Source organism: Lepisosteus oculatus, chromosome 2 (assembly GCF_040954835.1).
Source record: "Lepisosteus oculatus isolate fLepOcu1 chromosome 2, fLepOcu1.hap2, whole genome shotgun sequence".
NCBI classification, from domain to species: Eukaryota; Metazoa; Chordata; class Actinopteri; order Semionotiformes; family Lepisosteidae; genus Lepisosteus; species Lepisosteus oculatus.
This window is the reverse complement of record NC_090697.1, coordinates 53,330,810-53,402,898: the sequence shown is the minus strand read 5'-3', so window position 1 is coordinate 53,402,898 and position 72,089 is coordinate 53,330,810.

Below are 72,089 nucleotides of genomic sequence, written 5' to 3'. Positions count from 1 at the left end.
GTAACAGTACACTTTTCAAAACGTGTTTTTCAGCCCGAAAAAAACGCGTTTTTTGAGACAGCTGAATCCCTATGTAACTGCAAGGCTCAGAAGAGCCCACACACTCAGCTCTTAGTATGCAGAAAGTGTTAAAACGTGTTTTTCAGCAGAAATAAACATGTTTCTGCAAGTTTGATCAACCCCATTCAACTTATCGGGCAGTAACATTACACTTTTCAAAACGTGTTTTTCAGCCCGAAATAAACGCATTTTTTCAGACAGCTGAATCCCTATGTAACTGCAAGGCTCAGAAGAGCCCACACACTCAGCTCTTAACCCCAGTGTGCAGAAAGTGTTAAAACGTGTTTTTCAGCAGAAATAAACATGTTTCTGCAAGTCTGATCACCCCCATGCAACTTATGGGGCAGTAACAGTACACTTTTCAAAACGTGTTTTTCAGCCCGAAATAAACGCGTTTTTTGAGACAGCTGAATCCCTATGTAACTGCAAGGCTCAGAAGAGCCCACACACTCAGCTCTTAGTATGCAGAAAGTGTTAAAACGTGTTTTTCAGCAGAAATAAACGTTTCTGCAAGTTTGATCACCCCCATGCAACTTATGGGGCAGTAACATCACATTTTTCAAAACGTGTTTTTCAGCCCGAAATAAACGCGTTTTTTCAGACAACTGAATCTCCTTGTAACAGCAAGGCTCAGAAGAGCCCACACACTCAGCCCTTAACCCCAGTGTACAGAAAGTGTCAAAACGTGTTTTTCAGCAGAAATAAACATGTTTCTGCAAGTTTGGTCAACCCCATGTAAGTTATGGGGTAGTAACATCACACTTTTGAAAACGTGTTTTTCAGCCCGAAATAAGCACGTTTTTTCAGACAACTGAATCTCCTTGTAACAGCAAGGCTCAGAAGAGCCCACACACTCAGCCCTTAACCCCAGTGTACAGAAAGTGTCAAAACGTGTTTTTCAGCAGAAATAAAAATGTTTCTGCAAGTTTGGTCAACCCCATGTAAGTTATGGGGCAGTAACATCACACTTTTGAAAACGTGTTTTTCAGCCCGAAATAAGCACGTTTTTTCAGACAACTGAATCTCCTTGTAACAGCAAGGCTCAGAAGAGCCCACACACTCAGCCCTTAACCCCAGTGTGCAGAAAGGGTCAAAACGTGTTTTTCAGCAGAAATAAACATGTTTCTGCAAGTTTGGTCAACTCCATGTAAGTTATGGGGCAGTAACATCACACTTTTCAAAACGTGTTTTTCAGCCCGAAATAAACGCGTTTTTTCAGACAACTGAATCTCCTTGTAACAGCAAGGCTCAGAAGAGCCCACACACTCAGCCCTTAACCCCAGTGTGCAGAAAGTGTCAAAACGTGTTTTTCAGCAGAAATAAACATGTTTCTGCAAGTTTGGTCAACCCCATGTAAGTTATGGGGCAGTAACATCACACTTTTCAAAACGTGTTTTTCAGCCCGAAATAAGCACGTTTTTTCAGACAACTGAATCTCCTTGTAACAGCAAGGCTCAGAAGAGCCCACACACTCAGCCCTTAACCCCAGTGTGCAGAAAGGGTCAAAACGTGTTTTTCAGCAGAAATAAACATGTTTCTGCAAGTTTGGTCAACCCCATGTAAGTTATGGGGCAGTAACATCACACGTTTCAAAACGTGTTTTTCAGCCCGAAATAAACGCGTTTTTTCAGACAACTGAATCTCCTTGTAACAGCAAGGCTCAGAAGAGCCCACACACTCAGCCCTTAACCCCAGTGTGCAGAAAGTGTCAAAACGTGTTTTTCAGCAGAAATAAACATGTTTCTGCAAGTTTGGTCAACCCCATGTAAGTTATGGGGCAGTAACATCACATTTTTCAAAACGTGTTTTTCAGCCCGAAATAAGCGCGTTTTTTCAGACACCTGAATTTCCTTGTAACAGCAAGGCTCAGAAGAGCCCACACACTCAGCCCTTAACCCCAGTGTACAGAAAGTGTTAAAACGTGTTTTTCAGCAGAAATAAACATGTTTCTGCAAGTTTGGTCAACCCCATGTAAGTTATGGGGCAGTAACATCACACTTTTGAAAACGTGTTTTTCAGCCCGAAATAAGCACGTTTTTTCAGACAACTGAATCTCCTTGTAACAGCAAGGCTCAGAAGAGCCCACACACTCAGCCCTTAACCCCAGTCTACAGAAAGTGTCAAAACGTGTTTTTCAGCAGAAATAAACATGTTTCTGCAAGTTTGGACAACCCCATGTAAGTTATGGGGCAGTAACATCACACTTTTGAAAACGTGTTTTTCAGCCCGAAATAAGCACGTTTTTTCAGACAACTGAATCTCCTTGTAACAGCAAGGCTCAGAAGAGCCCACACACTCAGCCCTTAACCCCAGTGTACAGAAAGTGTCAAAACGTGTTTTTCAGCAGAAATAAACATGTTTCTGCAAGTTTGGTCAACCCCATGTAAGTTATGGGGCAGTAACATCACACTTTTGAAAACGTGTTTTTCAGCCCGAAATAAGCGCGTTTTTTCAGACAACTGAATCTCCTTGTAACAGCAAGGCTTAGAAGAGCCCACACACTCAGCCCTTAACCCCAGTGTGCAGAAAGTGTCAAAACGTGTTTTTCAGCAGAAATAAACATGTTTCTGCAAGTTTGGTCAACCCCATGTAAGTTATGGGGCAGTAACATCACACGTTTCAAAACGTGTTTTTCAGCCCGAAATAAGCGCGTTTTTTCAGACAACTGAATCTCCTTGTAACAGCAAGGCTCAGAAGAACCCACACACTCAGCCCTTAACCCCAGTGTGCAGAAAGTGTCAAAACGTGTTTTTCAGCAGAAATAAACATGTTTCTGCAAGTTTGGTCAACCCCATGTAAGTTATGGGGCAGTAACATCACACTTTTGAAAACGTGTTTTTCAGCCCGAAATAAGCACGTTTTTTCAGACAACTGAATCTCCTTGTAACAGCAAGGCTCAGAAGAGCCCACACACTCAGCCCTTAACCCCAGTGTGCAGAAAGGGTCAAAACGTGTTTTTCAGCAGAAATAAACATGTTTCTGCAAGTTTGGTCAACCCCATGTAAGTTATGGGGCAGTAACATCACACTTTTCAAAACGTGTTTTTCAGCCCGAAATAAACGCGTTTTTTCAGACAACTGAATCTCCTTGTAACAGCAAGGCTTAGAAGAGCCCACACACTCAGCCCTTAACCCCAGTGTACAGAAAGTGTCAAAACGTGTTTTTCAGCAGAAATAAACATGTTTCTGCAAGTTTGGTCAACCCCATGTAAGTTATGGGGCAGTAACATCACACTTTTCAAAACGTGTTTTTCAGCCCGAAATAAGCGCGTTTTTTCAGACAACTGAATCTCCTTGTAACAGCAAGGCTCAGAAGAGCCCACACACTCAGCCCTTAACCCCAGTGTACAGAAAGTGTCAAAACGTGTTTTTCAGCAGAAATAAACATGTTTCTGCAAGTTTGGTCAACCCCATGTAAGTTATGGGGCAGTAACATCACACTTTTGGAAACGTGTTTTTCAGCCCATAATAAACGCGTTTTTTCAGACAACTGAATCTCCTTGTAACAGCAAGGCTCAGAAGAGCCCACACACTCAGCCCTTAACCCCAGTGTACAGAAAGTGTCAAAACGTGTTTTTCAGCAGAAATAAACATGTTTCTGCAAGTTTGGTCAACCCCATGTAAGTTATGGGGCAGTAACATCACACTTTTCAAAACGTGTTTTTCAGCCCGAAATAAGCAAGTTTTTTCAGACAACTGAATCTCCTTGTAACAGCAAGGCTCAGAAGAGCCCACACACTCAGCCCTTAACCCCAGTGTGCAGAAAGGGTCAAAACGTGTTTTTCAGCAGAAATAAACATGTTTCTGCAAGTTTGGTCAACCCCATGTAAGTTATGGGGCAGTAACATCACACTTTTCAAAACGTGTTTTTCAGCCCGAAATAAGCGCGTTTTTTCAGACAACTGAATCTCCTTGTAACAGCAAGGCTCAGAAGAGCCCACACACTCAGCCCTTAACCCCAGTGTACAGAAAGTGTCAAAACGTGTTTTTCAGCAGAAATAAACATGTTTCTGCAAGTTTGGTCAACCCCATGTAAGTTATGGGGCAGTAACATCACACTTTTGAAAACGTGTTTTTCAGCCCGAAATAAGCGCGTTTTTTCAGACAACTGAATCTCCTTGTAACAGCAAGGCTCAGAAGAGCCCACACACTCAGCCCTTAACCCCAGTGTACAGAAAGTGTCAAAACATGTTTTTCAGCAGAAATAAACATGTTTCTGCAAGTTTGGTCAACCCCATGTAAGTTATGGGGCAGTAACATCACACTTTTGAAAACGTGTTTTTCAGCACGAAATAAACGCGTTTTTTCAGACAACTGAATCTCCTTGTAACAGCAAGGCTCAGAAGAGCCCACACACTCAGCCCTTAACCCCAGTGTGCAGAAAGGGTCAAAACGTGTTTTTCAGCAGAAATAAACATGTTTCTGCAAGTTTGGTCAACCCCATGTCAGTTATGGGGCAGTAACATCACACTTTTGAAAACGTGTTTTTCAGCCCGAAATAAGCACGTTTTTTCAGACAACTGAATTTCCTTGTAACAGCAAGGCTCAGAAGAGCCCACACACTCAGCCCTTAACCCCAGTGTACAGAAAGTGTCAAAACGTGTTTTTCAGCAGAAATAAACATGTTTCTGCAAGATTGGTCAACCCCATGTAAGTTATGGGGCAGTAACATCACACTTTTCAAAACGTGTTTTTCAGCCCGAAATAAGCGCGTTTTTTCAGACAACTGAATCTCCTTGTAACAGCAAGGCTCAGAAGAGCCCACACACTCAGCCCTTAACCCCAGTGTGCAGAAAGGGTCAAAACGTGTTTTTCAGCAGAAATAAACATGTTTCTGCAAGTTTGGTCAACCCCATGTAAGTTATGGGGCAGTAACATCACACTTTTCAAAACGTGTTTTTCAGCCCGAAATAAGCAAGTTTTTTCAGACAACTGAATCTCCTTGTAACAGCAAGGCTCAGAAGAGCCCACACACTCAGCCCTTAACCCCAGTGTGCAGAAAGGGTCAAAACGTGTTTTTCAGCAGAAATAAACATGTTTCTGCAAGTTTGGTCAACCCCATGTAAGTTATGGGGCAGTAACATCACACTTTTCAAAACGTGTTTTTCAGCCCGAAATAAGCGCGTTTTTTCAGACAACTGAATCTCCTTGTAACAGCAAGGCTCAGAAGAGCCCACACACTCAGCCCTTAACCCCAGTGTACAGAAAGTGTCAAAACGTGTTTTTCAGCAGAAATAAACATGTTTCTGCAAGTTTGGTCAACCCCATGTAAGTTATGGGGCAGTAACATCACACTTTTGAAAACGTGTTTTTCAGCCCGAAATAAGCGCGTTTTTTCAGACAACTGAATCTCCTTGTAACAGCAAGGCTCAGAAGAGCCCACACACTCAGCCCTTAACCCCAGTGTACAGAAAGTGTCAAAACATGTTTTTCAGCAGAAATAAACATGTTTCTGCAAGTTTGGTCAACCCCATGTAAGTTATGGGGCAGTAACATCACACTTTTGAAAACGTGTTTTTCAGCACGAAATAAACGCGTTTTTTCAGACAACTGAATCTCCTTGTAACAGCAAGGCTCAGAAGAGCCCACACACTCAGCCCTTAACCCCAGTGTGCAGAAAGGGTCAAAACGTGTTTTTCAGCAGAAATAAACATGTTTCTGCAAGTTTGGTCAACCCCATGTCAGTTATGGGGCAGTAACATCACACTTTTGAAAACGTGTTTTTCAGCCCGAAATAAGCACGTTTTTTCAGACAACTGAATTTCCTTGTAACAGCAAGGCTCAGAAGAGCCCACACACTCAGCCCTTAACCCCAGTGTACAGAAAGTGTCAAAACGTGTTTTTCAGCAGAAATAAACATGTTTCTGCAAGATTGGTCAACCCCATGTAAGTTATGGGGCAGTAACATCACACTTTTCAAAACGTGTTTTTCAGCCCGAAATAAGCGCGTTTTTTCAGACAACTGAATCTCCTTGTAACAGCAAGGCTCAGAAGAGCCCACACACTCAGCCCTTAACCCCAGTGTGCAGAAAGGGTCAAAACGTGTTTTTCAGCAGAAATAAACATGTTTCTGCAAGTTTGGTCAACCCCATGTAAGTTATGGGGCAGTAACATCACACTTTTGAAAACGTGTTTTTCAGCCCGAAATAAACGCGTTTTTTCAGACAACTGAATCTCCTTGTAACAGCAAGGCTCAGAAGAGCCCACACACTCAGCCCTTAACCCCAGTGTACAGAAAGTGTCAAAACGTGTTTTTCAGCAGAAATAAACATGTTTCTGCAAGTTTGGTCAACCCCATGTAAGTTATGGGGCAGTAACATCACACTTTTCAAAACGTGTTTTTCAGCCCGAAATAAGCGCGTTTTTTCAGACAACTGAATCTCCTTGTAACAGCAAGGCTCAGAAGAGCCCACACACTCAGCCCTTAACCCCAGTGTGCAGAAAGGGTCAAAACGTGTTTTTCAGCAGAAATAAACATGTTTCTGCAAGTTTGGTCAACCCCATGTAAGTTATGGGGCAGTAACATCACACTTTTGAAAACGTGTTTTTCAGCCCGAAATAAGCACGTTTTTTCAGACAACTGAATCTCCTTGTAACAGCAAGGCTCAGAAGAGCCCACACACTCAGCCCTTAACCCCAGTGTACAGAAAGTGTCAAAACGTGTTTTTCAGCAGAAATAAACATGTTTCTGCAAGTTTGGTCAACCCCATGTAAGTTATGGGGCAGTAACATCACACTTTTCAAAACGTATTTTTCAGCCCGATATAAACGCGTTTTTTCAGACAACTGAATCTCCTTGTAACAGCAAGGCTTAGAAGAGCCCACACACTCAGCCCTTAACCCCAGTGTGCAGAAAGTGTCAAAACGTGTTTTTCAGCAGAAATAAACATGTTTCTGCAAGTTTGGTCAACCCCATGTAAGTTATGGGGCAGTAACATCACACGTTTCAAAACGTGTTTTTCAGCCCGAAATAAGCGCGTTTTTTCAGACAACTGAATCTCCTTGTAACAGCAAGGCTCAGAAGAGCCCACACACTCAGCCCTTAACCCCAGTGTGCAGAAAGTGTCAAAACGTGTTTTTCAGCAGAAATAAACATGTTTCTGCAAGTTTGGTCAACCCCATGTAAGTTATGGGGCAGTAACATCACATTTTTCAAAACGTGTTTTTCAGCCCGAAATAAGCGCGTTTTTTCAGACACCTGAATTTCCTTGTAACAGCAAGGCTCAGAAGAGCCCACACACTCAGCCCTTAACCCCAGTGTACAGAAAGTGTCAAAACGTGTTTTTCAGCAGAAATAAACATGTTTCTGCAAGTTTGGTCAACCCCATGTAAGTTATGGGGCAGTAACATCACACTTTTCAAAACGTGTTTTTCAGCCCGAAATAAACGCGTTTTTTCAGACAACTGAATCTCCTTGTAACAGCAAGGCTTAGAAGAGCCCACACACTCAGCCCTTAACCCCAGTGTGCAGAAAGTGTCAAAACGTGTTTTTCAGCAGAAATAAACATGTTTCTGCAAGTTTGGTCAAGCCCATGTAAGTTATGGGGCAGTAACATCACACGTTTCAAAACGTGTTTTTCAGCCCGAAATAAGCGCGTTTTTTCAGACACCTGAATTTCCTTGTAACAGCAAGGCTCAGAAGAGCCCACACACTCAGCCCTTAACCCCAGTGTACAGAAAGTGTCAAAACGTGTTTTTCAGCAGAAATAAACATGTTTCTGCAAGTTTGGTCAACCCCATGTAAGTTAGGGGCAGTAACATCACACTTTTGAAAACGTGTTTTTCAGCCCGAAATAAGCACGTTTTTTCAGACAACTGAATCTCCTTGTAACAGCAAGGCTCAGAAGAGCCCACACACTCAGCCCTTAACCCCAGTGTACAGAAAGTGTCAAAACGTGTTTTTCAGCAGAAATAAACATGTTTCTGCAAGTTTGGTCAACCCCATGTAGTTATGGGGCAGTAACATCACACTTTTGAAAACGTGTTTTTCAGCCCGAAATAACCACGTTTTTTCAGACAACTGAATCTCCTTGTAACAGCAAGGCTCAGAAGAGCCCACACACTCAGCCCTTAACCCCAGTCTACAGAAAGTGCCAAAACGTGTTTTTCAGCAGAAATAAACATGTTTCTGCAAGTTTGGTCAACCCCATGTAAGTTATGGGGCAGTAACATCACACTTTTGAAAACGTGTTTTTCAGCCCGAAATAAACGCGTTTTTTCAGACAACTGAATCTCCTTGTAACAGCAAGGCTCAGAAGAGCCCACACACTCAGCCCTTAACCCCAGTGTACAGAAAGTGTCAAAACGTGTTTTTCAGCAGAAATAAACATGTTTCTGCAAGTTTGGTCAACCCCATGTAAGTTATGGGGCAGTAACATCACACTTTTCAAAACGTGTTTTTCAGCCCGAAATAAGCGCGTTTTTTCAGACAACTGAATCTCCTTGTAACAGCAAGGCTCAGAAGAGCCCACACACTCAGCCCTTAACCCCAGTGTGCAGAAAGGGTCAAAACGTGTTTTTCAGCAGAAATAAACATGTTTCTGCAAGTTTGGTCAACCCCATGTAAGTTATGGGGCAGTAACATCACACTTTTGAAAACGTGTTTTTCAGCCCGAAATAAGCACGTTTTTTCAGACAACTGAATCTCCTTGTAACAGCAAGGCTCAGAAGAGCCCACACACTCAGCCCTTAACCCCAGTGTACAGAAAGTGTCAAAACGTGTTTTTCAGCAGAAATAAACATGTTTCTGCAAGTTTGGTCAACCCCATGTAAGTTATGGGGCAGTAACATCACACTTTTGAAAACGTGTTTTTCAGCCCGAAATAAACGCGTTTTTTCAGACAACTGAATCTCCTTGTAACAGCAAGGCTTAGAAGAGCCCACACACTCAGCCCTTAACCCCAGTGTGCAGAAAGTGTCAAAACGTGTTTTTCAGCAGAAATAAACATGTTTCTGCAAGTTTGGTCAACCCCATGTAAGTTATGGGGCAGTAACATCACACGTTTCAAAACGTGTTTTTCAGCCCGAAATAAGCGCGTTTTTTCAGACAACTGAATCTCCTTGTAACAGCAAGGCTCAGAAGAGCCCACACACTCAGCCCTTAACCCCAGTGTGCAGAAAGTGTCAAAACGTGTTTTTCAGCAGAAATAAACATGTTTCTGCAAGTTTGGTCAACCCCATGTAAGTTATGGGGCAGTAACATCACACTTTTGAAAACGTGTTTTTCAGCCCGAAATAAGCACGTTTTTTCAGACAACTGAATCTCCTTGTAACAGCAAGGCTCAGAAGAGCCCACACACTCAGCCCTTAACCCCAGTGTACAGAAAGTGTCAAAACGTGTTTTTCAGCAGAAATAAACATGTTTCTGCAAGTTTGGTCAACCCCATGTAAGTTATGGGGCAGTAACATCACACTTTTGAAAACGTGTTTTTCAGCCCGAAATAAACGCGTTTTTTCAGACAACTGAATCTCCTTGTAACAGCAAGGCTCAGAAGAGCCCACACACTCAGCCCTTAACCCCAGTGTACAGAAAGTGTCAAAACGTGTTTTTCAGCAGAAATAAACATGTTTCTGCAAGTTTGGTCAACCCCATGTAAGTTATGGGGCAGTAACATCACACTTTTGAAAACGTGTTTTTCAGCCCGAAATAAGCACGTTTTTTCAGACAACTGAATCTCCTTGTAACAGCAAGGCTCAGAAGAGCCCACACACTCAGCCCTTAACCCCAGTGTACAGAAAGTGTCAAAACGTGTTTTTCAGCAGAAATAAACATGTTTCTGCAAGTTTGGTCAACCCCATGTAGTTATGGGGCAGTAACATCACACTTTTGAAAACGTGTTTTTCAGCCCGAAATAACCACGTTTTTTCAGACAACTGAATCTCCTTGTAACAGCAAGGCTCAGAAGAGCCCACACACTCAGCCCTTAACCCCAGTCTACAGAAAGTGCCAAAACGTGTTTTTCAGCAGAAATAAACATGTTTCTGCAAGTTTGGTCAACCCCATGTAAGTTATGGGGCAGTAACATCACACTTTTGAAAACGTGTTTTTCAGCCCGAAATAAACGCGTTTTTTCAGACAACTGAATCTCCTTGTAACAGCAAGGCTCAGAAGAGCCCACACACTCAGCCCTTAACCCCAGTGTACAGAAAGTGTCAAAACGTGTTTTTCAGCAGAAATAAACATGTTTCTGCAAGTTTGGTCAACCCCATGTAAGTTATGGGGCAGTAACATCACACTTTTCAAAACGTGTTTTTCAGCCCGAAATAAGCGCGTTTTTTCAGACAACTGAATCTCCTTGTAACAGCAAGGCTCAGAAGAGCCCACACACTCAGCCCTTAACCCCAGTGTGCAGAAAGGGTCAAAACGTGTTTTTCAGCAGAAATAAACATGTTTCTGCAAGTTTGGTCAACCCCATGTAAGTTATGGGGCAGTAACATCACACTTTTAAAAACGTGTTTTTCAGCCCGAAATAAGCACGTTTTTTCAGACAACTGAATCTCCTTGTAACAGCAAGGCTCAGAAGAGCCCACACACTCAGCCCTTAACCCCAGTGTACAGAAAGTGTCAAAACGTGTTTTTCAGCAGAAATAAACATGTTTCTGCAAGTTTGGTCAACCCCATGTAAGTTATGGGGCAGTAACATCACACTTTTGAAAACGTGTTTTTCAGCCCGAAATAAACGCGTTTTTTCAGACAACTGAATCTCCTTGTAACAGCAAGGCTTAGAAGAGCCCACACACTCAGCCCTTAACCCCAGTGTGCAGAAAGTGTCAAAACGTGTTTTTCAGCAGAAATAAACATGTTTCTGCAAGTTTGGTCAACCCCATGTAAGTTATGGGGCAGTAACATCACACTTTTGAAAACGTGTTTTTCAGCCCGAAATAAGCACGTTTTTTCAGACAACTGAATCTCCTTGTAACAGCAAGGCTCAGAAGAGCCCACACACTCAGCCCTTAACCCCAGTGTACAGAAAGTGTCAAAACGTGTTTTTCAGCAGAAATAAACATGTTTCTGCAAGTTTGGTCAACCCCATGTAAGTTATGGGGCAGTAACATCACACTTTTGAAAACGTGTTTTTCAGCCCGAAATAAACGCGTTTTTTCAGACAACTGAATCTCCTTGTAACAGCAAGGCTCAGAAGAGCCCACACACTCAGCCCTTAACCCCAGTGTACAGAAAGTGTCAAAACGTGTTTTTCAGCAGAAATAAACATGTTTCTGCAAGTTTGGTCAACCCCATGTAAGTTATGGGGCAGTAACATCACACTTTTGAAAACGTGTTTTTCAGCCCGAAATAAGCACGTTTTTTCAGACAACTGAATCTCCTTGTAACAGCAAGGCTCAGAAGAGCCCACACACTCAGCCCTTAACCCCAGTGTACAGAAAGTGTCAAAACGTGTTTTTCAGCAGAAATAAACATGTTTCTGCAAGTTTGGTCAACCCCATGTAAGTTATGGGGCAGTAACATCACACTTTTGAAAACGTGTTTTTCAGCCCGAAATAAACGCGTTTTTTCAGACAACTGAATCTCCTTGTAACAGCAAGGCTCAGAAGAGCCCACACACTCAGCCCTTAACCCCAGTGTACAGAAAGTGTCAAAACGTGTTTTTCAGCAGAAATAAACATGTTTCTGCAAGTTTGGTCAACCCCATGTAAGTTATGGGGCAGTAACATCACACTTTTGAAAACTTGTTTTTCAGCCCGAAATAAACGCGTTTTTTCAGACAACTGAATCTCCTTGTAACAGCAAGGCTCAGAAGAGCCCACACACTCAGCCCTTAACCCCAGTGTGCAGAAAGGGTCAAAACGTGTTTTTCAGCAGAAATAAACATGTTTCTGCAAGTTTGGTCAACTCCATGTAAGTTATGGGGCAGTAACATCACACTTTTCAAAACGTGTTTTTCAGCCCGAAATAAACGCGTTTTTTCAGACAACTGAATCTCCTTGTAACAGCAAGGCTTAGAAGAGCCCACACACTCAGCCCTTAACCCCAGTGTGCAGAAAGTGTCAAAACGTGTTTTTCAGCAGAAATAAACATGTTTCTGCAAGTTTGGTCAAGCCCATGTAAGTTATGGGGCAGTAACATCACACGTTTCAAAACGTGTTTTTCAGCCCGAAATAAGCGCGTTTTTTCAGACACCTGAATTTCCTTGTAACAGCAAGGCTCAGAAGAGCCCACACACTCAGCCCTTAACCCCAGTGTACAGAAAGTGTCAAAACGTGTTTTTCAGCAGAAATAAACATGTTTCTGCAAGTTTGGTCAACCCCATGTAAGTTATGGGGCAGTAACATCACACTTTTGAAAACGTGTTTTTCAGCCCGAAATAAGCACGTTTTTTCAGACAACTGAATCTCCTTGTAACAGCAAGGCTCAGAAGAGCCCACACACTCAGCCCTTAACCCCAGTGTACAGAAAGTGTCAAAACGTGTTTTTCAGCAGAAATAAACATGTTTCTGCAAGTTTGGTCAACCCCATGTAGTTATGGGGCAGTAACATCACACTTTTGAAAACGTGTTTTTCAGCCCGAAATAAGCACGTTTTTTCAGACAACTGAATCTCCTTGTAACAGCAAGGCTCAGAAGAGCCCACACACTCAGCCCTTAACCCCAGTGTACAGAAAGTGTCAAAACGTGTTTTTCAGCAGAAATAAACATGTTTCTGCAAGTTTGGTCAACCCCATGTAAGTTATGGGGCAGTAACATCACACTTTTGAAAACGTGTTTTTCAGCCCGAAATAAACGCGTTTTTTCAGACAACTGAATCTCCTTGTAACAGCAAGGCTCAGAAGAGCCCACACACTCAGCCCTTAACCCCAGTGTACAGAAAGTGTCAAAACGTGTTTTTCAGCAGAAATAAACATGTTTCTGCAAGTTTGGTCAACCCCATGTAAGTTATGGGGCAGTAACATCACAATTTTGAAAACTTGTTTTTCAGCCCGAAATAAACGCGTTTTTTCAGACAACTGAATCTCCTTGTAACAGCAAGGCTCAGAAGAGCCCACACACTCAGCCCTTAACCCCAGTGTGCAGAAAGGGTCAAAACGTGTTTTTCAGCAGAAATAAACATGTTTCTGCAAGTTTGGTCAACTCCATGTAAGTTATGGGGCAGTAACATCACACTTTTCAAAACGTGTTTTTCAGCCCGAAATAAACGCGTTTTTTCAGACAACTGAATCTCCTTGTAACAGCAAGGCTTAGAAGAGCCCACACACTCAGCCCTTAACCCCAGTGTGCAGAAAGTGTCAAAACGTGTTTTTCAGCAGAAATAAACATGTTTCTGCAAGTTTGGTCAAGCCCATGTAAGTTATGGGGCAGTAACATCACACGTTTCAAAACGTGTTTTTCAGCCCGAAATAAGCGCGTTTTTTCAGACACCTGAATTTCCTTGTAACAGCAAGGCTCAGAAGAGCCCACACACTCAGCCCTTAACCCCAGTGTACAGAAAGTGTCAAAACGTGTTTTTCAGCAGAAATAAACATGTTTCTGCAAGTTTGGTCAACCCCATGTAAGTTATGGGGCAGTAACATCACACTTTTGAAAACGTGTTTTTCAGCCCGAAATAAGCACGTTTTTTCAGACAACTGAATCTCCTTGTAACAGCAAGGCTCAGAAGAGCCCACACACTCAGCCCTTAACCCCAGTGTACAGAAAGTGTCAAAACGTGTTTTTCAGCAGAAATAAACATGTTTCTGCAAGTTTGGTCAACCCCATGTAGTTATGGGGCAGTAACATCACACTTTTGAAAACGTGTTTTTCAGCCCGAAATAAGCACGTTTTTTCAGACAACTGAATCTCCTTGTAACAGCAAGGCTCAGAAGAGCCCACACACTCAGCCCTTAAGCCCAGTGTACAGAAAGTGTCAAAACGTGTTTTTCAGCAGAAATAAACATGTTTCTGCAAGTTTGGTCAACCCCATGTAAGTTATGGGGCAGTAACATCACACTTTTGAAAACGTGTTTTTCAGCCCGAAATAAACGCGTTTTTTCAGACAACTGAATTTCCTTGTAACAGCAAGGCTCAGAAGAGCCCACACACTCAGCCCTTAACCCCAGTGTACAGAAAGTGTCAAAACGTGTTTTTCAGCAGAAATAAACATGTTTCTGCAAGTTTGGTCAACCCCATGTAAGTTATGGGGAAGTAACATCACACTTTTCAAAACGTGTTTTTCAGCCCGAAATAAGCGCGTTTTTTCAGACAACTGAATCTCCTTGTAACAGCAAGGCTCAGAAGAGCCCACACACTCAGCCCTTAACCCCAGTGTGCAGAAAGGGTCAAAACGTGTTTTTCAGCAGAAATAAACATGTTTCTGCAAGTTTGGTCAACCCCATGTAAGTTATGGGGCAGTAACATCACACTTTTGAAAACGTGTTTTTCAGCCCGAAATAAGCACGTTTTTTCAGACAACTGAATCTCCTTGTAACAGCAAGGCTCAGAAGAGCCCACACACTCAGCCCTTAACCCCAGTGTACAGAAAGTGCCAAAACGTGTTTTTCAGCAGAAATAAACATGTTTCTGCAAGTTTGGTCAACCCCATGTAAGTTATGGGGCAGTAACATCACACTTTTGAAAACGTGTTTTTCAGCCCGAAATAAACGCGTTTTTTCAGACAACTGAATCTCCTTGTAACAGCAAGGCTAAGAAGAGCCCACACACTCAGCCCTTAACCCCAGTGTGCAGAAAGGGTCAAAACGTGTTTTTCAGCAGAAATAAACATGTTTCTGCAAGTTTGGTCAACCCCATGTAAGTTATGGGGCAGTAACATCACACTTTTGAAAACGTGTTTTTCAGCCCGAAATAAGCACGTTTTTTCAGACTACTGAATCTCCTTGTAACAGCAAGGCTCAGAAGAGCCCACACACTCAGCCCTTAACCCCAGTGTACAGAAAGTGTCAAAACGTGTTTTTCAGCAGAAATAAACATGTTTCTGCAAGTTTGGTCAACCCCATGTAAGTTATGGGGCAGTAACATCACACTTTTGAAAACGTGTTTTTCAGCCCGAAATAAACGCGTTTTTTCAGACAACTGAATCTCCTTGTAACAGCAAGGCTTAGAAGAGCCCACACACTCAGCCCTTAACCCCAGTGTGCAGAAAGTGTCAAAACGTGTTTTTCAGCAGAAATAAACATGTTTCTGCAAGTTTGGTCAACCCCATGTAAGTTATGGGGCAGTAACATCACACTTTTGAAAACGTGTTTTTCAGCCCGAAATAAACGCGTTTTTTCAGACAACTGAATCTCCTTGTAACAGCAAGGCTCAGAAGAGCCCACACACTCAGCCCTTAACCCCAGTGTACAGAAAGTGTCAAAACGTGTTTTTCAGCAGAAATAAACATGTTTCTGCAAGTTTGATCAACCCCATGTAAGTTATGGGGCAGTAACATCACACTTTTGTAAACTTGTTTTTCAGCCCGAAATAAACGCGTTTTTTCAGACAACTGAATCTCCTTGTAACAGCAAGGCTCAGAAGAGCCCACACACTCAGCCCTTAACCCCAGTGTGCAGAAAGGGTCAAAACGTGTTTTTCAGCAGAAATAAACATGTTTCTGCAAGTTTGGTCAACCCCATGTAAGTTATGGGGCAGTAACATCACTCTTTTGAAAACGTGTTTTTCAGCCCGAAATAAGCACGTTTTTTCAGACAACTGAATCTCCTTGTAACAGCAAGGCTCAGAAGAGCCCACACACTCAGCCCTTAACCCCAGTCTACAGAAAGTGCCAAAACATGTTTTTCAGCAGAAATAAACATGTTTCTCCAAGTTTGGTCAACCCCATGTAAGTTATGGGGCAGTAACATCACACTTTTGAAAACGTGTTTTTCAGCCCGAAATAAACGCGTTTTTTCAGACAACTGAATCTCCTTGTAACAGCAAGGCTCAGAAGAGCCCACACACTCAGCCCTTAACCCCAGTGTACAGAAAGTGTCAAAACGTGTTTTTCAGCAGAAATAAACATGTTTCTGCAAGTTTGGTCAACCCCATGTAAGTTATGGGGCAGTAACATCACACTTTTCAAAACGTGTTTTTCAGCCCGAAATAAGCGCGTTTTTTCAGACAACTGAATCTCCTTGTAACAGCAAGGCTCAGAAGAGCCCACACACTCAGCCCTTAACCCCAGTGTGCAGAAAGGGTCAAAACGTGTTTTTCAGCAGAAATAAACATGTTTCTGCAAGTTTGGTCAACCCCATGTAAGTTATGGGGCAGTAACATCACACTTTTGAAAACGTGTTTTTCAGCCCGAAATAAGCACGTTTTTTCAGACAACTGAATCTCCTTGTAACAGCAAGGCTCAGAAGAGCCCACACACTCAGCCCTTAACCCCAGTGTACAGAAAGTGTCAAAACGTGTTTTTCAGCAGAAATAAACATGTTTCTGCAAGTTTGGTCAACCCCATGTAAGTTATGGGGCAGTAACATCACACTTTTGAAAACGTGTTTTTCAGCCCGAAATAAACGCGTTTTTTCAGACAACTGAATCTCCTTGTAACAGCAAGGCTTAGAAGAGCCCACACACTCAGCCCTTAACCCCAGTGTGCAGAAAGTGTCAAAACGTGTTTTTCAGCAGAAATAAACATGTTTCTGCAAGTTTGGTCAACCCCATGTAAGTTATGGGGCAGTAACATCACACGTTTCAAAACGTGTTTTTCAGCACGAAATAAGCGCGTTTTTTCAGACAACTGAATCTCCTTGTAACAGCAAGGCTCAGAAGAGCCCACACACTCAGCCCTTAACCCCAGTGTGCAGAAAGTGTCAAAACGTGTTTTTCAGCAGAAATAAACATGTTTCTGCAAGTTTGGTCAACCCCATGTAAGTTATGGGGCAGTAACATCACACTTTTGAAAACGTGTTTTTCAGCCCGAAATAAGCACGTTTTTTCAGACAACTGAATCTCCTTGTAACAGCAAGGCTCAGAAGAGCCCACACACTCAGCCCTTAACCCCAGTGTACAGAAAGTGTCAAAACGTGTTTTTCAGCAGAAATAAACATGTTTCTGCAAGTTTGGTCAACCCCATGTAAGTTATGGGGCAGTAACATCACACTTTTGAAAACGTGTTTTTCAGCCCGAAATAAGCACGTTTTTTCAGACAACTGAATCTCCTTGTAACAGCAAGGCTCAGAAGAGCCCACACACTCAGCCCTTAACCCCAGTGTACAGAAAGTGTCAAAACGTGTTTTTCAGCAGAAATAAACATGTTTCTGCAAGTTTGGTCAACCCCATGTAAGTTATGGGGCAGTAACATCACACTTTTGAAAACGTGTTTTTCAGCCCGAAATAAGCACGTTTTTTCAGACAACTGAATCTCCTTGTAACAGCAAGGCTCAGAAGAGCCCACACACTCAGCCCTTAACCCCAGTGTACAGAAAGTGTCAAAACGTGTTTTTCAGCAGAAATAAACATGTTTCTGCAAGTTTGGTCAACCCCATGTAAGTTATGGGGCAGTAACATCACACTTTTGAAAACGTGTTTTTCAGCCCGAAATAAACGCGTTTTTTCAGACAACTGAATCTCCTTGTAACAGCAAGGCTTAGAAGAGCCCACACACTCAGCCCTTAACCCCAGTGTGCAGAAAGTGTCAAAACGTGTTTTTCAGCAGAAATAAACATGTTTCTGCAAGTTTGGTCAACCCCATGTAAGTTATGGGGCAGTAACATCACACTTTTGAAAACGTGTTTTTCAGCCCGAAATAAACGCGTTTTTTCAGACAACTGAATCTCCTTGTAACAGCAAGGCTCAGAAGAGCCCACACACTCAGCCCTTAACCCCAGTGTACAGAAAGTGTCAAAACGTGTTTTTCAGCAGAAATAAACATGTTTCTGCAAGTTTGATCAACCCCATGTAAGTTATGGGGCAGTAACATCACACTTTTGTAAACTTGTTTTTCAGCCCGAAATAAACGCGTTTTTTCAGACAACTGAATCTCCTTGTAACAGCAAGGCTCAGAAGAGCCCACACACTCAGCCCTTAACCCCAGTGTGCAGAAAGGGTCAAAACGTGTTTTTCAGCAGAAATAAACATGTTTCTGCAAGTTTGGTCAACCCCATGTAAGTTATGGGGCAGTAACATCACTCTTTTGAAAACGTGTTTTTCAGCCCGAAATAAGCACGTTTTTTCAGACAACTGAATCTCCTTGTAACAGCAAGGCTCAGAAGAGCCCACACACTCAGCCCTTAACCCCAGTCTACAGAAAGTGCCAAAACATGTTTTTCAGCAGAAATAAACATGTTTCTCCAAGTTTGGTCAACCCCATGTAAGTTATGGGGCAGTAACATCACACTTTTGAAAACGTGTTTTTCAGCCCGAAATAAACGCGTTTTTTCAGACAACTGAATCTCCTTGTAACAGCAAGGCTCAGAAGAGCCCACACACTCAGCCCTTAACCCCAGTGTACAGAAAGTGTCAAAACGTGTTTTTCAGCAGAAATAAACATGTTTCTGCAAGTTTGGTCAACCCCATGTAAGTTATGGGGCAGTAACATCACACTTTTCAAAACGTGTTTTTCAGCCCGAAATAAGCGCGTTTTTTCAGACAACTGAATCTCCTTGTAACAGCAAGGCTCAGAAGAGCCCACACACTCAGCCCTTAACCCCAGTGTGCAGAAAGGGTCAAAACGTGTTTTTCAGCAGAAATAAACATGTTTCTGCAAGTTTGGTCAACCCCATGTAAGTTATGGGGCAGTAACATCACACTTTTGAAAACGTGTTTTTCAGCCCGAAATAAGCACGTTTTTTCAGACAACTGAATCTCCTTGTAACAGCAAGGCTCAGAAGAGCCCACACACTCAGCCCTTAACCCCAGTGTACAGAAAGTGTCAAAACGTGTTTTTCAGCAGAAATAAACATGTTTCTGCAAGTTTGGTCAACCCCATGTAAGTTATGGGGCAGTAACATCACACTTTTGAAAACGTGTTTTTCAGCCCGAAATAAACGCGTTTTTTCAGACAACTGAATCTCCTTGTAACAGCAAGGCTTAGAAGAGCCCACACACTCAGCCCTTAACCCCAGTGTGCAGAAAGTGTCAAAACGTGTTTTTCAGCAGAAATAAACATGTTTCTGCAAGTTTGGTCAACCCCATGTAAGTTATGGGGCAGTAACATCACACGTTTCAAAACGTGTTTTTCAGCACGAAATAAGCGCGTTTTTTCAGACAACTGAATCTCCTTGTAACAGCAAGGCTCAGAAGAGCCCACACACTCAGCCCTTAACCCCAGTGTGCAGAAAGTGTCAAAACGTGTTTTTCAGCAGAAATAAACATGTTTCTGCAAGTTTGGTCAACCCCATGTAAGTTATGGGGCAGTAACATCACACTTTTGAAAACGTGTTTTTCAGCCCGAAATAAGCACGTTTTTTCAGACAACTGAATCTCCTTGTAACAGCAAGGCTCAGAAGAGCCCACACACTCAGCCCTTAACCCCAGTGTACAGAAAGTGTCAAAACGTGTTTTTCAGCAGAAATAAACATGTTTCTGCAAGTTTGGTCAACCCCATGTAAGTTATGGGGCAGTAACATCACACTTTTGAAAACGTGTTTTTCAGCCCGAAATAAGCACGTTTTTTCAGACAACTGAATCTCCTTGTAACAGCAAGGCTCAGAAGAGCCCACACACTCAGCCCTTAACCCCAGTGTACAGAAAGTGTCAAAACGTGTTTTTCAGCAGAAATAAACATGTTTCTGCAAGTTTGGTCAACCCCATGTAAGTTATGGGGCAGTAACATCACACTTTTGAAAACGTGTTTTTCAGCCCGAAATAAGCACGTTTTTTCAGACAACTGAATCTCCTTGTAACAGCAAGGCTCAGAAGAGCCCACACACTCAGCCCTTAACCCCAGTGTACAGAAAGTGTCAAAACGTGTTTTTCAGCAGAAATAAACATGTTTCTGCAAGTTTGGTCAACCCCATGTAAGTTATGGGGTAGTAACATCACACTTTTGAAAACGTGTTTTTCAGCCCGAAATAAACGCGTTTTTTCAGACAACTGAATCTCCTTGTAACAGCAAGGCTCAGAAGAGCCCACACACTCAGCCCTTAACCCCAGTGTACAGAAAGTGTCAAAACGTGTTTTTCAGCAGAAATAAACATGTTTCTGCAAGTTTGGTCAACCCCATGTAAGTTATGGGGCAGTAACATCACACTTTTGAAAACTTGTTTTTCAGCCCGAAATAAACGCGTTTTTTCAGACAACTGAATCTCCTTGTAACAGCAAGGCTCAGAAGAGCCCACACACTCAGCCCTTAACCCCAGTGTGCAGAAAGGGTCAAAACGTGTTTTTCAGCAGAAATAAACATGTTTCTGCAAGTTTGGTCAACCCCATGTAAGTTATGGGGCAGTAACATCACACGTTTCAAAACGTGTTTTTCAGCCCGAAATAAGCGCGTTTTTTCAGACACCTGAATTTCCTTGTAACAGCAAGGCTCAGAAGAGCCCACACACTCAGCCCTTAACCCCAGTGTACAGAAAGTGTCAAAACGTGTTTTTCAGCAGAAATAAACATGTTTCTGCAAGTTTGGTCAACCCCATGTAAGTTATGGGGCAGTAACATCACACTTTTGAAAACGTGTTTTTCAGCCCGAAATAAGCACGTTTTTTCAGACAACTGAATCTCCTTGTAACAGCAAGGTTCAGAAGAGCCCACACACTCAGCCCTTAACCCCAGTGTACAGAAAGTGTCAAAACGTGTTTTTCAGCAGAAATAAACATGTTTCTGCAAGTTTGGTCAACCCCATGTAGTTATGGGGCAGTAACATCACACTTTTGAAAACGTGTTTTTCAGCCCGAAATAAGCACGTTTTTTCAGACAACTGAATCTCCTTGTAACAGCAAGGCTCAGAAGAGCCCACACACTCAGCCCTTAACCCCAGTGTACAGAAAGTGTCAAAACGTGTTTTTCAGCAGAAATAAACATGTTTCTGCAAGTTTGGTCAACCCCATGTAAGTTATGGGGCAGTAACATCACACTTTTGAAAACGTGTTTTTCAGCCCGAAATAAACGCGTTTTTTCAGACAACTGAATTTCCTTGTAACAGCAAGGCTCAGAAGAGCCCACACACTCAGCCCTTAACCACAGTGTACAGAAAGTGTCAAAACGTGTTTTTCAGCAGAAATAAACATGTTTCTGCAAGTTTGGTCAACCCCATGTAAGTTATGGGGCAGTAACATCACACTTTTCAAAACGTGTTTTTCAGCCCGAAATAAACGCGTTTTTTCAGACAACTGAATCTCCTTGTAACAGCAAGGCTTAGAAGAGCCCACACACTCAGCCCTTAACCCCAGTGTGCAGAAAGTGTCAAAACGTGTTTTTCAGCAGAAATAAACATGTTTCTGCAAGTTTGGTCAAGCCCATGTAGGTTATGGGGCAGTAACATCACACGTTTCAAAACGTGTTTTTCAGCCCGAAATAAGCGCGTTTTTTCAGACACCTGAATTTCCTTGTAACAGCAAGGCTCAGAAGAGCCCACACACTCAGCCCTTAACCCCAGTGTACAGAAAGTGTCAAAACGTGTTTTTCAGCAGAAATAAACATGTTTCTGCAAGTTTGGTCAACCCCATGTAAGTTATGGGGCAGTAACATCACACTTTTGAAAACGTGTTTTTCAGCCCGAAATAAGCACGTTTTTTCAGACAACTGAATCTCCTTGTAACAGCAAGGCTCAGAAGAGCCCACACACTCAGCCCTTAACCCCAGTGTACAGAAAGTGTCAAAACGTGTTTTTCAGCAGAAATAAACATGTTTCTGCAAGTTTGGTCAACCCCATGTAGTTATGGGGCAGTAACATCACACTTTTCAAAACGTGTTTTTCAGCCCGAAATAAGCACGTTTTTTCAGACAACTGAATCTCCTTGTAACAGCAAGGCTCAGAAGAGCCCACACACTCAGCCCTTAACCCCAGTGTACAGAAAGTGTCAAAACGTGTTTTTCAGCAGAAATAAACATGTTTCTGCAAGTTTGGTCAACCCCATGTAAGTTATGGGGCAGTAACATCACACTTTTGAAAACGTGTTTTTCAGCCCGAAATAAACGCGTTTTTTCAGACAACTGAATTTCCTTGTAACAGCAAGGCTCAGAAGAGCCCACACACTCAGCCCTTAACCCCAGTGTACAGAAAGTGTCAAAACGTGTTTTTCAGCAGAAATAAACATGTTTCTGCAAGTTTGGTCAACCCCATGTAAGTTATGGGGCAGTAACATCACACTTTTGAAAACGTGTTTTTCAGCCCGAAATAAACGCGTTTTTTCAGACAACTGAATCTCCTTGTAACAGCAAGGCTTAGAAGAGCCCACACACTCAGCCCTTAACCCCAGTGTGCAGAAAGTGTCAAAACGTTTTTTTCAGCAGAAATAAACATGTTTCTGCAAGTTTGGTCAACCCCATGTAAGTTATGGGGCAGTAACATCACACTTTTGAAAACGTGTTTTTCAGCCCGAAATAAACGCGTTTTTTCAGACAACTGAATCTCCTTGTAACAGCAAGGCTCAGAAGAGCCCACACACTCAGCCCTTAACCCCAGTGTGCAGAAAGGGTTAAAACGTGTTTTTCAGCAGAAATAAACATGTTTCTGCAAGTTTGGTCAAGCCCATGTAGGTTATGGGGCAGTAACATCACACGTTTCAAAACGTGTTTTTCAGCCCGAAATAAGCGCGTTTTTTCAGACACCTGAATTTCCTTGTAACAGCAAGGCTCAGAAGAGCCCACTCACTCAGCCCTTAACCCCAGTGTACAGAAAGTGTCAAAACGTGTTTTTCAGCAGAAATAAACATGTTTCTGCAAGTTTGGTCAACCCCATGTAAGTTATGGGGCAGTAAAATCACACTTTTGAAAACGTGTTTTTCAGCCCGAAATAAGCACGTTTTTTCAGACAACTGAATCTCCTTGTAACAGCAAGGCTCAGAAGAGCCCACACACTCAGCCCTTAACCCCAGTGTACAGAAAGTGTCAAAACGTGTTTTTCAGCAGAAATAAACATGTTTCTGCAAGTTTGGTCAACCCCATGTAGTTATGGGGCAGTAACATCACACTTTTCAAAACGTGTTTTTCAGCCCGAAATAAGCACGTTTTTTCAGACAACTGAATCTCCTTGTAACAGCAAGGCTCAGAAGAGCCCACACACTCAGCCCTTAACCCCAGTGTACAGAAAGTGTCAAAACGTGTTTTTCAGCAGAAATAAACATGTTTCTGCAAGTTTGGTCAACCCCATGTAAGTTATGGGGCAGTAACATCACACTTTTGAAAACGTGTTTTTCAGCCCGAAATAAACGCGTTTTTTCAGACAACTGAATTTCCTTGTAACAGCAAGGCTCAGAAGAGCCCACACACTCAGCCCTTAACCCCAGTGTACAGAAAGTGTCAAAACGTGTTTTTCAGCAGAAATAAACATGTTTCTGCAAGTTTGGTCAACCCCATGTAAGTTATGGGGCAGTAACATCACACTTTTCAAAACGTGTTTTTCAGCCCGAAATAAGCGCGTTTTTTCAGACAACTGAATCTCCTTGTAACAGCAAGGCTCAGAAGAGCCCACACACTCAGCCCTTAACCCCAGTGTGCAGAAAGGGTCAAAACGTGTTTTTCAGCAGAAATAAACATGTTTCTGCAAGTTTGGTCAACCCCATGTAAGTTATGGGGCAGTAACATCACACTTTTGAAAACGTGTTTTTCAGCCCGAAATAAGCACGTTTTTTCAGACAACTGAATCTCCTTGTAACAGCAAGGCTCAGAAGAGCCCACACACTCAGCCCTTAACCCCAGTGTACAGAAAGTGCCAAAACGTGTTTTTCAGCAGAAATAAACATGTTTCTGCAAGTTTGGTCAACCCCATGTAAGTTATGGGGCAGTAACATCACACTTTTGAAAACGTGTTTTTCAGCCCGAAATAAACGCGTTTTTTCAGACAACTGAATCTCCTTGTAACAGCAAGGCTAAGAAGAGCCCACACACTCAGCCCTTAACCCCAGTGTGCAGAAAGGGGCAAAACGTGTTTTTCAGCAGAAATAAACATGTTTCTGCAAGTTTGGTCAACCCCATGTAAGTTATGGGGCAGTAACATCACACTTTTGAAAACGTGTTTTTCAGCCCGAAATAAGCACGTTTTTTCAGACAACTGAATCTCCTTGTAACAGCAAGGCTCAGAAGAGCCCACACACTCAGCCCTTAACCCCAGTGTACAGAAAGTGTCAAAACGTGTTTTTCAGCAGAAATAAACATGTTTCTGCAAGTTTGGTCAACCCCATGTAAGTTATGGGGCAGTAACATCACACTTTTGAAAACGTGTTTTTCAGCCCGAAATAAACGCGTTTTTTCAGACAACTGAATCTCCTTGTAACAGCAAGGCTTAGAAGAGCCCACACACTCAGCCCTTAACCCCAGTGTGCAGAAAGTGTCAAAACGTGTTTTTCAGCAGAAATAAACATGTTTCTGCAAGTTTGGTCAACCCCATGTAAGTTATGGGGCAGTAACATCACACGTTTCAAAACGTGTTTTTCAGCCCGAAATAAGCGCGTTTTTTCAGACAACTGAATCTCCTTGTAACAGCAAGGCTTAGAAGAGCCCACACACTCAGCCCTTAACCCCAGTGTGCAGAAAGTGTCAAAACGTGTTTTTCAGCAGAAATAAACATGTTTCTGCAAGTTTGGTCAACCCCATGTAAGTTATGGGGCAGTAACATCACACTTTTGAAAACGTGTTTTTCAGCCCGAAATAAGCACGTTTTTTCAGACAACTGAATCTCCTTGTAACAGCAAGGCTCAGAAGAGCCCACACACTCAGCCCTTAACCCCAGTGTACAGAAAGTGTCAAAACGTGTTTTTCAGCAGAAATAACATGTTTCTGCAAGTTTGGTCAACCCCATGTAAGTTATGGGACAGTAACATCACACTTTTGAAAACGTGTTTTTCAGCCCGAAATAAGCACGTTTTTTCAGACAACTGAATCTCCTTGTAACAGCAAGGCTCAGAAGAGCCCACACACTCAGCCCTTAACCCCAGTGTACAGAAAGTGTCAAAACGTGTTTTTCAGCAGAAATAAACATGTTTCTGCAAGTTTGGTCAACCCATGTAAGTTATGGGGCAGTAACATCACACTTTTGAAAACGTGTTTTTCAGCCCGAAATAAACGCGTTTTTTCAGACAACTGAATCTCCTTGTAACAGCAAGGCTCAGAAGAGCCCACACACTCAGCCCTTAACCCCAGTGTACAGAAAGTGTCAAAACGTGTTTTTCAGCAGAAATAAACATGTTTCTGCAAGTTTGGTCAACCCCATGTAAGTTATGGGGCAGTAACATCACACTTTTCAAAACGTGTTTTTCAGCCCGAAATAAACGCGTTTTTTCAGACAACTGAATCTCCTTGTAACAGCAAGGCTCAGAAGAGCCCACACACTCAGCCCTTAACCCCAGTGTACAGAAAGTGTCAAAACGTGTTTTTCAGCAGAAATAAACATGTTTCTGCAAGTTTGGTCAACCCATGTAGTTATGGGGCAGTAACATCACACTTTTGAAAACGTGTTTTTCAGCCCGAAATAAGCACGTTTTTTCAGACAACTGAATCTCCTTGTAACAGCAAGGCTCAGAAGAGCCCACACACTCAGCCCTTAACCCCAGTGTACAGAAAGTGTCAAAACGTGTTTTTCAGCAGAAATAAACATGTTTCTGCAAGTTTGGTCAACCCCATGTAGTTATGGGGCAGTAACATCACACTTTTGAAAACGTGTTTTTCAGCCCGAAATAAGCACGTTTTTTCAGACAACTGAATCTCCTTGTAACAGCAAGGCTCAGAAGAGCCCACACACTCAGCCCTTAACCCCAGTGTACAGAAAGTGTCAAAACGTGTTTTTCAGCAGAAATAAACATGTTTCTGCAAGTTTGGTCAACCCCATGTAAGTTATGGGGCAGTAACATCACACTTTTGAAAACGTGTTTTTCAGCCCGAAATAAACGCGTTTTTTCAGACAACTGAATTTCCTTGTAACAGCAAGGCTCAGAAGAGCCCACACACTCAGCCCTTAACCCCAGTGTACAGAAAGTGTCAAAACGTGTTTTTCAGCAGAAATAAACATGTTTCTGCAAGTTTGGTCAACCCCATGTAAGTTATGGGGCAGTAACATCACACTTTTCAAAACGTGTTTTTCAGCCCGAAATAAGCGCGTTTTTTCAGACAACTGAATCTCCTTGTAACAGCAAGGCTCAGAAGAGCCCACACACTCAGCCCTTAACCCCAGTGTGCAGAAAGGGTCAAAACGTGTTTTTCAGCAGAAATAAACATGTTTCTGCAAGTTTGGTCAACCCCATGTAAGTTATGGGGCAGTAACATCACACTTTTGAAAACGTGTTTTTTAGCCCGAAATAAGCACGTTTTTTCAGACAACTGAATCTCCTTGTAACAGCAAGGCTCAGAAGAGCCCACACACTCAGCCCTTAACCCCAGTGTACAGAAAGTGCCAAAACGTGTTTTTCAGCAGAAATAAACATGTTTCTGCAAGTTTGGTCAACCCCATGTAAGTTATGGGGCAGTAACATCACACTTTTGAAAACGTGTTTTTCAGCCCGAAATAAACGCGTTTTTTCAGACAACTGAATCTCCTTGTAACAGCAAGGCTCAGAAGAGCCCACACACTCAGCCCTTAACCCCAGTGTACAGAAAGTGTCAAAACGTGTTTTTCAGCAGAAATAAACATGTTTCTGCAAGTTTGGTCAACCCCATGTAAGTTATGGGGCAGTAACATCACACTTTTCAAAACGTGTTTTTCAGCCCGAAATAAGCGCGTTTTTTCAGACAACTGAATCTCCTTGTAACAGCAAGGCTCAGAAGAGCCCACACACTCAGCCCTTAACCCCAGTGTGCAGAAAGGGTCAAAACGTGTTTTTCAGCAGAAATAAACATGTTTCTGCAAGTTTGGTCAACCCCATGTAAGTTATGGGGCAGTAACATCACACTTTTGAAAACGTGTTTTTCAGCCCGAAATAAGCACGTTTTTTCAGACAACTGAATCTCATTGTAACAGCAAGGCTCAGAAGAGCCCACACACTCAGCCCTTAACCCCAGTGTACAGAAAGTGTCAAAACGTGTTTTTCAGCAGAAATAAACATGTTTCTGCAAGTTTAGTCAACCCCATGTAAGTTATGGGGCAGTAACATCACACTTTTGAAAACGTGTTTTTCAGCCCGAAATAAGCACGTTTTTTCAGACAACTGAATCTCCTTGTAACAGCAAGGCTCAGAAGAGCCCACACACTCAGCCCTTAACCCCAGTGTACAGAAAGTGTCAAAACGTGTTTTTCAGCAGAAATAAACATGTTTCTGCAAGTTTGGTCAACCCCATGTAAGTTATGGGGCAGTAACATCACACTTTTGAAAACGTGTTTTTCAGCCCGAAATAAACGCGTTTTTTCAGACAACTGAATCTCCTTGTAACAGCAAGGCTCAGAAGAGCCCACACACTCAGCCCTTAACCCCAGTGTACAGAAAGTGTCAAAACGTGTTTTTCAGCAGAAATAAACATGTTTCTGCAAGTTTGGTCAACCCCATGTAAGTTATGGGGCAGTAACATCACACTTTTGAAAACGTGTTTTTCAGCCCGAAATAAGCACGTTTTTTCAGACAACTGAATCTCCTTGTAACAGCAAGGCTCAGAAGAGCCCACACACTCAGCCCTTAACCCCAGTGTACAGAAAGTGTCAAAACGTGTTTTTCAGCAGAAATAAACATGTTTCTGCAAGTTTGGTCAACCCCATGTAAGTTATGGGGCAGTAACATCACACTTTTGAAAACGTGTTTTTCAGCCCGAAATAAACGCGTTTTTTCAGACAACTGAATCTCCTTGTAACAGCAAGGCTCAGAAGAGCCCACACACTCAGCCCTTAACCCCAGTGTACAGAAAGTGTCAAAACGTGTTTTTCAGCAGAAATAAACATGTTTCTGCAAGTTTGGTCAACCCCATGTAAGTTATGGGGCAGTAACATCAAACTTTTGAAAACGTGTTTTTCAGCCCGAAATAAGCGCGTTTTTTCAGACAACTGAATCTCCTTGTAACAGCAAGGCTCAGAAGAGCCCACACACTCAGCCCTTAACCCCAGTGTACAGAAAGTGTCAAAACGTGTTTTTCAGCAGAAATAAACATGTTTCTGCAAGTTTGGTCAACCCCATGTAAGTTATGGGGCAGTAACATCAGACTTTTCAAAACGTGTTTTTCAGCCCGAAATAAGCGCGTTTTTTCAGACAACTGAATCTCCTTGTAACAGCAAGGCTCAGAAGAGCCCACACACTCAGCCCTTAACCCCAGTGTGCAGAAAGGGTCAAAACGTGTTTTTCAGCAGAAATAAACATGTTTCTGCAAGTTTGGTCAACCCCATGTAAGTTATGGGGCAGTAACATCACACTTTTGAAAACGTGTTTTTCAGCCCGAAATAAACGCGTTTTTTCAGACAACTGAATCTCCTTGTAACAGCAAGGCTCAGAAGAGCCCACACACTCAGCCCTTAACCCCAGTGTGCAGAAAGGGTCAAAACGTGTTTTTCAGCAGAAATAAACATGTTTCTGCAAGTTTGGTCAACCCCATGTAAGTTATGGGGCAGTAACATCACACTTTTGAAAACGTGTTTTTCAGCCCGAAATAAGCACGTTTTTTCAGACAACTGAATCTCCTTGTAACAGCAAGGCTCAGAAGAGCCCACACACTCAGCCCTTAACCCCAGTGTACAGAAAGTGTCAAAACGTGTTTTTCAGCAGAAATAAACATGTTTCTGCAAGTTTGGTCAACCCCATGTAAGTTATGGGGCAGTAACATCAAACTTTTGAAAACGTGTTTTTCAGCCCGAAATAAGCGCGTTTTTTCAGACAACTGAATCTCCTTGTAACAGCAAGGCTCAGAAGAGCCCACACACTCAGCCCTTAACCCCAGTGTACAGAAAGTGTCAAAACGTGTTTTTCAGCAGAAATAAACATGTTTCTGCAAGTTTGGTCAACCCCATGTAAGTTATGGGGCAGTAACATCACACTTTTCAAAACGTGTTTTTCAGCCCGAAATAAGCGCGTTTTTTCAGACAACTGAATCTCCTTGTAACAGCAAGGCTCAGAAGAGCCCACACACTCAGCCCTTAACCCCAGTGTACAGAAAGTGTCAAAACGTGTTTTTCAGCAGAAATAAACATGTTTCTGCAAGTTTGGTCAACCCCATGTAAGTTATGGGGCAGTAACATCACACTTTTGAAAACGTGTTTTTCAGCCCGAAATAAACGCGTTTTTTCAGACAACTGAATTTCCTTGTAACAGCAAGGCTCAGAAGAGCCCACACACTCAGCCCTTAACCCCAGTGTACAGAAAGTGTCAAAACGTGTTTTTCAGCAGAAATAAACATGTTTCTGCAAGTTTGGTCAACCCCATGTAAGTTATGGGGCAGTAACATCACACTTTTGAAAACGTGTTTTTCAGCCCGAAATAAACGCGTTTTTTCAGACAACTGAATCTCCTTGTAACAGCAAGGCTTAGAAGAGCCCACACACTCAGCCCTTAACCCCAGTGTGCAGAAAGTGTCAAAACGTTTTTTCAGCAGAAATAAACATGTTTCTGCAAGTTTGGTCAACCCCATGTAAGTTATGGGGCAGTAACATCACACTTTTGAAAACGTGTTTTTCAGCCCGAAATAAACGCGTTTTTTCAGACAACTGAATCTCCTTGTAACAGCAAGGCTCAGAAGAGCCCACACACTCAGCCCTTAACCCCAGTGTGCAGAAAGGGTCAAAACGTGTTTTTCAGCAGAAATAAACATGTTTCTGCAAGTTTGGTCAACTCCATGTAAGTTATGGGGCAGTAACATCACACTTTTCAAAACGTGTTTTTCAGCCCGAAATAAACGCGTTTTTTCAGACAACTGAATCTCCTTGTAACAGCAAGGCTTAGAAGAGCCCACACACTCAGCCCTTAACCCCAGTGTGCAGAAAGTGTCAAAACGTGTTTTTCAGCAGAAATAAACATGTTTCTGCAAGTTTGGTCAAGCCCATGTAGGTTATGGGGCAGTAACATCACACGTTTCAAAACGTGTTTTTCAGCCCGAAATAAGCGCGTTTTTTCAGACACCTGAATTTCCTTGTAACAGCAAGGCTCAGAAGAGCCCACACACTCAGCCCTTAACCCCAGTGTACAGAAAGTGTCAAAACGTGTTTTTCAGCAGAAATAAACATGTTTCTGCAAGTTTGGTCAACCCCATGTAAGTTATGGGGCAGTAAAATCACACTTTTGAAAACGTGTTTTTCAGCCCGAAATAAGCACGTTTTTTCAGACAACTGAATCTCCTTGTAACAGCAAGGCTCAGAAGAGCCCACACACTCAGCCCTTAACCCCAGTGTACAGAAAGTGTCAAAACGTGTTTTTCAGCAGAAATAAACATGTTTCTGCAAGTTTGGTCAACCCCATGTAGTTATGGGGCAGTAACATCACACTTTTCAAAACGTGTTTTTCAGCCCGAAATAAGCACGTTTTTTCAGACAACTGAATCTCCTTGTAACAGCAAGGCTCAGAAGAGCCCACACACTCAGCCCTTAACCCCAGTGTACAGAAAGTGTCAAAACGTGTTTTTCAGCAGAAATAAACATGTTTCTGCAAGTTTGGTCAACCCCATGTAAGTTATGGGGCAGTAACATCACACTTTTGAAAACGTGTTTTTCAGCCCGAAATAAACGCGTTTTTTCAGACAACTGAATTTCCTTGTAACAGCAAGGCTCAGAAGAGCCCACACACTCAGCCCTTAACCCCAGTGTACAGAAAGTGTCAAAACGTGTTTTTCAGCAGAAATAAACATGTTTCTGCAAGTTTGGTCAACCCCATGTAAGTTATGGGGCAGTAACATCACACTTTTCAAAACGTGTTTTTCAGCCCGAAATAAGCGCGTTTTTTCAGACAACTGAATCTCCTTGTAACAGCAAGGCTCAGAAGAGCCCACACACTCAGCCCTTAACCCCAGTGTGCAGAAAGGGTCAAAACGTGTTTTTCAGCAGAAATAAACATGTTTCTGCAAGTTTGGTCAACCCCATGTAAGTTATGGGGCAGTAACATCACACTTTTGAAAACGTGTTTTTCAGCCCGAAATAAGCACGTTTTTTCAGACAACTGAATCTCCTTGTAACAGCAAGGCTCAGAAGAGCCCACACACTCAGCCCTTAACCCCAGTGTACAGAAAGTGCCAAAACGTGTTTTTCAGCAGAAATAAACATGTTTCTGCAAGTTTGGTCAACCCCATGTAAGTTATGGGGCAGTAACATCACACTTTTGAAAACGTGTTTTTCAGCCCGAAATAAACGCGTTTTTTCAGACAACTGAATCTCCTTGTAACAGCAAGGCTAAGAAGAGCCCACACACTCAGCCCTTAACCCCAGTGTGCAGAAAGGGGCAAAACGTGTTTTTCAGCAGAAATAAACATGTTTCTGCAAGTTTGGTCAACCCCATGTAAGTTATGGGGCAGTAACATCACACTTTTGAAAACGTGTTTTTCAGCCCGAAATAAGCACGTTTTTTCAGACAACTGAATCTCCTTGTAACAGCAAGGCTCAGAAGAGCCCACACACTCAGCCCTTAACCCCAGTGTACAGAAAGTGTCAAAACGTGTTTTTCAGCAGAAATAAACATGTTTCTGCAAGTTTGGTCAACCCCATGTAAGTTATGGGGCAGTAACATCACACTTTTGAAAACGTGTTTTTCAGCCCGAAATAAACGCGTTTTTTCAGACAACTGAATCTCCTTGTAACAGCAAGGCTTAGAAGAGCCCACACACTCAGCCCTTAACCCCAGTGTGCAGAAAGTGTCAAAACGTGTTTTTCAGCAGAAATAAACATGTTTCTGCAAGTTTGGTCAACCCCATGTAAGTTATGGGGCAGTAACATCACACGTTTCAAAACGTGTTTTTCAGCCCGAAATAAGCGCGTTTTTTCAGACAACTGAATCTCCTTGTAACAGCAAGGCTTAGAAGAGCCCACACACTCAGCCCTTAACCCCAGTGTGCAGAAAGTGTCAAAACGTGTTTTTCAGCAGAAATAAACATGTTTCTGCAAGTTTGGTCAACCCCATGTAAGTTATGGGGCAGTAACATCACACTTTTGAAAACGTGTTTTTCAGCCCGAAATAAGCACGTTTTTTCAGACAACTGAATCTCCTTGTAACAGCAAGGCTCAGAAGAGCCCACACACTCAGCCCTTAACCCCAGTGTACAGAAAGTGTCAAAACGTGTTTTTCAGCAGAAATAAACATGTTTCTGCAAGTTTGGTCAACCCCATGTAAGTTATGGGACAGTAACATCACACTTTTGAAAACGTGTTTTTCAGCCCGAAATAAGCACGTTTTTTCAGACAACTGAATCTCCTTGTAACAGCAAGGCTCAGAAGAGCCCACACACTCAGCCCTTAACCCCAGTGTACAGAAAGTGTCAAAACGTGTTTTTCAGCAGAAATAAACATGTTTCTGCAAGTTTGGTCAACCCCATGTAAGTTATGGGGCAGTAACATCACACTTTTGAAAACGTGTTTTTCAGCCCGAAATAAACGCGTTTTTTCAGACAACTGAATCTCCTTGTAACAGCAAGGCTCAGAAGAGCCCACACACTCAGCCCTTAACCCCAGTGTACAGAAAGTGTCAAAACGTGTTTTTCAGCAGAAATAAACATGTTTCTGCAAGTTTGGTCAACCCCATGTAAGTTATGGGGCAGTAACATCACACTTTTCAAAACGTGTTTTTCAGCCCGAAATAAACGCGTTTTTTCAGACAACTGAATCTCCTTGTAACAGCAAGGCTCAGAAGAGCCCACACACTCAGCCCTTAACCCCAGTGTACAGAAAGTGTCAAAACGTGTTTTTCAGCAGAAATAAACATGTTTCTGCAAGTTTGGTCAACCCCATGTAGTTATGGGGCAGTAACATCACACTTTTGAAAACGTGTTTTTCAGCCCGAAATAAGCACGTTTTTTCAGACAACTGAATCTCCTTGTAACAGCAAGGCTCAGAAGAGCCCACACACTCAGCCCTTAACCCCAGTGTACAGAAAGTGTCAAAACGTGTTTTTCAGCAGAAATAAACATGTTTCTGCAAGTTTGGTCAACCCCATGTAGTTATGGGGCAGTAACATCACACTTTTGAAAACGTGTTTTTCAGCCCGAAATAAGCACGTTTTTTCAGACAACTGAATCTCCTTGTAACAGCAAGGCTCAGAAGAGCCCACACACTCAGCCCTTAACCCCAGTGTACAGAAAGTGTCAAAACGTGTTTTTCAGCAGAAATAAACATGTTTCTGCAAGTTTGGTCAACCCCATGTAAGTTATGGGGCAGTAACATCACACTTTTGAAAACGTGTTTTTCAGCCCGAAATAAACGCGTTTTTTCAGACAACTGAATTTCCTTGTAACAGCAAGGCTCAGAAGAGCCCACACACTCAGCCCTTAACCCCAGTGTACAGAAAGTGTCAAAACGTGTTTTTCAGCAGAAATAAACATGTTTCTGCAAGTTTGGTCAACCCCATGTAAGTTATGGGGCAGTAACATCACACTTTTCAAAACGTGTTTTTCAGCCCGAAATAAGCGCGTTTTTTCAGACAACTGAATCTCCTTGTAACAGCAAGGCTCAGAAGAGCCCACACACTCAGCCCTTAACCCCAGTGTGCAGAAAGGGTCAAAACGTGTTTTTCAGCAGAAATAAACATGTTTCTGCAAGTTTGGTCAACCCCATGTAAGTTATGGGGCAGTAACATCACACTTTTGAAAACGTGTTTTTTAGCCCGAAATAAGCACGTTTTTTCAGACAACTGAATCTCCTTGTAACAGCAAGGCTCAGAAGAGCCCACACACTCAGCCCTTAACCCCAGTGTACAGAAAGTGCCAAAACGTGTTTTTCAGCAGAAATAAACATGTTTCTGCAAGTTTGGTCAACCCCATGTAAGTTATGGGGCAGTAACATCACACTTTTGAAAACGTGTTTTTCAGCCCGAAATAAACGCGTTTTTTCAGACAACTGAATCTCCTTGTAACAGCAAGGCTCAGAAGAGCCCACACACTCAGCCCTTAACCCCAGTGTACAGAAAGTGTCAAAACGTGTTTTTCAGCAGAAATAAACATGTTTCTGCAAGTTTGGTCAACCCCATGTAAGTTATGGGGCAGTAACATCACACTTTTCAAAACGTGTTTTTCAGCCCGAAATAAGCGCGTTTTTTCAGACAACTGAATCTCCTTGTAACAGCAAGGCTCAGAAGAGCCCACACACTCAGCCCTTAACCCCAGTGTGCAGAAAGGGTCAAAACGTGTTTTTCAGCAGAAATAAACATGTTTCTGCAAGTTTGGTCAACCCCATGTAAGTTATGGGGCAGTAACATCACACTTTTGAAAACGTGTTTTTCAGCCCGAAATAAGCACGTTTTTTCAGACAACTGAATCTCATTGTAACAGCAAGGCTCAGAAGAGCCCACACACTCAGCCCTTAACCCCAGTGTACAGAAAGTGTCAAAACGTGTTTTTCAGCAGAAATAAACATGTTTCTGCAAGTTTAGTCAACCCCATGTAAGTTATGGGGCAGTAACATCACACTTTTGAAAACGTGTTTTTCAGCCCGAAATAAGCACGTTTTTTCAGACAACTGAATCTCCTTGTAACAGCAAGGCTCAGAAGAGCCCACACACTCAGCCCTTAACCCCAGTGTACAGAAAGTGTCAAAACGTGTTTTTCAGCAGAAATAAACATGTTTCTGCAAGTTTGGTCAACCCCATGTAAGTTATGGGGCAGTAACATCACACTTTTGAAAACGTGTTTTTCAGCCCGAAATAAACGCGTTTTTTCAGACAACTGAATCTCCTTGTAACAGCAAGGCTCAGAAGAGCCCACACACTCAGCCCTTAACCCCAGTGTACAGAAAGTGTCAAAACGTGTTTTTCAGCAGAAATAAACATGTTTCTGCAAGTTTGGTCAACCCCATGTAAGTTATGGGGCAGTAACATCACACTTTTGAAAACGTGTTTTTCAGCCCGAAATAAGCACGTTTTTTCAGACAACTGAATCTCCTTGTAACAGCAAGGCTCAGAAGAGCCCACACACTCAGCCCTTAACCCCAGTGTACAGAAAGTGTCAAAACGTGTTTTTCAGCAGAAATAAACATGTTTCTGCAAGTTTGGTCAACCCCATGTAAGTTATGGGGCAGTAACATCACACTTTTGAAAACGTGTTTTTCAGCCCGAAATAAACGCGTTTTTTCAGACAACTGAATCTCCTTGTAACAGCAAGGCTCAGAAGAGCCCACACACTCAGCCCTTAACCCCAGTGTACAGAAAGTGTCAAAACGTGTTTTTCAGCAGAAATAAACATGTTTCTGCAAGTTTGGTCAACCCCATGTAAGTTATGGGGCAGTAACATCAAACTTTTGAAAACGTGTTTTTCAGCCCGAAATAAGCGCGTTTTTTCAGACAACTGAATCTCCTTGTAACAGCAAGGCTCAGAAGAGCCCACACACTCAGCCCTTAACCCCAGTGTACAGAAAGTGTCAAAACGTGTTTTTCAGCAGAAATAAACATGTTTCTGCAAGTTTGGTCAACCCCATGTAAGTTATGGGGCAGTAACATCACACTTTTCAAAACGTGTTTTTCAGCCCGAAATAAGCGCGTTTTTTCAGACAACTGAATCTCCTTGTAACAGCAAGGCTCAGAAGAGCCCACACACTCAGCCCTTAACCCCAGTGTGCAGAAAGGGTCAAAACGTGTTTTTCAGCAGAAATAAACATGTTTCTGCAAGTTTGGTCAACCCCATGTAAGTTATGGGGCAGTAACATCACACTTTTGAAAACGTGTTTTTCAGCCCGAAATAAACGCGTTTTTTCAGACAACTGAATCTCCTTGTAACAGCAAGGCTCAGAAGAGCCCACACACTCAGCCCTTAACCCCAGTGTGCAGAAAGGGTCAAAACGTGTTTTTCAGCAGAAATAAACATGTTTCTGCAAGTTTGGTCAACCCCATGTAAGTTATGGGGCAGTAACATCACACTTTTGAAAACGTGTTTTTCAGCCCGAAATAAGCACGTTTTTTCAGACAACTGAATCTCCTTGTAACAGCAAGGCTCAGAAGAGCCCACACACTCAGCCCTTAACCCCAGTGTACAGAAAGTGTCAAAACGTGTTTTTCAGCAGAAATAAACATGTTTCTGCAAGTTTGGTCAACCCCATGTAAGTTATGGGGCAGTAACATCAAACTTTTGAAAACGTGTTTTTCAGCCCGAAATAAGCGCGTTTTTTCAGACAACTGAATCTCCTTGTAACAGCAAGGCTCAGAAGAGCCCACACACTCAGCCCTTAACCCCAGTGTACAGAAAGTGTCAAAACGTGTTTTTCAGCAGAAATAAACATGTTTCTGCAAGTTTGGTCAACCCCATGTAAGTTATGGGGCAGTAACATCACACTTTTCAAAACGTGTTTTTCAGCCCGAAATAAGCGCGTTTTTTCAGACAACTGAATCTCCTTGTAACAGCAAGGCTCAGAAGAGCCCACACACTCAGCCCTTAACCCCAGTGTGCAGAAAGGGTCAAAACGTGTTTTTCAGCAGAAATAAACATGTTTCTGCAAGTTTGGTCAACCCCATGTAAGTTATGGGGCAGTAACATCACACTTTTGAAAACGTGTTTTTCAGCCCGAAATAAACGCGTTTTTTCAGACAACTGAATCTCCTTGTAACAGCAAGGCTCAGAAGAGCCCACACACTCAGCCCTTAACCCCAGTGTGCAGAAAGGGTCAAAACGTGTTTTTCAGCAGAAATAAACATGTTTCTGCAAGTTTGGTCAACCCCATGTAAGTTATGGGGCAGTAACATCACACTTTTGAAAACGTGTTTTTCAGCCCGAAATAAGCACGTTTTTTCAGACAACTGAATCTCCTTGTAACAGCAAGGCTCAGAAGAGCCCACACACTCAGCCCTTAACCCCAGTGTACAGAAAGTGTCAAAACGTGTTTTTCAGCAGAAATAAACATGTTTCTGCAAGTTTGGTCAACCCCATGTAAGTTATGGGGCAGTAACATCACACTTTTGAAAACGTGTTTTTCAGCCCGAAATAAACGCGTTTTTTCAGACAACTGAATCTCCTTGTAACAGCAAGGCTTAGAAGAGCCCACACACTCAGCCCTTAACCCCAGTGTGCAGAAAGTGTCAAAACGTGTTTTTCAGCAGAAATAAACATGTTTCTGCAAGTTTGGTCAACCCCATGTAAGTTATGGGGCAGTAACATCACACGTTTCAAAACGTGTTTTTCAGCCCGAAATAAGCGCGTTTTTTCAGACAACTGAATCTCCTTGTAACAGCAAGGCTCAGAAGAGCCCACACACTCAGCCCTTAACCCCAGTGTGCAGAAAGTGTCAAAACGTGTTTTTCAGCAGAAATAAACATGTTTCTGCAAGTTTGGTCAACCCCATGTAAGTTATGGGGCAGTAACATCACACTTTTGAAAACGTGTTTTTCAGCCCGAAATAAGCACGTTTTTTCAGACAACTGAATCTCCTTGTAACAGCAAGGCTCAGAAGAGCCCACACACTCAGCCCTTAACCCCAGTGTACAGAAAGTGTCAAAACGTGTTTTTCAGCAGAAATAAACATGTTTCTGCAAGTTTGGTCAACCCCATGTAAGTTATGGGGCAGTAACATCACACTTTTGAAAACGTGTTTTTCAGCCCGAAATAAACGCGTTTTTTCAGACAACTGAATCTCCTTGTAACAGCAAGGCTCAGAAGAGCCCACACACTCAGCCCTTAACCCCAGTGTACAGAAAGTGTCAAAACGTGTTTTTCAGCAGAAATAAACATGTTTCTGCAAGTTTGGTCAACCCCATGTAAGTTATGGGGCAGTAACATCACACTTTTGAAAACGTGTTTTTCAGCCCGAAATAAACGCGTTTTTTCAGACAACTGAATTTCCTTGTAACAGCAAGGCTCAGAAGAGCCCACACACTCAGCCCTTAACCCCAGTGTACAGAAAGTGTCAAAACGTGTTTTTCAGCAGAAATAAACATGTTTCTGCAAGTTTGGTCAACCCCATGTAGTTATGGGGCAGTAACATCACACTTTTGAAAACGTGTTTTTCAGCCCGAAATAAGCACGTTTTTTCAGACAACTGAATCTCCTTGTAACAGCAAGGCTCAGAAGAGCCCACACACTCAGCCCTTAACCCCAGTGTACAGAAAGTGTAAAAACGTGTTTTTCAGCAGAAATAAACATGTTTCTGCAAGTTTGGTCAACCCCATGTAGTTATGGGGCAGTAACATCACACTTTTGAAAACGTGTTTTTCAGCCCGAAATAAGCACGTTTTTTCAGACAACTGAATCTCCTTGTAACAGCAAGGCTCAGAAGAGCCCACACACTCAGCCCTTAACCCCAGTGTACAGAAAGTGTCAAAACGTGTTTTTCAGCAGAAATAAACATGTTTCTGCAAGTTTGGTCAACCCCATGTAAGTTATGGGGCAGTAACATCACACTTTTGAAAACGTGTTTTTCAGCCCGAAATAAACGCGTTTTTTCAGACAACTGAATTTCCTTGTAACAGCAAGGCTCAGAAGAGCCCACACACTCAGCCCTTAACCCCAGTGTACAGAAAGTGTCAAAACGTGTTTTTCAGCAGAAATAAACATGTTTCTGCAAGTTTGGTCAACCCCATGTAAGTTATGGGGCAGTAACATCACACTTTTCAAAACGTGTTTTTCAGCCCGAAATAAGCGCGTTTTTTCAGACAACTGAATCTCCTTGTAACAGCAAGGCTCAGAAGAGCCCACACACTCAGCCCTTAACCCCAGTGTGCAGAAAGGGTCAAAACGTGTTTTTCAGCAGAAATAAACATGTTTCTGCAAGTTTGGTCAACGCCATGTAAGTTATGGGGCAGTAACATCACACTTTTGAAAACGTGTTTTTCAGCGCGAAATAAGCACGTTTTTTCAGACAACTGAATCTCCTTGTAACAGCAAGGCTCAGAAGAGCCCACACACTCAGCCCTTAACCCCAGTGTACAGAAAGTGCCAAAACGTGTTTTTCAGCAGAAATAAACATGTTTCTGCAAGTTTGGTCAACCCCATGTAAGTTATGGGGCAGTAACATCACACTTTTGAAAACGTGTTTTTCAGCCCGAAATAAACGCGTTTTTTCAGACAACTGAATTTCCTTGTAACAGCAAGGCTCAGAAGAGCCCACACACTCAGCCCTTAACCCCAGTGTACAGAAAGTGTCAAAACGTGTTTTTCAGCAGAAATAAACATGTTTCTGCAAGTTTGGTCAACCCCATGTAAGTTATGGGGCAGTAACATCACACTTTTGAAAACGTGTTTTTCAGCCCGAAATAAACGCGTTTTTTCAGACAACTGAATCTCCTTGTAACAGCAAGGCTCAGAAGAGCCCACACACTCAGCCCTTAACCCCAGTGTACAGAAAGTGTCAAAACGTGTTTTTCAGCAGAAATAAACATGTTTCTGCAAGTTTGGTCAACCCCATGTAAGTTATGGGGCAGTAACATCACACTTTTCAAAACGTGTTTTTCAGCCCGAAATAAGCGCGTTTTTTCAGACAACTGAATCTCCTTGTAACAGCAAGGCTCAGAAGAGCCCACACACTCAGCCCTTAACCCCAGTGTGCAGAAAGGGTCAAAACGTGTTTTTCAGCAGAAATAAACATGTTTCTGCAAGTTTGGTCAACGCCATGTAAGTTATGGGGCAGTAACATCACACTTTTGAAAACGTGTTTTTCAGCGCGAAATAAGCACGTTTTTTCAGACAACTGAATCTCCTTGTAACAGCAAGGCTCAGAAGAGCCCACACACTCAGCCCTTAACCCCAGTGTACAGAAAGTGCCAAAACGTGTTTTTCAGCAGAAATAAACATGTTTCTGCAAGTTTGGTCAACCCCATGTAAGTTATGGGGCAGTAACATCACACTTTTGAAAACGTGTTTTTCAGCCCGAAATAAACGCGTTTTTTCAGACAACTGAATTTCCTTGTAACAGCAAGGCTCAGAAGAGCCCACACACTCAGCCCTTAACCCCAGTGTACAGAAAGTGTCAAAACGTGTTTTTCAGCAGAAATAAACATGTTTCTGCAAGTTTGGTCAACCCCATGTAAGTTATGGGGCAGTAACATCACACTTTTGAAAACGTGTTTTTCAGCCCGAAATAAACGCGTTTTTTCAGACAACTGAATCTCCTTGTAACAGCAAGGCTCAGAAGAGCCCACACACTCAGCCCTTAACCCCAGTGTACAGAAAGTGTCAAAACGTGTTTTTCAGCAGAAATAAACATGTTTCTGCAAGTTTGGTCAACCCCATGTAAGTTATGGGGCAGTAACATCACACTTTTGAAAACTTGTTTTTCAGCCCGAAATAAACGCGTTTTTTCAGACAACTGAATCTCCTTGTAACAGCAAGGCTCAGAAGAGCCCACACACTCAGCCCTTAACCCCAGTGTGCAGAAAGGGTCAAAACGTGTTTTTCAGCAGAAATAAACATGTTTCTGCAAGTTTGGTCAACTCCATGTAAGTTATGGGGCAGTAACATCACACTTTTCAAAACGTGTTTTTCAGCCCGAAATAAACGCGTTTTTTCAGACAACTGAATCTCCTTGTAACAGCAAGACTTAGAAGAGCCCACACACTCAGCCCTTAACCCCAGTGTGCAGAAAGTGTCAAAACGTGTTTTTCAGCAGAAATAAACATGTTTCTGCAAGTTTGGTCAAGCCCATGTAAGTTATGGGGCAGTAACATCACACGTTTCAAAACGTGTTTTTCAGCCCGAAATAAGCGCGTTTTTTCAGACACCTGAATTTCCTTGTAACAGCAAGGCTCAGAAGAGCCCACACACTCAGCCCTTAACCCCAGTGTACAGAAAGTGTCAAAACGTGTTTTTCAGCAGAAATAAACATGTTTCTGCAAGTTTGGTCAACCCCATGTAGTTATGGGGCAGTAACATCACACTTTTGAAAACGTGTTTTTCAGCCCGAAATAAGCACGTTTTTTCAGACAACTGAATCTCCTTGTAACAGCAAGGCTCAGAAGAGCCCACACACTCAGCCCTTAACCCCAGTGTACAGAAAGTGTCAAAACGTGTTTTTCAGCAGAAATAAACATGTTTCTGCAAGTTTGGTCAACCCCATGTAAGTTATGGGGCAGTAACATCACACTTTTGAAAACGTGTTTTTCAGCCCGAAATAAACGCGTTTTTTCAGACAACTGAATTTCCTTGTAACAGCAAGGCTCAGAAGAGCCCACACACTCAGCCCTTAACCCCAGTGTACAGAAAGTGTCAAAACGTGTTTTTCAGCAGAAATAAACATGTTTCTGCAAGTTTGGTCAACCCCATGTAAGTTATGGGGCAGTAACATCACACTTTTCAAAACGTGTTTTTCAGCCCGAAATAAGCGCGTTTTTTCAGACAACTGAATCTCCTTGTAACAGCAAGGCTCAGAAGAGCCCACACACTCAGCCCTTAACCCCAGTGTACAGAAAGTGTCAAAACGTGTTTTTCAGCAGAAATAAACATGTTTCTGCAAGTTTGGTCAACCCCATGTAAGTTATGGGGCAGTAACATCACACTTTTCAAAACGTGTTTTTCAGCCCGAAATAAGCGCGTTTTTTCAGACAACTGAATCTCCTTGTAACAGCAAGGCTCAGAAGAGCCCACACACTCAGCCCTTAACCCCAGTGTGCAGAAAGGGTCAAAACGTGTTTTTCAGCAGAAATAAACATGTTTCTGCAAGTTTGGTCAACCCCATGTAAGTTATGGGGCAGTAACATCACACTTTTGAAAACGTGTTTTTCAGCGCGAAATAAGCACGTTTTTTCAGACAACTGAATCTCCTTGTAACAGCAAGGCTCAGAAGAGCCCACACACTCAGCCCTTAACCCCAGTGTACAGAAAGTGCCAAAACGTGTTTTTCAGCAGAAATAAACATGTTTCTGCAAGTTTGGTCAACCCCATGTAAGTTATGGGGCAGTAACATCACACTTTTGAAAACGTGTTTTTCAGCCCGAAATAAGCACGTTTTTTCAGACAACTGAATCTCCTTGTAACAGCAAGGCTCAGAAGAGCCCACACACTCAGCCCTTAACCCCAGTGTACAGAAAGTGTCAAAACGTGTTTTTCAGCAGAAATAAACATGTTTCTGCAAGTTTGGTCAACCCCATGTAAGTTATGGGGCAGTAACATCACACTTTTGAAAACGTGTTTTTCAGCCCGAAATAAACGCGTTTTTTCAGACAACTGAATTTCCTTGTAACAGCAAGGCTCAGAAGAGCCCACACACTCAGCCCTTAACCCCAGTGTACAGAAAGTGTCAAAACGTGTTTTTCAGCAGAAATAAACATGTTTCTGCAAGTTTGGTCAACCCCATGTAAGTTATGGGGCAGTAACATCACACTTTTCAAAACGTGTTTTTCAGCCCGAAATAAGCGCGTTTTTTCAGACAACTGAATCTCCTTGTAACAGCAAGGCTCAGAAGAGCACACACACTCAGCCCTTAACCCCAGTGTGCAGAAAGGGTCAAAACGTGTTTTTCAGCAGAAATAAACATGTTTCTGCAAGTTTGGTCAACCCCATGTAAGTTATGGGGCAGTAACATCACACTTTTGAAAACGTGTTTTTCAGCGCGAAATAAGCACGTTTTTTCAGACAACTGAATCTCCTTGTAACAGCAAGGCTCAGAAGAGCCCACACACTCAGCCCTTAACCCCAGTGTACAGAAAGTGCCAAAACGTGTTTTTCAGCAGAAATAAACATGTTTCTGCAAGTTTGGTCAACCCCATGTAAGTTATGGGGCAGTAACATCACACTTTTCAAAACGTGTTTTTCAGCCCGAAATAAGCGCGTTTTTTCAGACAACTGAATCTCCTTGTAACAGCAAGGCTCAGAAGAGCCCACACACTCAGCCCTTAACCCCAGTGTACAGAAAGTGTCAAAACGTGTTTTTCAGCAGAAATAAACATGTTTCTGCAAGTTTGGTCAACCCCATGTAGTTATGGGGCAGTAACATCACACTTTTGAAAACGTGTTTTTCAGCCCGAAATAAGCACGTTTTTTCAGACAACTGAATCTCCTTGTAACAGCAAGGCTCAGAAGAGCCCACACACTCAGCCCTTAACCCCAGTGTACAGAAAGTGTCAAAACGTGTTTTTCAGCAGAAATAAACATGTTTCTGCAAGTTTGGTCAACCCCATGTAAGTTATGGGGCAGTAACATCACACTTTTGAAAACGTGTTTTTCAGCCCGAAATAAACGCGTTTTTTCAGACAACTGAATTTCCTTGTAACAGCAAGGCTCAGAAGAGCCCACACACTCAGCCCTTAACCCCAGTGTACAGAAAGTGTCAAAACGTGTTTTTCAGCAGAAATAAACATGTTTCTGCAAGTTTGGTCAACCCCATGTAAGTTATGGGGCAGTAACATCACACTTTTCAAAACGTGTTTTTCAGCCCGAAATAAGCGCGTTTTTTCAGACAACTGAATCTCCTTGTAACAGCAAGGCTCAGAAGAGCCCACACACTCAGCCCTTAACCCCAGTGTACAGAAAGTGTCAAAACGTGTTTTTCAGCAGAAATAAACATGTTTCTGCAAGTTTGGTCAACCCCATGTAAGTTATGGGGCAGTAACATCACACTTTTCAAAACGTGTTTTTCAGCCCGAAATAAGCGCGTTTTTTCAGACAACTGAATCTCCTTGTAACAGCAAGGCTCAGAAGAGCCCACACACTCAGCCCTTAACCCCAGTGTGCAGAAAGGGTCAAAACGTGTTTTTCAGCAGAAATAAACATGTTTCTGCAAGTTTGGTCAACCCCATGTAAGTTATGGGGCAGTAACATCACACTTTTGAAAACGTGTTTTTCAGCGCGAAATAAGCACGTTTTTTCAGACAACTGAATCTCCTTGTAACAGCAAGGCTCAGAAGAGCCCACACACTCAGCCCTTAACCCCAGTGTACAGAAAGTGCCAAAACGTGTTTTTCAGCAGAAATAAACATGTTTCTGCAAGTTTGGTCAACCCCATGTAAGTTATGGGGCAGTAACATCACACTTTTGAAAACGTGTTTTTCAGCCCGAAATAAGCACGTTTTTTCAGACAACTGAATCTCCTTGTAACAGCAAGGCTCAGAAGAGCCCACACACTCAGCCCTTAACCCCAGTGTACAGAAAGTGTCAAAACGTGTTTTTCAGCAGAAATAAACATGTTTCTGCAAGTTTGGTCAACCCCATGTAAGTTATGGGGCAGTAACATCACACTTTTGAAAACGTGTTTTTCAGCCCGAAATAAACGCGTTTTTTCAGACAACTGAATTTCCTTGTAACAGCAAGGCTCAGAAGAGCCCACACACTCAGCCCTTAACCCCAGTGTACAGAAAGTGTCAAAACGTGTTTTTCAGCAGAAATAAACATGTTTCTGCAAGTTTGGTCAACCCCATGTAAGTTATGGGGCAGTAACATCACACTTTTCAAAACGTGTTTTTCAGCCCGAAATAAGCGCGTTTTTTCAGACAACTGAATCTCCTTGTAACAGCAAGGCTCAGAAGAGCACACACACTCAGCCCTTAACCCCAGTGTGCAGAAAGGGTCAAAACGTGTTTTTCAGCAGAAATAAACATGTTTCTGCAAGTTTGGTCAACCCCATGTAAGTTATGGGGCAGTAACATCACACTTTTGAAAACGTGTTTTTCAGCGCGAAATAAGCACGTTTTTTCAGACAACTGAATCTCCTTGTAACAGCAAGGCTCAGAAGAGCCCACACACTCAGCCCTTAACCCCAGTGTACAGAAAGTGCCAAAACGTGTTTTTCAGCAGAAATAAACATGTTTCTGCAAGTTTGGTCAACCCCATGTAAGTTATGGGGCAGTAACATCACACTTTTCAAAACGTGTTTTTCAGCCCGAAATAAGCGCGTTTTTTCAGACAACTGAATCTCCTTGTAACAGCAAGGCTCAGAAGAGCCCACACACTCAGCCCTTAACCCCAGTGTACAGAAAGTGTCAAAACGTGTTTTTCAGCAGAAATAAACATGTTTCTGCAAGTTTGGTCAACCCCATGTAAGTTATGGGGCAGTAACATCACACTTTTCAAAACGTGTTTTTCAGCCCGAAATAAGCGCGTTTTTTCAGACAACTGAATCTCCTTGTAACAGCAAGGCTCAGAAGAGCCCACACACTCAGCCCTTAACCCCAGTGTGCAGAAAGGGTCAAAACGTGTTTTTCAGCAGAAATAAACATGTTTCTGCAAGTTTGGTCAACCCCATGTAAGTTATGGGGCAGTAACATCACACTATTGAAAACGTGTTTTTCAGCCCGAAATAAACGCGTTTTTTCAGACAACTGAATCTCCTTGTAACAGCAAGGCTAAGAAGAGCCCACACACTCAGCCCTTAACCCCAGTGTGCAGAAAGGGTCAAAACGTGTTTTTCAGCAGAAATAAACATGTTTCTGCAAGTTTGGTCAACCCCATGTAAGTTATGGGGCAGTAACATCACACTTTTGAAAACGTGTTTTTCAGCCCGAAATAAGCACGTTTTTTCAGACAACTGAATCTCCTTGTAACAGCAAGGCTCAGAAGAGCCCACACACTCAGCCCTTAACCCCAGTGTACAGAAAGTGTCAAAACGTGTTTTTCAGCAGAAATAAACATGTTTCTGCAAGTTTGGTCAACCCCATGTAAGTTATGGGGCAGTAACATCACACTTTTGAAAACGTGTTTTTCAGCCCGAAATAAACGCGTTTTTTCAGACAACTGAATCTCCTTGTAACAGCAAGGCTTAGAAGAGCCCACACACTCAGCCCTTAACCCCAGTGTGCAGAAAGTGTCAAAACGTGTTTTTCAGCAGAAATAAACATGTTTCTGCAAGTTTGGTCAACCCCATGTAAGTTATGGGGCAGTAACATCACACGTTTCAAAACGTGTTTTTCAGCCCGAAATAAGCGCGTTTTTTCAGACAACTGAATCTCCTTGTAACAGCAAGGCTCAGAAGAGCCCACACACTCAGCCCTTAACCCCAGTGTGCAGAAAGTGTCAAAACGTGTTTTTCAGCAGAAATAAACATGTTTCTGCAAGTTTGGTCAACCCCATGTAAGTTATGGGGCAGTAACATCACACTTTTGAAAACGTGTTTTTCAGCCCGAAATAAGCACGTTTTTTCAGACAACTGAATCTCCTTGTAACAGCAAGGCTCAGAAGAGCCCACACACTCAGCCCTTAACTCCAGTGTACAGAAAGTGTCAAAACGTGTTTTTCAGCAGAAATAAACATGTTTCTGCAAGTTTGGTCAACCCCATGTAAGTTATGGGGCAGTAACATCACACTTTTGAAAACGTGTTTTTCAGCCCGAAATAAACGCGTTTTTTCAGACAACTGAATCTCCTTGTAACAGCAAGGCTCAGAAGAGCCCACACACTCAGCCCTTAACCCCAGTGTACAGAAAGTGTCAAAACGTGTTTTTCAGCAGAAATAAACATGTTTCTGCAAGTTTGGTCAACCCCATGTAAGTTATGGGGCAGTAACATCACACTTTTGAAAACGTGTTTTTCAGCCCGAAATAAACGCGTTTTTTCAGACAACTGAATTTCCTTGTAACAGCAAGGCTCAGAAGAGCCCACACACTCAGCCCTTAACCCCAGTGTACAGAAAGTGTCAAAACGTGTTTTTCAGCAGAAATAAACATGTTTCTGCAAGTTTGGTCAACCCCATGTAGTTATGGGGCAGTAACATCACACTTTTGAAAACGTGTTTTTCAGCCCGAAATAAGCACGTTTTTTCAGACAACTGAATCTCCTTGTAACAGCAAGGCTCAGAAGAGCCCACACACTCAGCCCTTAACCCCAGTGTACAGAAAGTGTCAAAACGTGTTTTTCAGCAGAAATAAACATGTTTCTGCAAGTTTGGTCAACCCCATGTAGTTATGGGGCAGTAACATCACACTTTTGAAAACGTGTTTTTCAGCCCGAAATAAGCACGTTTTTTCAGACAACTGAATCTCCTTGTAACAGCAAGGCTCAGAAGAGCCCACACACTCAGCCCTTAACCCCAGTGTACAGAAAGTGTCAAAACGTGTTTTTCAGCAGAAATAAACATGTTTCTGCAAGTTTGGTCAACCCCATGTAAGTTATGGGGCAGTAACATTACACTTTTGAAAACGTGTTTTTCAGCCCGAAATAAACGCGTTTTTTCAGACAACTGAATTTCCTTGTAACAGCAAGGCTCAGAAGAGCCCACACACTCAGCCCTTAACCCCAGTGTACAGAAAGTGTCAAAACGTGTTTTTCAGCAGAAATAAACATGTTTCTGCAAGTTTGGTCAACCCCATGTAAGTTATGGGGCAGTAACATCACACTTTTCAAAACGTGTTTTTCAGCCCGAAATAAGCGCGTTTTTTCAGACAACTGAATCTCCTTGTAACAGCAAGGCTCAGAAGAGCCCACACACTCAGCCCTTAACCCCAGTGTACAGAAAGTGTCAAAACGTGTTTTTCAGCAGAAATAAACATGTTTCTGCAAGTTTGGTCAACCCCATGTAAGTTATGGGGCAGTAACATCACACTTTTCAAAACGTGTTTTTCAGCCCGAAATAAGCGCGTTTTTTCAGACAACTGAATCTCCTTGTAACAGCAAGGCTCAGAAGAGCCCACACACTCAGCCCTTAACCCCAGTGTGCAGAAAGGGTCAAAACGTGTTTTTCAGCAGAAATAAACATGTTTCTGCAAGTTTGGTCAACCCCATGTAAGTTATGGGGCAGTAACATCACACTTTTGAAAACGTGTTTTTCAGCCCGAAATAAACGCGTTTTTTCAGACAACTGAATCTCCTTGTAACAGCAAGGCTAAGAAGAGCCCACACACTCAGCCCTTAACCCCAGTGTGCAGAAAGGGTCAAAACGTGTTTTTCAGCAGAAATAAACATGTTTCTGCAAGTTTGGTCAACCCCATGTAAGTTATGGGGCAGTAACATCACACTTTTGAAAACGTGTTTTTCAGCCCGAAATAAGCACGTTTTTTCAGACAACTGAATCTCCTTGTAACAGCAAGGCTCAGAAGAGCCCACACACTCAGCCCTTAACCCCAGTGTACAGAAAGTGTCAAAACGTGTTTTTCAGCAGAAATAAACATGTTTCTGCAAGTTTGGTCAACCCCATGTAAGTTATGGGGCAGTAACATCACACTTTTGAAAACGTGTTTTTCAGCCCGAAATAAGCACGTTTTTTCAGACAACTGAATCTCCTTGTAACAGCAAGGCTCAGAAGAGCCCACACACTCAGCCCTTAACCCCAGTGTACAGAAAGTGTCAAAACGTGTTTTTCAGCAGAAATAAACATGTTTCTGCAAGTTTGGTCAACCCCATGTAAGTTATGGGGAAGTAACATCACACTTTTGAAAACGTGTTTTTCAGCCCGAAATAAGCACGTTTTTTCAGACAACTGAATCTCCTTGTAACAGCAAGGCTCAGAAGAGCCCACACACTCAGCCCTTAACTCCAGTGTACAGAAAGTGTCAAAACGTGTTTTTCAGCAGAAATAAACATGTTTCTGCAAGTTTGGTCAACCCCATGTAAGTTATGGGGCAGTAACATCACACTTTTGAAAACGTGTTTTTCAGCCCGAAATAAACGCGTTTTTCAGACAACTGAATCTCCTTGTAACAGCAAGGCTCAGAAGAGCCCACACACTCAGCCCTTAACCCCAGTGTACAGAAAGTGTCAAAACGTGTTTTTCAGCAGAAATAAACATGTTTCTGCAAGTTTGGTCAACCCCATGTAAGTTATGGGGCAGTAACATCACACTTTTGAAAACGTGTTTTTCAGCCCGAAATAAACGCGTTTTTTCAGACAACTGAATTTCCTTGTAACAGCAAGGCTCAGAAGAGCCCACACACTCAGCCCTTAACCCCAGTGTACAGAAAGTGTCAAAACGTGTTTTTCAGCAGAAATAAACATGTTTCTGCAAGTTTGGTCAACCCCATGTAAGTTATGGGGCAGTAACATCACACTTTTCAAAACGTGTTTTTCAGCCCGAAATAAGCGCGTTTTTTCAGACAACTGAATCTCCTTGTAACAGCAAGGCTCAGAAGAGCCCACACACTCAGCCCTTAACCCCAGTGTACAGAAAGTGTCAAAACGTGTTTTTCAGCAGAAATAAACATGTTTCTGCAAGTTTGGTCAACCCCATGTAAGTTATGGGGCAGTAACATCACACTTTTCAAAACGTGTTTTTCAGCCCGAAATAAGCGCGTTTTTTCAGACAACTGAATCTCCTTGTAACAGCAAGGCTCAGAAGAGCCCACACACTCAGCCCTTAACCCCAGTGTGCAGAAAGGGTCAAAACGTGTTTTTCAGCAGAAATAAACATGTTTCTGCAAGTTTGGTCAACCCCATGTAAGTTATGGGGCAGTAACATCACACTTTTGAAAACGTGTTTTTCAGCCCGAAATAAACGCGTTTTTTCAGACAACTGAATCTCCTTGTAACAGCAAGGCTAAGAAGAGCCCACACACTCAGCCCTTAACCCCAGTGTGCAGAAAGGGTCAAAACGTGTTTTTCAGCAGAAATAAACATGTTTCTGCCAAGTTGGTCAACCCCATGTAAGTTATGGAGGCAGTAACATCACACTTTTGAAAACGTGTTTTTCAGCCCGAAATAAGCACGTTTTTTCAGACAACTGAATCTCCTTGTAACAGCAAGGCTCAGAAGAGCCCACACACTCAGCCCTTAACCCCAGTGTACAGAAAGTGTCAAAACGTGTTTTTCAGCAGAAATAAACATGTTTCTGCAAGTTTGGTCAACCCCATGTAAGTTATGGGGAAGTAACATCACACTTTTGAAAACGTGTTTTTCAGCCCGAAATAAGCACGTTTTTTCAGACAACTGAATCTCCTTGTAACAGCAAGGCTCAGAAGAGCCCACACACTCAGCCCTTAACTCCAGTGTACAGAAAGTGTCAAAACGTGTTTTTCAGCAGAAATAAACATGTTTCTGCAAGTTTGGTCAACCCCATGTAGTTATGGGGCAGTAACATCACACTTTTGAAAACGTGTTTTTCAGCCCGAAATAAACGCGTTTTTTCAGACAACTGAATCTCCTTGTAACAGCAAGGCTCAGAAGAGCCCACACACTCAGCCCTTAACCCCAGTGTACAGAAAGTGTCAAAACGTGTTTTTCAGCAGAAATAAACATGTTTCTGCAAGTTTGGTCAACCCCATGTAAGTTATGGGGCAGTAACATCACACTTTTGAAAACGTGTTTTTCAGCCCGAAATAAACGCGTTTTTTCAGACAACTGAATCTCCTTGTAACAGCAAGACTTAGAAGAGCCCACACACTCAGCCCTTAACCCCAGAGTGCAGAAAGTGTCAAAACGTGTTTTTCAGCAGAAATAAACATGTTTCTGCAAGTTTGGTCAAGCCCATGTAAGTTATGGGGCAGTAACATCACACGTTTCAAAACGTGTTTTTCAGCCCGAAATAAGCGCGTTTTTTCAGACACCTGAATTTCCTTGTAACAGCAAGGCTCAGAAGAGCCCACACACTCAGCCCTTAACCCCAGTGTACAGAAAGTGTCAAAACGTGTTTTTCAGCAGAAATAAACATGTTTCTGCAAGTTTGGTCAACCCCATGTAGTTATGGGGCAGTAACATCACACTTTTGAAAACGTGTTTTTCAGCCCGAAATAAGCACGTTTTTTCAGACAACTGAATCTCCTTGTAACAGCAAGGCTCAGAAGAGCCCACACACTCAGCCCTTAACCCCAGTGTACAGAAAGTGTCAAAACGTGTTTTTCAGCAGAAATAAACATGTTTCTGCAAGTTTGGTCAACCCCATGTAAGTTATGGGGCAGTAACATCACACTTTTGAAAACGTGTTTTTCAGCCCGAAATAAACGCGTTTTTCAGACAACTGAATTTCCTTGTAACAGCAAGGCTCAGAAGAGCCCACACACTCAGCCCTTAACCCCAGTGTACAGAAAGTGTCAAAACGTGTTTTTCAGCAGAAATAAACATGTTTCTGCAAGTTTGGTCAACCCCATGTAAGTTATGGGGCAGTAACATCACACTTTTCAAAACGTGTTTTTCAGCCCGAAATAAGCGCGTTTTTTCAGACAACTGAATCTCCTTGTAACAGCAAGGCTCAGAAGAGCCCACACACTCAGCCCTTAACCCCAGTGTACAGAAAGTGTCAAAACGTGTTTTTCAGCAGAAATAAACATGTTTCTGCAAGTTTGGTCAACCCCATGTAAGTTATGGGGCAGTAACATCACACTTTTCAAAACGTGTTTTTCAGCCCGAAATAAGCGCGTTTTTTCAGACAACTGAATCTCCTTGTAACAGCAAGGCTCAGAAGAGCCCACACACTCAGCCCTTAACCCCAGTGTGCAGAAAGGGTCAAAACGTGTTTTTCAGCAGAAATAAACATGTTTCTGCAAGTTTGGTCAACCCCATGTAAGTTATGGGGCAGTAACATCACACTTTTGAAAACGTGTTTTTCAGCGCGAAATAAGCACGTTTTTTCAGACAACTGAATCTCCTTGTAACAGCAAGGCTCAGAAGAGCCCACACACTCAGCCCTTAACCCCAGTGTACAGAAAGTGTCAAAACGTGTTTTTCAGCAGAAATAAACATGTTTCTGCAAGTTTGGTCAACCCCATGTAAGTTATGGGGCAGTAACATCACACTTTTGAAAACGTGTTTTTCAGCCCGAAATAAACGCGTTTTTTCAGACAACTGAATTTCCTTGTAACAGCAAGGCTCAGAAGAGCCCACACACTCAGCCCTTAACCCCAGTGTACAGAAAGTGTCAAAACGTGTTTTTCAGCAGAAATAAACATGTTTCTGCAAGTTTGGTCAACCCCATGTAAGTTATGGGGCAGTAACATCACACTTTTCAAAACGTGTTTTTCAGCCCGAAATAAGCGCGTTTTTTCAGACAACTGAATCTCCTTGTAACAGCAAGGCTCAGAAGAGCCCACACACTCAGCCCTTAACCCCAGTGTGCAGAAAGGGTCAAAACATGTTTTTCAGCAGAAATAAACATGTTTCTGCAAGTTTGGTCAACCCCATGTAAGTTATGGGGCAGTAACATCACACTTTTGAAAACGTGTTTTTCAGCGCGAAATAAGCACGTTTTTTCAGACAACTGAATCTCCTTGTAACAGCAAGGCTCAGAAGAGCCCACACACTCAGCCCTTAACCCCAGTGTACAGAAAGTGCCAAAACGTGTTTTTCAGCAGAAATAAACATGTTTCTGCAAGTTTGGTCAACCCCATGTAAGTTATGGGGCAGTAACATCACACTTTTGAAAACGTGTTTTTCAGCCCGAAATAAGCACGTTTTTTCAGACAACTGAATCTCCTTGTAACAGCAAGGCTCAGAAGAGCCCACACACTCAGCCCTTAACCCCAGTGTACAGAAAGTGTCAAAACGTGTTTTTCAGCAGAAATAAACATGTTTCTGCAAGTTTGGTCAACCCCATGTAAGTTATGGGGCAGTAACATCACACTTTTGAAAACGTGTTTTTCAGCCCGAAATAAACGCGTTTTTTCAGACAACTGAATTTCCTTGTAACAGCAAGGCTCAGAAGAGCCCACACACTCAGCCCTTAACCCCAGTGTACAGAAAGTGTCAAAACGTGTTTTTCAGCCCGAAATAAGCGCGTTTTTTCAGACAACTGAATCTCCTTGTAACAGCAAGGCTCAGAAGAGCCCACACACTCAGCCCTTAACCCCAGTGTGCAGAAAGGGTCAAAACGTGTTTTTCAGCAGAAATAAACATGTTTCTGCAAGTTTGGTCAACCCCATGTAAGTTATGGGGCAGTAACATCACACTTTTGAAAACGTGTTTTTCAGCGCGAAATAAGCACGTTTTTTCAGACAACTGAATCTCCTTGTAACAGCAAGGCTCAGAAGAGCCCACACACTCAGCCCTTAACCCCAGTGTACAGAAAGTGCCAAAACGTGTTTTTCAGCAGAAATAAACATGTTTCTGCAAGTTTGGTCAACCCCATGTAAGTTATGGGGCAGTAACATCACACTTTTCAAAACGTGTTTTTCAGCCCGAAATAAGCGCGTTTTTTCAGACAACTGAATCTCCTTGTAACAGCAAGGCTCAGAAGAGCCCACACACTCAGCCCTTAACCCCAGTGTACAGAAAGTGTCAAAACGTGTTTTTCAGCAGAAATAAACATGTTTCTGCAAGTTTGGTCAACCCCATGTAAGTTATGGGGCAGTAACATCACACTTTTCAAAACGTGTTTTTCAGCCCGAAATAAGCGCGTTTTTTCAGACAACTGAATCTCCTTGTAACAGCAAGGCTCAGAAGAGCCCACACACTCAGCCCTTAACCCCAGTGTGCAGAAAGGGTCAAAACGTGTTTTTCAGCAGAAATAAACATGTTTCTGCAAGTTTGGTCAACCCCATGTAAGTTATGGGGCAGTAACATCACACTTTTGAAAACGTGTTTTTCAGCCCGAAATAAACGCGTTTTTTCAGACAACTGAATCTCCTTGTAACAGCAAGGCTAAGAAGAGCCCACACACTCAGCCCTTAACCCCAGTGTGCAGAAAGGGTCAAAACGTGTTTTTCAGCAGAAATAAACATGTTTCTGCAAGTTTGGTCAACCCCATGTAAGTTATGGGGCAGTAACATCACACTTTTGAAAACGTGTTTTTCAGCCCGAAATAAGCACGTTTTTTCAGACAACTGAATCTCCTTGTAACAGCAAGGCTCAGAAGAGCCCACACACTCAGCCCTTAACCCCAGTGTACAGAAAGTGTCAAAACGTGTTTTTCAGCAGAAATAAACATGTTTCTGCAAGTTTGGTCAACCCCATGTAAGTTATGGGGCAGTAACATCACACTTTTGAAAACGTGTTTTTCAGCCCGAAATAAACGCGTTTTTTCAGACAACTGAATCTCCTTGTAACAGCAAGGCTTAGAAGAGCCCACACACTCAGCCCTTAACCCAGTGTGCAGAAAGTGTCAAAACGTGTTTTTCAGCAGAAATAAACATGTTTCTGCAAGTTTGGTCAACCCCATGTAAGTTATGGGGCAGTAACATCACACGTTTCAAAACGTGTTTTTCAGCCCGAAATAAGCGCGTTTTTTCAGACAACTGAATCTCCTTGTAACAGCAAGGCTCAGAAGAGCCCACACACTCAGCCCTTAACCCCAGTGTGCAGAAAGTGTCAAAACGTGTTTTTCAGCAGAAATAAACATGTTTCTGCAAGTTTGGTCAACCCCATGTAAGTTATGGGGCAGTAACATCACACTTTTGAAAACGTGTTTTTCAGCCCGAAATAAGCACGTTTTTTCAGACAACTGAATCTCCTTGTAACAGCAAGGCTCAGAAGAGCCCACACACTCAGCCCTTAACCCCAGTGTACAGAAAGTGTCAAAACGTGTTTTTCAGCAGAAATAAACATGTTTCTGCAAGTTTGGTCAACCCCATGTAAGTTATGGGGCAGTAACATCACACTTTTGAAAACGTGTTTTTCAGCCCGAAATAAGCACGTTTTTTCAGACAACTGAATCTCCTTGTAACAGCAAGGCTCAGAAGAGCCCACACACTCAGCCCTTAACTCCAGTGTACAGAAAGTGTCAAAACGTGTTTTTCAGCAGAAATAAACATGTTTCTGCAAGTTTGGTCAACCCCATGTAAGTTATGGGGCAGTAACATCACACTTTTGAAAACGTGTTTTTCAGCCCGAAATAAACGCGTTTTTTCAGACAACTGAATCTCCTTGTAACAGCAAGGCTCAGAAGAGCCCACACACTCAGCCCTTAACCCCAGTGTACAGAAAGTGTCAAAACGTGTTTTTCAGCAGAAATAAACATGTTTCTGCAAGTTTGGTCAACCCCATGTAAGTTATGGGGCAGTAACATCACACTTTTGAAAACGTGTTTTTCAGCCCGAAATAAACGCGTTTTTTCAGACAACTGAATTTCCTTGTAACAGCAAGGCTCAGAAGAGCCCACACACTCAGCCCTTAACCCCAGTGTACAGAAAGTGTCAAAACGTGTTTTTCAGCAGAAATAAACATGTTTCTGCAAGTTTGGTCAACCCCATGTAGTTATGGGGCAGTAACATCACACTTTTGAAAACGTGTTTTTCAGCCCGAAATAAGCACGTTTTTTCAGACAACTGAATCTCCTTGTAACAGCAAGGCTCAGAAGAGCCCACACACTCAGCCCTTAACCCCAGTGTACAGAAAGTGTCAAAACGTGTTTTTCAGCAGAAATAAACATGTTTCTGCAAGTTTGGTCAACCCCATGTAGTTATGGGGCAGTAACATCACACTTTTGAAAACGTGTTTTTCAGCCCGAAATAAGCACGTTTTTTCAGACAACTGAATCTCCTTGTAACAGCAAGGCTCAGAAGAGCCCACACACTCAGCCCTTAACCCCAGTGTACAGAAAGTGTCAAAACGTGTTTTTCAGCAGAAATAAACATGTTTCTGCAAGTTTGGTCAACCCCATGTAAGTTATGGGGCAGTAACATCACACTTTTGAAAACGTGTTTTTCAGCCCGAAATAAACGCGTTTTTTCAGACAACTGAATTTCCTTGTAACAGCAAGGCTCAGAAGAGCCCACACACTCAGCCCTTAACCCCAGTGTACAGAAAGTGTCAAAACGTGTTTTTCAGCAGAAATAAACATGTTTCTGCAAGTTTGGTCAACCCCATGTAAGTTATGGGGCAGTAACATCACACTTTTCAAAACGTGTTTTTCAGCCCGAAATAAGCGCGTTTTTTCAGACAACTGAATCTCCTTGTAACAGCAAGGCTCAGAAGAGCCCACACACTCAGCCCTTAACCCCAGTGTACAGAAAGTGTCAAAACGTGTTTTTCAGCAGAAATAAACATGTTTCTGCAAGTTTGGTCAACCCCATGTAAGTTATGGGGCAGTAACATCACACTTTTCAAAACGTGTTTTTCAGCCCGAAATAAGCGCGTTTTTTCAGACAACTGAATCTCCTTGTAACAGCAAGGCTCAGAAGAGCCCACACACTCAGCCCTTAACCCCAGTGTGCAGAAAGGGTCAAAACGTGTTTTTCAGCAGAAATAAACATGTTTCTGCAAGTTTGGTCAACCCCATGTAAGTTATGGGGCAGTAACATCACACTTTTGAAAACGTGTTTTTCAGCCCGAAATAAACGCGTTTTTCAGACAACTGAATCTCCTTGTAACAGCAAGGCTAAGAAGAGCCCACACACTCAGCCCTTAACCCCAGTGTGCAGAAAGGGTCAAAACGTGTTTTTCAGCAGAAATAAACATGTTTCTGCAAGTTTGGTCAACCCCATGTAAGTTATGGGGCAGTAACATCACACTTTTGAAAACGTGTTTTTCAGCCCGAAATAAGCACGTTTTTTCAGACAACTGAATCTCCTTGTAACAGCAAGGCTCAGAAGAGCCCACACACTCAGCCCTTAACCCCAGTGTACAGAAAGTGTCAAAACGTGTTTTTCAGCAGAAATAAACATGTTTCTGCAAGTTTGGTCAACCCCATGTAAGTTATGGGGCAGTAACATCACACTTTTGAAAACGTGTTTTTCAGCCCGAAATAAACGCGTTTTTTCAGACAACTGAATCTCCTTGTAACAGCAAGGCTTAGAAGAGCCCACACACTCAGCCCTTAACCCCAGTGTGCAGAAAGTGTCAAAACGTGTTTTTCAGCAGAAATAAACATGTTTCTGCAAGTTTGGTCAACCCCATATAAGTTATGGGGCAGTAACATCACACGTTTCAAAACGTGTTTTTCAGCCCGAAATAAGCGCGTTTTTTCAGACAACTGAATCTCCTTGTAACAGCAAGGCTCAGAAGAGCCCACACACTCAGCCCTTAACCCCAGTGTGCAGAAAGTGTCAAAACGTGTTTTTCAGCAGAAATAAACATGTTTCTGCAAGTTTGGTCAACCCCATGTAAGTTATGGGGCAGTAACATCACACTTTTGAAAACGTGTTTTTCAGCCCGAAATAAGCACGTTTTTTCAGACAACTGAATCTCCTTGTAACAGCAAGGCTCAGAAGAGCCCACACACTCAGCCCTTAACCCCAGTGTACAGAAAGTGTCAAAACGTGTTTTTCAGCAGAAATAAACATGTTTCTGCAAGTTTGGTCAACCCCATGTAAGTTATGGGGAAGTAACATCACACTTTTGAAAACGTGTTTTTCAGCCCGAAATAAGCACGTTTTTTCAGACAACTGAATCTCCTTGTAACAGCAAGGCTCAGAAGAGCCCACACACTCAGCCCTTAACTCCAGTGTACAGAAAGTGTCAAAACGTGTTTTTCAGCAGAAATAAACATGTTTCTGCAAGTTTGGTCAACCCCATGTAAGTTATGGGGCAGTAACATCACACTTTTGAAAAACGTGTTTTTCAGCCCGAAATAAACGCGTTTTTTCAGACAACTGAATCTCCTTGTAACAGCAAGGCTCAGAAGAGCCCACACACTCAGCCCTTAACCCCAGTGTACAGAAAGTGTCAAAACGTGTTTTTCAGCAGAAATAAACATGTTTCTGCAAGTTTGGTCAACCCCATGTAAGTTATGGGGCAGTAACATCACACTTTTGAAAACGTGTTTTTCAGCCCGAAATAAACGCGTTTTTTCAGACAACTGAATTTCCTTGTAACAGCAAGGCTCAGAAGAGCCCACACACTCAGCCCTTAACCCCAGTGTACAGAAAGTGTCAAAACGTGTTTTTCAGCAGAAATAAACATGTTTCTGCAAGTTTGGTCAACCCCATGTAAGTTATGGGGCAGTAACATCACACTTTTCAAAACGTGTTTTTCAGCCCGAAATAAGCGCGTTTTTTCAGACAACTGAATCTCCTTGTAACAGCAAGGCTCAGAAGAGCCCACACACTCAGCCCTTAACCCCAGTGTACAGAAAGTGCCAAAACGTGTTTTTCAGCAGAAATAAACATGTTTCTGCAAGTTTGGTCAACCCCATGTAAGTTATGGGGCAGTAACATCACACTTTTGAAAACGTGTTTTTCAGCCCGAAATAAACGCGTTTTTTCAGACAACTGAATTTCCTTGTAACAGCAAGGCTCAGAAGAGCCCACACACTCAGCCCTTAACCCCAGTGTACAGAAAGTGTCAAAACGTGTTTTTCAGCAGAAATAAACATGTTTCTGCAAGTTTGGTCAACCCCATGTAAGTTATGGGGCAGTAACATCACACTTTTCAAAACGTGTTTTTCAGCCCGAAATAAGCGCGTTTTTTCAGACAACTGAATCTCCTTGTAACAGCAAGGCTCAGAAGAGCCCACACACTCAGCCCTTAACCCCAGTGTGCAGAAAGGGTCAAAACGTGTTTTTCAGCAGAAATAAACATGTTTCTGCAAGTTTGGTCAACCCCATGTAAGTTATGGGGCAGTAACATCACACTTTTGAAAACGTGTTTTTCAGCCCGAAATAAGCACGTTTTTTCAGACAACTGAATCTCCTTGTAACAGCAAGGCTCAGAAGAGCCCACACACTCAGCCCTTAACCCCAGTGTACAGAAAGTGTCAAAACGTGTTTTTCAGCAGAAATAAACATGTTTCTGCAAGTTTGGTCAACCCCATGTAAGTTATGGGGCAGTAACATCACACTTTTGAAAACGTGTTTTTCAGCCCGAAATAAACGCGTTTTTTCAGACAACTGAATTTCCTTGTAAAAGCAAGGCTCAGAAGAGCCCACACACTCAGCCCTTAACCCCAGTGTACAGAAAGTGTCAAAACGTGTTTTTCAGCAGAAATAAACATGTTTCTGCAAGTTTGGTCAACCCCATGTAAGTTATGGGGCAGTAACATCACACTTTTCAAAACGTGTTTTTCAGCCCGAAATAAGCGCGTTTTTTCAGACATCTGAATCTCCTTGTAACAGCAAGGCTCAGAAGAGCCCACACACTCAGCCCTTAACCCCAGTGTGCAGAAAGTGTCAAAACGTGTTTTTCAGCAGAAATAAACATGTTTCTGCAAGTTTGGTCAAGCCATGTAAGTTATGGGGCAGTAACATCACACGTTTCAAAACGTGTTTTTCAGCCCGAAATAAGCGCGTTTTTTCAGACACCTGAATTTCCTTGTAACAGCAAGGCTCAGAAGAGCCCACACACTCAGCCCTTAACCCCAGTGTACAGAAAGTGTCAAAACGTATTTTTCAGCAAAAATAAACATGTTTCTGCAAGTTTGGTCAACCCCATGTAGTTATGGGGCAGTAACATCACACTTTTGAAAACGTGTTTTTCAGCCCGAAATAAGCACGTTTTTTCAGACAACTGAATCTCCTTGTAACAGCAAGGCTCAGAAGAGCCCACACACTCAGCCCTTAACCCCAGTGTACAGAAAGTGTCAAAACGTGTTTTTCAGCAGAAATAAACATGTTTCTGCAAGTTTGGTCAACCCCATGTAAGTTATGGGGCAGTAACATCACACTTTTGAAAACGTGTTTTTCAGCCCGAAATAAACGCGTTTTTTCAGACAACTGAATCTCCTTGTAACAGCAAGGCTCAGAAGAGCCCACACACTCAGCCCTTAACCCCAGTGTACAGAAAGTGTCAAAACGTGTTTTTCAGCAGAAATAAACATGTTTCTGCAAGTTTGGTCAACCCCATGTAGTTATGGGGCAGTAACATCACACTTTTGAAAAACGTGTTTTTCAGCCCGAAATAAGCACGTTTTTTCAGACAACTGAATCTCCTTGTAACAGCAAGGCTCAGAAGAGCCCACACACTCAGCCCTTAACCCCAGTGTACAGAAAGTGTCAAAACGTGTTTTTCAGCAGAAATAAACATGTTTCTGCAAGTTTGGTCAACCCCATGTAAGTTATGGGGCAGTAACATCACACTTTTGAAAACGTGTTTTTCAGCCCGAAATAAACGCGTTTTTTCAGACAACTGAATTTCCTTGTAACAGCAAGGCTCAGAAGAGCCCACACACTCAGCCCTTAACCCCAGTGTACAGAAAGTGTCAAAACGTGTTTTTCAGCAGAATAAACATGTTTCTGCAAGTTTGGTCAACCCCATGTAAGTTATGGGGCAGTAACATCACACTTTTCAAAACGTGTTTTTCAGCCCGAAATAAGCGCGTTTTTTCAGACAACTGAATCTCCTTGTAACAGCAAGGCTCAGAAGAGCCCACACACTCAGCCCTTAACCCCAGTGTGCAGAAAGGGTCAAAACGTGTTTTTCAGCAGAAATAAACATGTTTCTGCAAGTTTGGTCAACCCCATGTAAGTTATGGGGCAGTAACATCACACTTTTGAAAACGTGTTTTTCAGCGCGAAATAAGCACGTTTTTTCAGACAACTGAATCTCCTTGTAACAGCAAGGCTCAGAAGAGCCCACACACTCAGCCCTTAACCCCAGTGTACAGAAAGTGCCAAAACGTTGTTTTCAGCAGAAATAAACATGTTCTGCAAGTTTGGTCAACCCCATGTAAGTTATGGGGCAGTAACATCACACTTTTGAAAACGTGTTTTTCAGCCCGAAATAAGCACGTTTTTTCAGACAACTGAATCTCCTTGTAACAGCAAGGCTCAGAAGAGCCCACACACTCAGCCCTTAACCCCAGTGTACAGAAAGTGTCAAAACGTGTTTTTCAGCAGAAATAAACATGTTTCTGCAAGTTTGGTCAACCCCATGTAAGTTATGGGGCAGTAACATCACACTTTTGAAAACGTGTTTTTCAGCGCGAAATAAGCACGTTTTTTCAGACAACTGAATCTCCTTGTAACAGCAAGGCTCAGAAGAGCCCACACACTCAGCCCTTAACCCCAGTGTACAGAAAGTGCCAAAACGTGTTTTTCAGCAGAAATAACATGTTTCTGCAAGTTGGTCAACCCCATGTAAGTTATGGGGCAGTAACATCACACTTTTGAAAACGTGTTTTTCAGCCCGAAATAAGCACGTTTTTTCAGACAACTGAATCTCCTTGTAACAGCAAGGCTCAGAAGAGCCCACACACTCAGCCCTTAACCCCAGTGTACAGAAAGTGTCAAAACGTGTTTTCAGCAGAAATAAACATGTTTCTGCAAGTTTGGTCAACCCCATGTAAGTTATGGGGCAGTAACATCACACTTTTGAAAACGTGTTTTCAGCGCGAAATAAGCACGTTTTTTCAGACAACTGAATCTCCTTGTAACAGCAAGGCTCAGAAGAGCCCACACACTCAGCCCTTAACCCCAGTGTACAGAAAGTGCCAAAACGTGTTTTTCAGCAGAAATAAACATGTTTCTGCAAGTTTGGTCAACCCCATGTAAGTTATGGGGCAGTAACATCACACTTTTGAAAACGTGTTTTTCAGCCCTGAAATAAGCACGTTTTTCAGACAACTGAATCTCCTTGTAACAGCAAGGCTCAGAAGAGCCCACACACTCAGCCCTTAACCCCAGTGTACAGAAAGTGTCAAAACGTGTTTTTCAGCAGAAATAAACATGTTTCTGCAAGTTTGGTCAACCCCATGTAAGTTATGGGGCAGTAACATCACACTTTTGAAAACGTGTTTTCAGCCCGAAATAAACGCGTTTTTTCAGACAACTGAATTTCCTTGTACAGCAAGGCTCAGAAGAGCCCACACACTCAGCCCTTAACCCAGTGTACAGAAAGTGTCAAAACGTGTTTTCAGCAGAAATAAACATGTTTCTGCAAGTTTGGTCAACCCCATGTAAGTTATGGGGCAGTAACATCACACTTTTCAAAACGTGTTTTTCAGCCCGAAATAAGCGCGTTTTTTCAGACAACTGAATCTCCTTGTAACAGCAAGGGCTCAGAAGAGCCCACACACTCAGCCCTTAACCCCAGTGTGCAGAAAGGGTCAAAACGTGTTTTTCAGCAGAAATAAACATGTTTCTGCAAGTTTGTCAACCCCATGTAAGTTATGGGGCAGTAACATCACACTTTTGAAAAACGTGTTTTTCAGCGCGAAATAAGCACGTTTTTTCAGACAACTGAATCTCCTTGTAACAGCAAGGCTCAGAAGAGCCCACACACTCAGCCTTAACCCCAGTGTACAGAAAGTGCCAAACGTGTTTTTCAGCAGAAATAAACATGTTTCTGCAAGTTTGGTCAACCCCATGTAAGTTATGGGGCAGTAACATCACACTTTTCAAAACGTGTTTTTCAGCCCGAAATAAGCGCGTTTTTTCAGACAACTGAATCTCCTTGTAACAGCAAGGCTCAGAAGAGCCCACACACTCAGCCCTTAACCCCAGTGTACAGAAAGTGTCAAAACGTGTTTTTCAGCAGAAATAAACATGTTTCTGCAAGTTTGGTCAACCCCATGTAAGTTATGGGGGCAGTAACATCACACTTTTCAAAACGTGTTTTTCAGCCCGAATAAGCGCGTTTTTTCAGACACTGAATCTCCTTGTAACAGCAAGGCTCAGAAGAGCCCACACACTCAGCCCTTAACCCCAGTGTGCAGAAAGGGTCAAAACGTGTTTTTCAGCAGAAATAAACATGTTTCTGCAAGTTTGGTCAACCCCATGTAAGTTATGGGGCAGTAACATCACACTTTTGAAAACGTGTTTTTCAGCCCGAAATAAACGCGTTTTTTCAGACAACTGAATCTCCTTGTAACAGCAAGGCTAAGAAGAGCCCACACACTCAGCCCTTAACCCCAGTGTGCAGAAAGGGTCAAAACGTGTTTTTCAGCAGAAATAAACATGTTTCTGCAAGTTTGGTCAACCCCATGTAAGTTATGGGGCAGTAACATCACACTTTTGAAAACGTGTTTTTCAGCCCGAAATAAGCACGTTTTTCAGACAACTGAATCTCCTTGTAACAGCAAGGCTCAGAAGAGCCCACACACTCAGCCCTTAACCCCAGTGTACAGAAAGTGTCAAAACGTGTTTTTCAGCAGAAATAAACATGTTTCTGCAAGTTTGGTCAACCCCATGTAAGTTATGGGGCAGTAACATCACACTTTTGAAAACGTGTTTTTCAGCCCGAAATAAACGCGTTTTTCAGACAACTGAATCTCCTTGTAACAGCAAGCTTAGAAGAGCCCACACACTCAGCCCTTACCCCAGTGTGCAGAAAGTGTCAAACGTGTTTTTCAGCAGAAATAAACATGTTTCTGCAAGTTTGGTCAACCCCATGTAAGTTATGGGGCAGTAACATCACACGTTTCAAACGTGTTTTCAGCCGAAATAAGCGCGTTTTTTCAGACAAACTGAATCTCCTTGTAACAGCAAGGCTCAGAAGAGCCCACACACTCAGCCCTTAACCCCAGTGTGCAGAAAGTGTCAAAACGTGTTTTTCAGCAGAAATAAACATGTTTCTGCAAGTTTGGTCAACCCCATGTAAGTTATGGGGCAGTAACATCACACTTTTGAAAACGTGTTTTTCAGCCCGAAATAAGCACGTTTTTTCAGACAACTGAATCTCCTTGTAACAGCAAGGCTCAGAAGAGCCCACACACTCAGCCCTTAACCCCAGTGTACAGAAAGTGTCAAAACGTGTTTTCAGCAGAAATAAACATGTTTCTGCAAGTTTGGTCAACCCCATGTAAGTTATGGGGAAGTAACATCACACTTTTGAAACGTGTTTTTCAGCCCGAAATAAGCACGTTTTTTCAGACAACTGAATCTCCTTGTAACAGCAAGGCTCAGAAGAGCCCACACACTCAGCCCTTAACTCCAGTGTACAGAAAGTGTCAAACGTGTTTTTCAGCAGAAATAAACATGTTTCTGCAAGTTTGGTCAACCCCATGTAAGTTATGGGGCAGTAACATCACACTTTTGAAAACGTGTTTTTCAGCCCGAAATAAACGCGTTTTTTCAGACAACTGAATCTCCTTGTAACAGCAAGGCTCAGAAGAGCCCACACACTCAGCCCTTAACCCCAGTGTACAGAAAGTGTCAAAACGTGTTTTTCAGCAGAAATAAACATGTTTCTGCAAGTTTGGTCAACCCCATGTAAGTTATGGGGCAGTAACATCACACTTTTGAAAACGTGTTTTTCAGCCCGAAATAAACGCGTTTTTTTCAGACAACTGAATTTCCTTGTAACAGCAAGGCTCAGAAGAGCCCACACACTCAGCCCTTAACCCCAGTGTACAGAAAGTGTCAAAACGTGTTTTTCAGCAGAAATAAACATGTTTCTGCAAGTTTGGTCAACCCCATGTAGTTATGGGGCAGTAACATCACACTTTTGAAAACGTGTTTTCAGCCCGAAATAAGCACGTTTTTTCAGACAACTGAATCTCCTTGTAACAGCAAGGCTCAGAAGAGCCCACACACTCAGCCCTTAACCCCAGTGTACAGAAAGTGTCAAAACGTGTTTTTCAGCAGAAATAAACATGTTTCTGCAAGTTTGGTCAACCCCATGTAGTTATGGGGCAGTAACATCACACTTTGAAAACGTGTTTTTTCAGCCCGAAATAAGCACGTTTTTTCAGACAACTGAATCTCCTTGTAACAGCAAGGCTCAGAAGAGCCCACACACTCAGCCCTTAACCCCAGTGTACAGAAAGTGTCAAAACGTGTTTTCAGCAGAAATAAACATGTTTCTGCAAGTTTGGTCAACCCCATGTAAGTTATGGGGCAGTAACATCACACTTTTGAAAACGTGTTTTTCAGCCCGAAATAAACGCGTTTTTTCAGACAACTGAATTTCCTTGTAACAGCAAGGCTTCAGAAGAGCCCACACACTCAGCCCTTAACCCCAGTGTACAGAAAGTGTCAAAACGTGTTTTTCAGCAGAAATAAACATGTTTCTGCAAGTTTGGTCAACCCCATGTAAGTTATGGGGCAGTAACATCACACTTTTCAAAACGTGTTTTTCAGCCCGAAATAAGCGCGTTTTTCAGACAACTGAATCTCCTTGTAACAGCAAGGCTCAGAAGAGCCCACACACTCAGCCCTTAACCCCAGTGTACAGAAAGTGTCAAAACGTGTTTTTCAGCAGAAATAAACATGTTTCTGCAAGTTTGGTCAACCCCATGTAAGTTATGGGGCAGTAACATCACACTTTTCAAAACGTGTTTTTCAGCCCGAAATAAGCGCGTTTTTTCAGACAACTGAATCTCCTTGTAAACAGCAAGGCTCAGAAGAGCCCACACACTCAGCCCTTAACCCCAGTGTGCAGAAAGGGTCAAAACGTGTTTTTCAGCAGAAATAAACATGTTTCTGCAAGTTTGGTCAACCCCATGTAAGTTATGGGGCAGTAACATCACACTTTTGAAAACGTGTTTTTCAGCCCGAAATAAACGCGTTTTTTCAGACAACTGAATCTCCTTGTAACAGCAAGGCTAAGAAGAGCCCACACACTCAGCCCTTAACCCCAGTGTGCAGAAAGGGTCAAAACGTGTTTTTCAGCAGAAATAAACATGTTTCTGCAAGTTTGGTCAACCCCATGTAAGTTATGGGGCAGTAACATCACACTTTTGAAACGTGTTTTTCAGCCCGAAATAAGCACGTTTTTTCAGACAACTGAATCTCCTTGTAACAGCAAGGCTCAGAAGAGCCCACACACTCAGCCCTTAACCCCAGTGTACAGAAAGTGTCAAAACGTGTTTTTCAGCAGAAATAAACATGTTTCTGCAAGTTGGTCAACCCCATGTAAGTTATGGGGCAGTAACATCACACTTTTGAAAACGTGTTTTTCAGCCCGAAATAAACGCGTTTTTTCAGACAACTGAATCTCCTTGTAACAGCAAGGCTTAGAAGAGCCCACACACTCAGCCCTTAACCCCAGTGTGCAGAAAGTGTCAAAACGTGTTTTTCAGCAGAAATAAACATGTTTCTGCAAGTTTGGTCAACCCCATATAAGTTATGGGGCAGTAACATCACACGTTTCAAAACTGTGTTTTTCAGCCCGAAATAAGCGCGTTTTTTCAGACAACTGAATCTCCTTGTAACAGCAAGGCTCAGAAGAGCCCACACACTCAGCCCTTAACCCCAGTGTGCAGAAAGTGTCAAAACGTGTTTTTCAGCAGAAATAAACATGTTTCTGCAAGTTTGGTCAACCCCATGTAAGTTATGGGGCAGTAACATCACACTTTTGAAAACGTGTTTTTCAGCCCGAAATAAGCACGTTTTTTCAGACAACTGAATCTCCTTGTAACAGCAAGGCTCAGAAGAGCCCACACACTCAGCCCTTAACCCCAGTGTACAGAAAGTGTCAAAACGTGTTTTTCAGCAGAAATAAACATGTTTCTGCAAGTTTGGTCAACCCCATGTAAGTTATGGGGCAGTAACATCACACTTTTGAAAACGTGTTTTTCAGCCCGAAATAAGCACGTTTTTTCAGACAACTGAATCTCCTTGTAACAGCAAGGCTCAGAAGAGCCCACACACTCAGCCCTTAACCCCAGTGTACAGAAAGTGTCAAAACGTGTTTTTTCAGCAGAAATAAACATGTTTCTGCAAGTTTGGTCAACCCCATGTAAGTTATGGGGCAGTAACATCACACTTTTGAAAACGTGTTTTTCAGCCCGAAATAAACGCGTTTTTTCAGACAACTGAATCTCCTTGTAACAGCAAGGCTCAGAAGAGCCCACACACTCAGCCCTTAACCCCAGTGTACAGAAAGTGTCAAAACGTGTTTTTCAGCAGAAATAAACATGTTTCTGCAAGTTTGGTCAACCCCATGTAAGTTATGGGGCAGTAACATCACACTTTTGAAAACGTGTTTTTCAGCCCGACAGCCAGGAATAAACGCGTTTTTTCAGACAACTGAATCTTCCTTGTAACAGCAAGGCTCAGAAGAGCCCACACACTCAGCCCTTAACCCCAGTGTACAGAAAGTGTCAAAACGTGTTTTTCAGCAGAAATAAACATGTTTCTGCAAGTTTGGTCAACCCCATGTAAGTTATGGGGCAGTAACATCACACTTTTCAAAACGTGTTTTTCAGCCCGAAATAACGCGTTTTTTCAGACAACTGAATCTCCTTGTAACAGCAAGGCTCAGAAGAGCCCACACACTCAGCCCTTAACCCCAGTGTACAGAAAGTGCCAAAACGTGTTTTTCAGCAGAAATAAACATGTTTCTGCAAGTTTGGTCAACCCCATGTAAGTTATGGGGCAGTAACATCACACTTTTGAAAACGTGTTTTTCAGCCCGAAATAAACGCGTTTTTTCAGACAACTGAATTCCTTGTAACAGCAAGGCTCAGAAGAGCCCACACACTCAGCCCTTAACCCCAGTGTACAGAAAGTGTCAAAACGTGTTTTTCAGCAGAAATAAACATGTTTCTGCAAGTTTGGTCAACCCCATGTAAGTTATGGGGCAGTAACATCACACTTTTCAAAACGTGTTTTTCAGCCCGAAATAAGCGCGTTTTTTCAGACAACTGAATCTCCTTGTAACAGCAAGGCTCAGAAGAGCCCACACACTCAGCCCCTTAACCCCAGTGTGCAGAAAGGGTCAAAACGTGTTTTTCAGCAGAAATAAACATGTTTCTGCAAGGTTTGGTCAACCCCATGTAAGTTATGGGGCAGTAACATCACACTTTTTGAAACGTGTTTTTCAGCCCGAAATAAGCACGTTTTTTCAGACAACTGAATCTCCTTGTAACAGCAAGGCTCAGAAGAGCCCACACACTCAGCCCTTAACCCCAGTGTACAGAAAGTGTCAAAACGTGTTTTCAGCAGAAATAAACATGTTTCTGCAAGTTTGGTCAACCCCATGTAAGTTATGGGGCAGTAACATCACACTTTTGAAAACGTGTTTTTCAGCCCGAAATAAACGCGTTTTTTTCAGACAACTGAATTTCCTTGTAAAAGCAAGGCTCAGAAGAGCCCACACACTCAGCCCTTAACCCCAGTGTACAGAAAGTGTCAAAACGTGTTTTTCAGCAGAAATAAACATGTTTCTGCAAGTTTGGTCAACCCCATGTAAGTTATGGGGCAGTAACATCACACTTTTGAAAACGTGTTTTCAGCCCGAATAAGCGCGTTTTTTCAGACAACTGAATCTCCTTGTAACAGCAAGGCTCAGAAGAGCCCACACACTCAGCCCTTAACCCCAGTGTGCAGAAAGTGTCAAAACGTGTTTTTTCAGCAGAAATAAACATGTTTCTGCAAGTTTGGTCAACCCATGTAAGTTATGGGGCAGTAACATCACAGTTTGAAACGTGTTTTTCAGCCGAAATAAGCGCGTTTTTTCAGACACCTGAATTTCCTTGTAACAGCAAGGCTCAGAAGAGCCCACACACTCAGCCCTTAACCCCAGTGTACAGAAAGTGTCAAAACGTATTTTTCAGCAGAAATAAACATGTTTCTGCAAGTTTGGTCAACCCCATGTAGTTATGGGGCAGTAACCATCACACTTTTGAAAAACGTGTTTTTCAGCCCGAAATAAGCACGTTTTTTCAGACAACTGAATCTCCTTGTAACAGCAAGGCTCAGAAGAGCCCACACACTCAGCCCTTAACCCCAGTGTACAGAAAGTGTCAAAACGTGTTTTTCAGCAGAAATAAACATGTTTCTGCAAGTTTGGTCAACCCCATGTAAGTTATGGGGCAGTAACATCACACTTTTGAAACGTGTTTTTCAGCCCGAAATAAACGCGTTTTTTCAGACAACTGAATCTCCTTGTAACAGCATGGCTCAGAAGAGCCCACACACTCAGCCCTTTACCCCAGTGTACAGAAAGTGTCAAAACGTGTTTTTCAGCAGAAATAAACATGTTTCTGCAAGTTTGGTCAACCCCATGTAGTTATGGGGCAGTAACATCACACTTTTGAAAACGTGTTTTCAGCCCGAAATAAGCCGTTTTTTCAGACAACTGAATCTCCTTGTAACAGCAAGGCTCAGAAGAGCCCACACACTCAGCCCTTAACCCCAGTGTACAGAAAGTGTCAAAACGTGTTTTCAGCAGAAATAAACATGTTTCTGCAAGTTTGGTCAACCCCATGTAAGTTATGGGGCAGTAACATCACACTTTTGAAAACGTGTTTTTCAGCCCGAAATAAACGCGTTTTTTCAGACAACTGAATCTCCTTGTAACAGCAAGGCTCAGAAGAGCCACACACTCAGCCTTAACCCCAGTGTACAGAAAGTGTCAAAACGTGTTTTTCAGCAGAAATAAACATGTTTCTGCAAGTTTGGTCAACCCCATGTAAGTTATGGGGCAGTAACATCACACTTTTCAAACGTGTTTTTCAGCCCGAAATAGCGCGTTTTTTCAGACAACTGAATCTCCTTGTAACAGCAAGGCTCAGAAGAGCCCACACACTCAGCCCTTAACCCCAGTGTGCAGAAAGGGTCAAAACGTGTTTTTCAGCAGGAATAACATGTTTCTGCAAGTTTGGTCAACCCCATGTAAGTTATGGGGCAGTAACATCACACTTTTGAAAACGGTGTTTTTCAGCGCGAAATAAGCACGTTTTTCAGACAACTGAATCTCCTTGTAACAGCAAGGCTCAGAAGAGCCCACACACTCAGCCCTTAACCCCAGTGTACAGAAAGTGCCAAAACGTGTTTTTTCAGCAGAAATAAACATGTTTCTGCAAGGTTTGGTCAACCCCATGTAAGTTATGGGGCAGTAACATCACACTTTTGAAAACTTGTTTTTCAGCCCGAAATAAGCACGTTTTTTCAGACAACTGAATCTCCTTGTAACAGCAAGGCTCAGAAGAGCCCACACACTCAGCCCTTAACCCAGTGTACAGAAAGTGTCAAAACGTGTTTTCAGCAGAAATAAACAGTTTCTGCAAGTTTGGTCAACCCCATGTAAGTTATGGGGCAGTAACATCACACTTTTTGAAAACGTGTTTTTCAGCGCGAAATAAACAGTTTTTTCAGACAACTGAATCTCCTTGTAACAGCAAGGCTCAGAAGAGCCCACACAACTCAGCCCTTAACCCCAGTGTACAGAAAGTGGCAAAACGTGTTTTTTCAGCAGAAATAAACATGTTTCTGCAAGTTTGGTCAACCCCATGTAAGTTATGGGGCAGTAACATCACACTTTGAAAACGTGTTTTTCAGCCCGAAATAAGCCGTTTTTCAGACAACTGAATCTCCTTGTAACAGCAAGGCTCAGAGAGCCCACACACTCAGCCCTTAACCCAGTGTACAGAAAGTGTCAAAACGTGTTTTTCAGCAGAAATAACATGTTTCTGCAAGTTTGGTCAACCCCATGTAAGTTATGGGGCAGTAACATCACACTTTTGAAAACGTGTTTTTCAGCCGAAATAAAGCCGTTTTTTTTCAGACAACTGAATTCTCCCTTGTAACAGCAAGGCTCAGAAGAGCCCACAACACACAGCCCTTAACCCCAGTGTACAGAAAGTGTCCAAAACGTGTTTTTCAGCAGAAAATAACATGTTTCTGCAAGTTTGGTCAACCCCATGTAAGTTATGGGGCAGTAACATCACACTTTTCAAAACGTGTTTTCAGCCCGAATAAGCGCGTTTTTCAGACAACTGAATCTCCTTGTAACAGCAAGGCTCAGAAGAGCCCACACACTCAGCCTTAACCCAGTGTGCAGAAAGGGTCAAAACGTGTTTTTCAGCAGAAATAAACATGTTCTGCAAGTTTGGTCAACCCCATGTAAGTTATGGGGCAGTAACATCACACTTTTGAAAACGTGTATTCAGCGCGAAATAGCACGTTTTTCAGACAACTGAATCTCCTTGTAACAGCAAGGCTCAGAAGAGCCCACACACTCAGCCCTTAACCCCAGTGTACAGAAAGTGCCAAAAACGTGTTTTTCAGCAGAAATAAACATGTTTCTGCAGTTTGGTCAAACCCCATGTAAGTTATGGGGCAGTAACATCACACTTTTCAAAACGTGTTTTTCAGCCCGAAATAAGCGCGTTTTTCAGACAACTGAATCTCCTTGTAACAGCAAGGCTCAGAAGAAGCCCACACACTCAGCCCTTAAACCCCAGTGTGCAGAAAGGTAAAAACGTATTTTTCAGCAGAAATAAACATGTTTCTGCAAGTTTGGTCAACCCATGTAAGTTATGGGGCAGTAACATCACACTTTTGAAAACGTGTTTTTCAGCCGAATAAGCACAGTTTTTTCAGACACTGAATCTCCTTGTAACAGCAAGGCTCAGAAGTGCCCACACACTCAGCCCTTACCCCCAGTGTGCAGAAAGGGGTCCAAAACGTGTTTTTCAGCAGAAATAAACATGTTTCTGCAAGTTTGGTCAACCCCATGTAGTTATGGGGCAGTAACATCACACTTTTGAAAACGTGTTTTTCAGCCCGAAATAAGCACGTTTTTCAGACAACTGAATCTCCTTGTAACAGCAAGGCTCAGAAGAGCCCACACACTCAGCCCTTAACCCCAGTGTACAGAAAGTGTCAAAACGTGTTTTCAGCAGAAATAAACATGTTTCTGCAAGTTTGGTCAACCCCATGTAAGTTATGGGGCAGTAACATCACACTTTTCAAAACGTGTTTTCAGCCCGAAATAAAGCGGTTTTTTCAGACAACTGAATCTCCTTGTAACAGCAAGGCTCAGAAGAGCCCACACACTCAGCCCTTAACCCCAGTGTGCAGAAAGGGGTCAAAAGTGTTTTTCAGCAGAAATAAACATGTTTCTGCAAGTTTGGTCAACCCCATGTAAGTTATGGGGCAGTAACATCACACTTTTGAAAACGTGTTTTTCAGCCCGAAATAAGCACGTTTTTTCAGACAACTGAATCTCCTTGTAACAGCAGGCTCAGAAGAGCCCACACACTCAGCCCTTAACCCCAGTGTACAGAAAGTGCCCAAACGTGTTTTTCAGCAGAAATAAACATGTTTCTGCAAGTTGGTCAACCCATGGTAGTTATGGGGCAGTAACCACACACTTTTGAAAACGTGTTTTTCAGCCCGAAATTAACGCGTTTTTCAGACAACTGAATCTCCTTGTAACAGCAAGGCTCAGAAGAGCCCACACACTCAGCCCTTAACCCCAGTGTACAGAAAGTGTCAAAACGTGTTTTCAGCAGAAATAAACATGTTTCTGCAAGTTTGGTCAACCCCATGTAATGTTATGGGGCAGTAACATCACACTTTTGAAAACGTGTTTTTTTCAGCCCGAAATAAACGCGTTTTTTCAGACAACTGAATCTCCTTGTAACAGCAAGGCTCAGAAGAGCCCACACACTCAGCCTTAACCCCAGTGTACAGAAAGTGTCAAAACGTGTTTTTCAGCAGAAATAAACATG